The sequence below is a fragment of the Rana temporaria genome, chromosome 1 (genome assembly GCF_905171775.1).
Source record: "Rana temporaria chromosome 1, aRanTem1.1, whole genome shotgun sequence".
NCBI lineage: Eukaryota > Metazoa > Chordata > Amphibia > Anura > Ranidae > Rana > Rana temporaria.
In genome coordinates this window covers 63,412,705-63,484,793 of record NC_053489.1, presented here as the reverse complement: position 1 = coordinate 63,484,793, position 72,089 = coordinate 63,412,705, and positions in this window count along the sequence as shown.

Here is a 72,089-nt window from a genome sequence, read left to right as displayed (position 1 = left end):
CCTGGTCTGCATCCCAGTGGAGGAGGAGAAGGCGGCGGCGGTGGAGAAGGAGGCAGCGGCGGTGGAGGAGGAGGAGAGTGAAAATTCACCCCCTAAATATCGCGCCCAGGGCCATGTTCCCCCCCTGCCCCCCCCCCACGCTACGCCACTGGGGAAAAGTACCCTGTTATCTATTAAGCTGTTCAAGCCAGGGACTTGGCTTTGACATTTATCCTACTTTGAAATTTACTTATGATGAATCTGCTTAATCTGCATACAAACACGTCTTTGTCTCTATTGGTGACAGCTGTGTCGAAACAGTTTGACATAATTGTGACATCAGTTAAATAACACTGTAATTAAGCTCTGTGTTATGTTGGTTTTATCATGTTGATAATTGCCAAGACAGTGTTAAAGAGAATCTACAGTCTTTTCAAAATTTTATAAAAAACAAGTATAAAAGAGATCATCTGGATATAATCCTATCAAACCTTGCTTATTGTATGGTTTGTAACTATGTAGATACTGTATGAACATGGAGGCAGACATATTTTCTTATGCTTAGATTGGTAGATGACAGGCTTCCCCACTGCTGCACAGCCAGGCACACAACAACTTTAGCTTTCATCCAGTCACAGTGAACAGTCCTTGAGCTTTGTTTTGTGTTTTTATTGGGGGGTGTAATAACTTGGATGGGGATGGGAATTAATTATGGTATGCCCAACTTGATAGTAATCCTCCTGGTCTCCGCCCACTAGCCTCTAGAAGTTTCTCCAAACTTCCAGACCCAGGGGGAGGCACCAGAGACTTGTCTGCATATGTGACCCAGCCTGAACTCCAATAACCCTGACCCAGGTTAAGACTCACAGGGCCGGATTAAGATACCTGAGCGTATCTATCCGGCCGGCGTAACGTATCCTAGATACATTATGCCGCTGTAACTTTGGGCGCAAGTTCCGTATTCAGAAAGAACTTGCTCCCTAAGTTATGGCGGCGTAACGTATGTGGGCCGGTGTAAGCCCGCCTAATTCAAATAGGGATGTTGGGGGCGTGTTTTACCTAAATTTGCTTTGACCCCACGTATTTTACGTTTTTTTTTACGGCGCATGCGCCGTTCGTGAAAAAATCTTAGTGCGCATGCTCGAAAATCCGCCGCAAAACATCATTGCTTTCGACGTGAACGTAAATTACGTCCATCCCTATTCGCGAACGACTTACGCAAACGACGTAAAATTTAAAATTTCGGCGCGGGAACGACGGCCATACTTAACATTAGCTACGCCTCATATAGCAGGGGTAACTATACGCCGAAAAAAGCCTAACGTAAACGATGTAAAAAAATGCGCCGGCGGGACGTACGTTTCTGAATCGCCGTATGTACCTAATTAGCATATTCCTTGCATAAACATACGGAAGCGCCACCTAGCGGCCAGCCTGAAATTGCAGCCTAAGATACGATGGTGTAAGACACTTACACCTGTCGGATCTTAGGGATATCTATGTGTAACTGATTCTCTGAATCAGGCGCATAGATACGACCGACCCCACTCAGAGATACAATGGCGTATCAGGAGATACGCCGTCGTATATCTCTTTTCTGAATCCGGGCCACAGGGTTTAAACATGAGTCACAATATGCTTTACATTACATACTCTGACACTATTCTGACACACTAGAGGGTACTTCACTACTTTTCAGTACTAGGAGAAAGTTTTTCTGTTGTTCCTTATTAGGCTAGCTATACACAACCACAATTAATTCCCCCGTCCATGCTAAAAATGGCGGAATATACACTTCTGGCTATTGTATTTAGACAGCCACAACATGCTCAACCGGTCTCAATTTTCAAAACAGTCATTGCATCAAATTGGATGCAGTCACTGTTCAGCCAACAATCTTCCACTCTGCTCCTTTGATTTTGAAATTATTTATTGTCAAGTCAGTTGGTACCCCTCAAGTTTAATTTGGCTGATTCAGAAGGAATAAAAAAAAAAAAATGGAGCAGTGCATAGCCATTTTTACAGAGCAAGACTATCGGCCTAATTTAAGGAAATGCACAAGAACAGGGAGAAAACACTATGAAGATCATTGGCATGCTGGTAATGTGGGTTTATATGAGCATGCATTGTACATGCACCCACATCTCCAAGTGTATCCATTGTGATCCCAGCATCAAACATCTAAATAAAGCTGAACAGTGCCTCATTCTATCTTGCTAAGATTCTATCTTATATTATATATAAAAAAAAGGAAAAACTATAATGTACCAATCAGGTATGAAATGCATATGCGCCATACAAAGGCTCCATATGACTGTTACATAATGCTGCTGGTGCGCACAAGACTGTATGTGTATGGGTTTCTATCATATGAAGTTTCCACTCCCAACCAGCAATATATAAATAAATAAACTGTATGTATGCTTGTTGATGTCCTAGGGCCAGATTCTCAAAAGAGATACGCCTGCGTATTGCCTGATACACCGTCGTATCTCTGAGTCCGCCTGTCGTATCTATGCGCCTGATTCATAGAATCAGTTACGCATAGATAACCATTAGATCTGACAGGCGTAAGGCTCTTACGCTGTCGGATCTTAAATGCAATTTTTTTTTTCGCCGCTAGGTGTCGCCAACGCCGTTTTCACGATCGAGTATGCAAATTTGCAAAATACGCGAATTCCCGAACGTACGCCCGACCGACGCAGTGAAGTTACGACATTTACGTAAGATTTGCGACGCGTAAAGTTGCCCCTGCTCTATGAGGCGCAGCCAATGTTAAGTATGGCCGTCATTCCCGCGTCGATATTTAAAAATTTACGTTTGCGTAAGTCGTCTGTGAATAGGGCTGGACGCCATTTACGTTCACGTCGAAACCAATGACGTCCTTGCGACGTCATTTAGCGCAATGCACGTCGGGAAATTTTAGGGACGGCGCATGCGCAGTACGTTCGGCGCGGGAACGCGCCTAATTTAAATGATCCACGCCCCCTACTCGGATCATTTGTATTAGGCGGGCTTGCGCCAGGGGATTTACGCTACGCCGCCGCAACTTTACAGGCAAGTGCTTTGTGAATCAAGCACTTGCCCGTAAAACTTGCGGCAGCGTAATGTAAATCAGATACGTTACGCCCGCCGAGTTTTACGCCGTTATACAAGAATCTGGCCCCTAGATTGTAGGCTTTAACAAGCAGGGCCTTCTGATTCCTCTTGTATTGAATTGTATTGTAACTGTACTGTCTGCCCCATGTTTCAAAGCGCTGCACAACCTCTTGGTGCTATATAAACCTGGTATAATAATAATGTCAAATCCTGCAATTCAGTACACGTTGAACTCATTGTGGTTTCCTCCGCGCAACATGATTTCAATGCACTTCAAACAGTCCTGTTCATGCATGAAGTTTACAATGCAAAATATCAGATTTCGCAGATCCCAAAAATGTAGAGAATGCGTAATTTTTCATTTGGATATGCAAGCATTTAGCTGGTTTATATTTGGCTACTGAATTGTACACTCTATATACACAGCTAATAAAAGTGCCACTTGTAGAAAAAGTTTTCAGCTTCCACAGCTCTTGTTTAAGGTGTTAAAGACAGATTTTACCTCGACAGACATTGCACAATATGATTGTAGAAAATATTGGCGGCTTAACAATGATAAATTATATTTACACAGTCAGGACAAGGCTATGATTATTCTGCTAATCTCCTCCTACTGACTTCATTTAGTATGTTTTAGAACACCTGCGTCCTCCTTTCCTCGTTGGAATTCGTGAAATTGTAATTCTGTTATTGTGGAAATAGATCCTTTAGTAAGATATCAGTGAATCATGTCTTGTAGAATGTGGAGTAAAATGTTATCTTCCAAACATCATGTGATATCCTTATTGCTACATGCTTTCTTCTGTTTCCTAGTGAAATGTCTTCATATCCACATTTAGCATTGTTGGTATCAATAATAAAAAAAAAAAAAGTTTAAACCGGTTAAGCCTTTAGGCAGCTAAATGCCCAAGCCAGGTTTTGCGATTCGGCACTGCATCGCTTTAACAGACAATTCCACGGTCGTGCAACGTGGCTCCCAAACAAAATTGGCGTCCATTTTTCCCCACAAATAGAGCTTTCTTTTGGTGGTATTTGATCACCTCTGCGGTTTTTATTTTTTGCGCTATAAACAAAAATAGAGCGACAATTTTGAAAAAAATGCAATATTTTTTACTTTTTGCTGTAATAAATATCCCCCAAAAACATATATAAAAAATATTTTTTTCCTCAGTTTAGGCCGATACGTATTCTTCTACATATTTTTGGTAAAAAATGTTATTTACGCTACGCCGCCGCAATTTAGAGAGGCAAGTGCAGTATTCACAAAGCACTTGCTCCGTAAATTGCAGGGGCGTAGCGTAAATCTGCCGGCGTAAGCGCTCCAAATTCAAATTGTCAAGAGGTGGGCGTGTTTTATGCAAATAAAACATGACCCCACGTAAATTAAGTTTCTCACGAACGGCGCTTGCGCCGGCCGTGAACGTATCCCAGTGCGCATGCTCCTAATCACGTCGCAAATAGTCAATGCTTTTGACGTGAACGTAATTTACGCATAGCCCTATTCGCGAACGACTTACGCAAACAGCGTAAAATTTTCAAAATTCGAAGCGGGAACGACGTCCATACTTAACATTGGCTATGCCTAATATAGCAGGAGTAACGTTACGCGGGAAAAAGCCTTACGCAAACGACGTGAAAAAATCCGCCAGGCGCACGTACGTTTCTGAATCGGCGTATCCAGCTCATTTGCATATTCTACGCTGAAATCGATGGCAGCGCCACCTAGCGCCCAGCGTAAATATGCACCCTAAGATACGACGGCGTAGGAGACTTACGCCGCTCGTATCTTAGCCTAATTTAAGCGTATCTGGTTTCCAGAATATGCTTAAATTTACGACGGTGTAGATTCAGAGTTACGACGGCGTATCTGTTCTCTGAATCTAGCCCTATGAATAGGTACCAAGGTCATATAAACAACCCAACGATTAACCTGGTGATGTATATACATGGAAAACTGTATATCCTGAAGTATAGATTATGTATCGATGAAACCTTTTTCACAATGTCCCCTGGAATCGGGAAAGAGTTGGAATCAAGATGAGCTAGTTGTTGACTGCTATAACTACAGATTCATAAGAAAACAAAGACAAAAAGAACAAATGAATAGCAATAGGATAAACAAATTCATGGTGTCAGGGCATGCTTCAAAATGAAGACGTATAGCGTTAGACCTGGAAAGTATTATTCTAAATTTGCTGATGGGGGCATTGAGACATCTCCTGTTGAGTTGATAGTTGCATGGTAAGCCCCCCACTTGGATAAGAAAAGTGGGGGTCTTTTCCACTATATCTATCATTGTTTCTTAACCTCTTCCATACAGGGCTTTTATACACACCTCCATACCGGGCCTATTCTGGCACTTCTCTCCTACATGTACAAATCATAATTTTTTTGCTAGAAAATTACGCAGAACCCCCAAACATTATATATGTTTTTTTAGCAGACACCCTAGGAAATAAAACGACGGTCATTGAAACCTTTTATTTTGCACGGTATTTGCGCAATAATTTTTCAAACGCCTTTTTTTTGGAAAAAAATTGTTTCATGACTTAAAAAAATAACAAAACAGTAAAGTTAGCCCAATTTTTTTGTAAAATATGAAAGATTATGTTACACCGAGTAAATAGATACCTAACATGTCACGCTTTAAAATTGCGCACACTCATGGAATGGCGCCAAACTTCGGTACTTAAAAATCTCCATAGGCAACGCTTTGAAAATTTTTACAGGTTACCAGTTTAGATTTACAGAGGATATCTAGTGCTAGAATTGTTGCTGGCACTCTAGCGCACGCGGCGATACCTCACATATGTGGTTTAAACGGCGTTTACATATGTCGGCGGGACTTGCGTGTGCGTTCGCTTCTGCGCGCAAGCTACTGGGGACAGGGGCGTTAAAAAAAATATGTTATTTCTTTTTTTTTTTTTTTTCATATTTATTTCTTTTTTTTACACTTTTTTTTTTTTATTATTATCACTTTTATTCCTATTACAAGGAATGTAAACATCCCTTGTAATAGGAATGTGTGCGACAGGTACTCTTTATGGAGAGATGCGGGGTCAATAAGACCCTACATCTCTCCTCCAGGCTGGAAAGCATGAAATCGGTGAAAAAAAAATCACCGATCTCATGTTTACTGTTGCTTAGCAGCCGCAATCGCGGCTTTGTTTACTTACGGGGACCCGGGCGTGACGTCATCACATCGCGCCCGGGTCCTCCGACGGTCATAGAGATGACTGGTGACCATCTGGTACCAGTCATCTCTATGCTTCCGGACGATTCGTTCTCCGGGCCCCCGATGGCACGGGAGAGCCCGGAGAAGCACCGGATGGCGGCGGGAGGGGGGATGTCCCCTCCCGTCGCCTGTAAGAACGATCTAGCGGCGGAAGCGCCGCTATGATCGTTCTTACATTGTGCAGAATCGCCGGCACAAGAGAAGGATATCTGAATGATGCCTCTAGCTGCAGGCATCATTCAGATATCCCCCCCACAAAGCCCAGGACGTCATATGACGTCCACTCTGAACGGCAGAGGTTCTTTGTGGACGTCATTTTACTATGGGCCAGTAGGGAAGTGGTTAAGGAAAGCCACTGTGGAGCCAACTTTTACTTTGTAAATATACTACTGCCACCTTTTACAGCCCATTAGAGCTCTGGAATCTATGGCTAACTATGCTGATTGTCACTCCTAATTAATTGAATTTATATATATTTTTATACATGTGCTGTAAAGGTCTGGCTTACAGTGCCTGACCAGAGTCTGTGCTGGAAACTGCGGCTCCTGTGTGCTTGCACGGGAGTGATGTCATCGCTCCCCCGGCCACTCTTGTAGCTGGAGGCTGCTAACCCGGACGGAAGACCGGGGAAAGATGTCAGCCACCTCAGCAGTGACATTGCGGCGCTGGAGGGCTTCATTCTAACTTAATGTGCTAGTATGCAATGCAAACTAGCACATTATGACATTGCCTTGCAGGAGATATTTTTATTTTTTAAATTACCTGCAGTTTACTACCACTTTAACCTTTTCCTCCTCTATGTAAACAAAATAAAAATGTTTTTGTCTGGAGTTGGAATTTTGGTGTGCCGAACTGCATGAAAACAGTTGTTGAAATGCACAAGACAACGTGAACAAGGCCAAAAACGTAATCAAGTGGGGATGGCGACAATTTGTATTCCTTTTTCTTTAAAAGATCAGTCACCTCCATGCTGTTATTTTGTTTTTGAACAGCTACTATGAATTGAATAACCTTCCTATTTTTTTTTCTTGAGATCTCTGATATAATAACCCCTGCATCTGTGTTCCCTGCTTTTCATATTTCTATTAGACATTTCAAGGACGCGGCTTTGTGCGGTATTTTGGATATCTTGTGTTATAATTGTTATGGAGATTCCACAAGAATGAAGAACTGTACTGTAGATTGAGGACTGAAGCTTTTTAGCTGGAATTCTGAATTCAGGAAGCTAATTCTGAAAAAAGACTGGGGATTTTCCCTGCAAAAAATAAATAAAAAAAATGCAGCCATGAATATTCTTCATAAAATAGGATTTCCTTGTTTGACAATGCAAATACGATGATATAAAACGGCATGTTTTGATTCAACTCATGTTGAAATCTATTTTCCCCTCTTTCATTCACCAGTCATTTACTTGACGTACTCAACCTTATTTTTCTTTCTTTTATTTATTCTTAAGTTGTTCTAATTACCAGATGTTATTCTAGTTCACTTTCCCTTGTTTCACAACACACTCTGCTACCTGTGTATGGCTTCTGTTTACACAAGATGACTATTGTGTATTTAGGATCCATTTCCTCTTCTTATAGTTACACAATTATCGAAGAACTCAGCATGGACCAACGGCTCAGTTTGTACACTTTTAAAATGCAACTCACTGGAAAATAAATTGCAGCGTACTTCTGGTTGTTATCGAAACGCTTGTCTGAAAGTAATACACGTATACATTGGGATATTTGCATTAGTATTTGGTTCTCTTTGTTTTATTATCATATTACAAATACAGTATCACAGGTTTTCACTCTAGTGTATACCTATATGCCCAACAGTGCTAAGAGTACTAAAAGCCCAACAACAGCCACAATATTTTATTTTGCTTCGGTTGGAGTGGGGAAGAGTTATGCCGCGTACACACCATCACTTTATGTGATGAAAAAAAAACGACGTTTTTTAAAACGTCAATTTAAATGACCGTGTGTGCGGGAAAACGTTGTTTTATGTCTTGTGAAAAACGACAAAAAAAATTGAAGCATGCTTCAATTTTTTGTGTCGTTTTTCAAAACGTCGTTTTTGTTTCACAAAAATTGACCGTGTGTAGCAAAAAACGACGTTTAAAACGACGTTTTTAAACCCGCGCATGCCCAGAAGCTAGTTATGAAGCGAGCTTCAATGGAAAAAAGTGGTGAACGTAACCTCGCTTTGCTAGAGCATTGTGAAAAAACGATGGTTTGTAGGCAACGTCGTTTTTGAAAATTGAAGTTTCAAAAACGTCGTTTTTAACTTCACAGAAAATGGCGTTTTATTCCATCACATAAAGTGATGGTGTGTACGTGGCATTAGAGCTTCTGTCAGGTTTTTATTACTGTATGTGTTCCTTATGAGGATTATTACCCTAACTTCCTCCAGGGAGAGAGATATAATTTTACCCCTGTGCACATCACCAGTTTTGGGCACCAGTTCACAAAAAGGATATTGGGAAACTGGAGAAAGTGCTGAGAAGAGCAACCAAACTGAGCTCAACTATGAGAAAAGATTAGAGGAACTGAATTTATTCTCTCTTAAAAGAAGAGATTAAAGAGGGATATGAGCAACATTTATAAATTCATATAGTGAACTTCGTGTTGAGTCATTGGGTTTAAGGTCATTACAGAGGAAAAGAGATTTAATTTCCAAATACGGAAAGGTTTATACAACACAGTAATGCAGCGTACACACCATCACTTTATGTGATGAAAAAAAAAACAATGTTTTAAACTTCATTTTCAAAAACGACGTTGCCTACACACCATCATTTTTTCAAAATGCTCTAGCAAAGCGTGGTTACGTTCAGCACTCTTTTCCATTGAAGCTAGCTTCATAACTTGCTTCTGAGCATGCGCGGGTTTAAAAACGTCGCTTTAAACGTCGTTTTGCCCACACACTATCATTTTAATTGACACAAAAAACAACGTTTTGAAAAACGACACAAAAAATTGAAGCATGCTTTTTTTTTACGTTTTTCACAAGACATAAAACAACGTTTTCCCCCACACACGGTCATTTTAATTGACGTTTTTCAAAACGTTGTTTTTTTTCATCACATTAAGTGATGGTGTGTACGCGGCATTAGAGCTGTGAAAATGTGGAATAGACTACCTCAAGAGTTATTTCTGGCCAGATCAGTAGATTGCTTTAAAAATGGCCTGGATTCTTTCCTAAATGTACATAATATAACTAAATACTAACATTTATAGGTAAAGTTGATCCAGAGAATATCCGGTTGCTTCTCGGGGGATCAGGAAGGAATTTATTTCCCTGCTGGAGCAAATAGGATCATGCTCTGAGTTTTTTTTTTTTGCCTTCCTCTGGATCAACTGTGTATATGGGATTGTATAATCCCCCCCCCCCTTTTTTTACTCTTTGAACTAGATGGACTTGTGTCTTTTTTTTCAACCTGACTAACTATGTAACTATTTAACTATGTAATTTCCTGTCTGGACAGGACGTGATGGTAACGCTCTCCTGAACAGACACAAGTAAAAACCCATTTTAGAGATTAAGGGTTAGAACTTCAAAATTTTTTTTTGATGTTTGCCGTATTTTCCTGCCCAGGTGACCATGGTTTCTTTTATGGGTGTTAAAGGGACAGGAAGCAAGGGTAAATCTCTACAATGGGGCAACAGGCAAAAATGAAAACTAGACAGAAAATCTCTCTCAACTCATCTATTGAAGAAAAAAAAAAAGAAGAAATTTGGTTGAAGGTAGGCTTAATCGACTGTTGGGTAGAAAATTAATGAGAAATCATACTGGGGTAATTTAGCAAAACGGGAGGAGACAAAATCACAGGAGGTCACCCACTAGGCATGGGTGCATTCAGAGATAATTTTTTACAATGGATGCAAAAAGTTCTCCGATTAGAAAAGATCAAGAGGCAGGGCAGTGATATCATGCTCTCCACCTCGTTCAACTACAGAATCGTTTGCATTCAATCAAAATGTAAAGCATTCCAGGGGTCAAGTCCCAAAAAAAAAAATGATACGCTCATATGCATAAGTACTAAACCGCATGTTTTTTTTTTTTTAAAGCAAATTCTTTCTAAATCCCGTGATAACTCGCGGCAGACCTCCGCAATGTCTCCTGGGAACAATGACAAAAGCTCCCAGGAGACATTGCGGCATCGAGGAAGTGACGGAATACCTGCACACTACTAACCGATGAATCCATATACAGGAAGCGGCCAGTAACATAAAGGATTACTAAGGTTCGCCTGCCCCTGACAGTGACTCGAGCTGGGCATCGCCGCTTAGTGAAGGATTGGCTCGGCTGCTCTCGGCTGCACTAGTCCTGCAAAGGGAACTGCGTCCCTGCTGTGAAAAAAGTGCAGGGACTCCGTTCCCACGCGTTCCCGCAGGACTTGAGCCCTGAAGCATTCTCTGAATGGCACCTGTGCCAAGTGGTTGGCCTCCAATACAGCAGAGCAGGTTCTCAGCAAGGGACATGGAACTTAATGGAGATCACTGGAGTAGCAGTGCCTACTCCAGTGATTTCCAGCTTCCAGGGAATCCCCATGAGTATGGTATATACATTGATTCAGGCTGGACCAATGTAACTATATAAAAAATATCCATCCCTGGAATTCTTCTTTAAAGTATCTGCTTTGGTTTCTGGCTGTGTGGATCATGGATCACCTAGATGTCTATGCTTCTAATATCTCAGAATTGAGCCAGAAATCACAGTTTCAGCTGCTTTCCCTTAGTGTTTTAAGCAGAAAGGCTCAGTACTTGCTGTTCTCTTTCTTGTTATTACTTTCAGTAATTGTGCATTCTGCAATTTTGACGCACATGTCCCATTTTTCCAACAATAGGGGTCCATTATCAGGTAGTTACCGCTACTTTATAAATGCCTGATTCTCAAAGTATAATAAAGACATCTGTATGCTGTATGTTTAATGAGAATCCTCAGGACATGAACTAGGTAGTTACTGTGGCTTTTTCCATCCAGCCTCCTCCAATGCTATTACATCTGTTCCTGCTTTGAATTTTTTCCATTGTTGACCATCATTCTTTTATAATTCCTTTGGTATATCTAATGAACAGTGTCATAATCAATAACTTGAAATGGACAACAGAAGTTCGATTAACACAAAAAACTCAAAAGTTTAGATTAAAAATAGTTGAGCTCTTATGATTTATCATTGACTACAGGGTACATTAAGTTAAGGTCTTTAGGGCAGGATTTTCTATAGTAGTTAAAGCAAACTAATTCTGCAATAACATGGAATAATAATAACACAGATGTTTGATTGACGTTAATATGTTTTAAATTGCATGTAGACCACAGATGTCATTATTATGCTCCATGTAGGTTAAGGTGCATACTTTCATTCCCAATGGGTGACAATGTTACAAAAGAAGATGTTATTAGTTCTTATTGTGTAAAGCTAAGTAATAAGAAAGCAATCCTTTTAATCTGTTCTACGATGACTGAGTAGAACTGAATCTGTTAATGCTTCTATATTCTAGAAACTTTGTTGAGTTTAAAAGAAAGGTCTTATTCTTAAAGGCAACGTATAGTGAAATTGCATATATTTAATTTATTTTCCTATTATGATGGGAACTAAAATAATAAATAACAAGAGGCTGACTGAAGGTGAAATTTACACACAAAATTAATGCGTCACAATGAGATATCCATATTGATTTTTCCTGTAATACTTTTTTTTTAATAAAGGTGGGTGGTAGATCTTATAAATCATTTATAAACCTTTCTTGATGAAGTCATTGTTAAAGGCACACAAGAAATTGCATATAGAAGGTAGGTAGGCAAATGGCCATGTACTGCCCACCCACTTACATGCAGAAGGAAAGCCAACCATAGGAGGCAGTTGCAGTGAAGACAACATTTTACAAACCACATGCTGTGACAAATGTACATTATTTATGTCCGAAAAAGATTTTATTACTATTAAAATAAAACACCTTTTAAAATAATGGCTTAAAGGGGTTGTAAAGGTAAAAAAAAAAATTCTAAACAGCTTCTTTTACCTCAGTGCAGTCCTCCTTCACTTACCTCATCCTTCGATTTTGCTTTTAAATGTCCTTATTTCTTCTGAGAAATCCTCACTTCCTGTTCTTCTGTCTGTAACTCCACACAGTAATGCAAGGCTTTCTCCCTGGTGTGGAGAACGTCTCTTGAGGGGGGAGGGGACGAGCAGGAGTGTCAGGACACCCACTAACACACAGCTCCTTTCTCTATCTGCAAAGTAGAGAGTCTCCTGACTTGCCTGCTCGCCCCCTCCCTCCTCAAGAGGCTTTCTCCACACCAGGGAGAAAGCCTCACATTACTGTGTGTAGTTACAGACAGAAGAACAGGAAGAGAGGATTTCTCAGAAGAAATAAGGGCATTTAAAAGCAAAATGGAAGGATGAGGTAAGTGAAGGAAGACTGCACTAAGGTAAAGGAAGCTATTTAGGGAAAACATTTTTTACTTTTACAACCCCTTTAATTACAGCTAATGTGTAAGTCTACAGTCTTGGAAAGTTCAGATTGTAAATGCATAGAAAACTGGCTAAAGGACCGAATTCAGAGAGTAGTGGTTAATGATTCTTACTCTGAATGGTCAAAGGTTATCAGTGGTGTACCCCAAGGTTTAGTGTTGGGACCCTTACTTTTTAATATATTTATAACTGATATTGGGTCTGGGATTAAAGTACCACTACAGAATGTCTCCACCTTCAAGCCAACCTCAATGCACTGTTTAATTTGGCAACTACAGTATCTCACAAAAGTGAGTACACCCCTCACATTTTATGTAAATATTTTATTATATTTTTTTATGTAAAAACACTGAAGAAATTACACTTTACTACAATATAAAGTAGTGTGTGTACAGCTTGTATAACAGTGTAACTTTGCTGACCCTTCAAAATAACTCAACACGCAGCCATTAATGTCCAAACTGCTGGCAAAAAAAGTGAGTACACCCCTAAGTGAAAATGTCCAAATTGGGCCCAAAGTGTCAATATTTTGTGTGGCCACCATTATTTTCCAGCACTGCCATATCCCTCTTGGGCATGGAGTTCACCAGAGCTTCACAGGTTGCCACTGGAGTTCTCTTCCACTCCTCCATGGTGACATCACAGAGCTGGTGGATGTTAGAGACCTTGCGCTCCTCCACCTTCCGTCTAAGGATGCCCCACAGATGCTCAATAGCACTGATTGGCTGAAAGGCCAGGCGTTCCTATTGGATGCCTAGGAGGAGGAGGAGGGTGTACGGCGGAAGCCGCCGTGATCCACATCACAGGAGGAGGAAGAAAGCTGTCGCTCGCTGGGACACGCTGCCGCTTCCTAGATGGAGTAAGTGCGGGGCTTTGTTGTCCTGACTGTCCTCCCAGGGGGGTTGCCGCTGCCAGCCAACCGAGGGGGGGGGGTGGCTTTTTGTCAGCTGCCACTGCTCAATAAGGTTTAGGTCTAAAAACATGCTTGGCCAGTCCATCACCTTTACCCTAAGCTTCTTTAGCAAGGCAGTGGTCATCTTGGAGGTGTGTTTGGGGTCATTATCATATTAAAATACTGGCCTGCGGCCCAGTCTCCAAAGGGATGGGATCATGCTCTGCTTCAGTATGTCACAGAACATGTTGGCATTCATGGTTCCCTCAATAAACTGAAGCTCCCCAGTGCCAGCAGCATTTATGCAGCTCCAAACCATGACACTCCCACCTCCATGTTTGACTGTAGGCAAGACACACTTGTCTTTGTACTCCTCACCTGGTTGTCGCCACACAGGCCTGACACTACCTGAACCAAATACGTTTATCTTGGTCTCATCCGACCACAGAACATGGTTCCAGTAATCCATGTCCTTAGTCTGCTGGTCTTCAGCAAACTATTTGCAGACTTTCTTTGGCATCATCTTTAGAAGAGGCTTCCTTCTGACATGACAGCCATGCAGACCAATTTGATGCAGTGTGCGGCATATGGTCTGAGCACTGACAGGCTGACCCCCCACCTCTTCAACCTCTGCAGCAATGCTGGCAGCACTTATACATCTATTTCCAGACAACATCTGGATATGACGGTGAGCATATGCACTCAACTTTTTTGGATCGGCCATGGAGAGGCTTGTTCTGAGTGGAACCTGTCCTGTTAAACTGCTGTATGGTCTTGGCCACCATGCTGTAGCTTAGTTTCAGGGTCTTCGCAATCTTCTTATAGCCTAGGCCATCTTTATGTAGAGCAACAATTCTTTTTTTCAGATCCTTAGAGAGTTCTTTGCAATAAGGTGCCATGTTGAACTTCCAGTGACCAGTATAAGAGAGTGAGAGCAATAACACCAAATTTAACACACCTGCTCCCCATTCACACCCCAGAACTTGTAACACTAAAGAGTCACATGACACCAGGGAGGAAAATTGGCTATTTGGGCCCAATTAGGACATTTTCACTTAGGGGTGTACTCAATTTTGTTGCTTAAAGGCTCTTTACTGTAAGGCTGGAAGTTCGGGACTTAAATCCTGAGGCAGAGGATTCCTGGCTATGCATGATCATTCTCAGACGGTCTGTGGCAGAGACTGTTCTCATACTGGTTTGTTCATCATCCCAGCAGCTAGGCCATGTGAGAGGGGTCTATCCGGGTGAGCAATACCCACTCAAGAGAGAGTGGTGACTGACTGATTGGAACTTTAGATATTTTTGTGCATTCTGTACCACGTACCTGAACCTTCTCCCCTTCTCTCTATACTCTCCACTTTCTTCACAAATTTTATGCAGCAAAAATAAAACCTAACAGTTGAAGGTTTTACATCTTGTGTGGACATTGCAATTTCTATAGACTTTCTTCCCCTGACAACGAACTTAGAGGTAACGTGCAAACCCCAAATCTAAACCAGCAGCTCCTACGGGGGTAGTGCTACACTTGTATGAATAGAGGCATGGACCTCACAGAGAGACAGACATCATACCTAAACTTCAGTTTTAATGATAGATACTGTAGATAGATAGATAGATGGATCGATAGAAATGAATTTGACCCACTTGAAGAATCAGATATTTGCAGTGGTAGGGGAGCAGCAAAGCATTGGCTTTTCAACATCCAGGCCACCAGAATGGTAATTGAACTCACTCTCTTTTACCCGGCTTAGTGTCTTCTGTTTAGCACCTTGTGGTGGCAAAAGATAAATAGACAAATTGCAGGCAAATTTCTATATTAAGAAAATAAAATGAAAAGCAATTGAGAACTATATACTGTATATGCTAGCAGCTTTGCTTGCAGGGTATTTGAGCAAAACAATAAGATCAATACATTATAAATGCAGTACTTCTTTGTGACAAAAGTTGTCAAACTTAATTTTTAAATTGCTTAACTTTTTTTTTATACCTTTGTGCACAGGGTTTGTGACAGATTAGCCTGAAGAGGGAAATATTGAATTGTAAACAAAATGGCTGAAGCAACACCTTCTAAATTATGCAGACCTAATTAAATATTTATCCTGCAGATGTTCAGGGTGAATGATGGTATTATTTTTATCTCTCCTAAATCGCCAACATTAAGTCATCTATTTAATACCCTTTAATATCTTGACATATCAAGTAAAATTAATACGTTAAGACAGTATAAGGCTGTTAGGCCGCGTACACACGATGAGTTTATCCGATGAGAACGGTCCTTTGGACCGTTCTCATCGGTTAACCGATGAAGCTGACTGATGGTCTGATGTGCCTACACACCAAGATTAAATAACCGATCGGCTCAGAACGCGGTGACGTAAAACACAACAGATTTTTAACCGATGCTTTTGCATACTAACTGTCGGTTTTGACCTATCGGTTAGGCGTCCATCGGTTCAATTTTAAAGCAAGTTCTACATTTTTTAAACAAAGGATAACTGACCGATGGGGCCCACACACGGTCGGTTTTGTCCGATGAAAAGGTCCTTCAGTCCGTTTTCATCGGTTTTGACCGACCGTGTGTACGCGGCCTTAGAAGAAATTTTTAAAAAATAAATGTGCTTCATTTTTATGATAAAAGGCAAACTAGCAAAAAGCAAAATACAAACTTCTCAACAAAGATGACAATGCATTGCTGATGCATTTTTATGAAAACAGTGATACATCTCTAGGGATGCAAAAAAAAAATTGGACTTTAATTGAGGCATACATATGGTAATATATGCCTCCATCCATAGAAAGGAGGTTGGGACTTTGTCCTCCCCTATCATGTCTTGCGTGATGCTGGAGGCTACCTGCAGGTAGAGCTGCACGATTCTGGTCAAAATGAGAATCACGATTCTTTTGCTTAGACTAAAGATCACGATTCTCTCACGATTCTCAAAAACTGAATGCCAGAACCCCCCCAAATAAATAAATAAATAAACCTGTGATTTATCTGAAAATATGAATATATAAAAAAGAGACCAGTGATATGTCTATAATGTTAAAGACCATATAACTCCTATGAAAAAAGCAGAATCAAACTTTGATTCTGCTTTTTTCATAGGAGTTATATGGTCTTTAACATTATAGACATATCACTGGTCTCTTTTTTATACATCAGAAGCAGTACCACCAGCAACCATTGGGTGGCGCATGGATACACACAGTTGTACAGAACTGTGAGAAAGATTAATACATCCGAAGCAGTACCGCCGGCAACCACTGGGTGGCGCATGGATACACACTACAGTTGTACAGATCTGCAAGAGAAGCCCAGGCATCCATGCAGCGGCGCAGGCTGCTGACGTCGGTTCCGATATCGGCGCCATTTGCAGTTCCACGCTGGTTACGTGGAACCGGCTGTGAAACAGAAGAATTGCGGGTCATCCCGTGGGGAGATCGCGATTCTCTCTGCGATTAATCGTGCAGCTCTACCTGCGGGTGGGCTGGACGCCTTAAACACGCTCTACTGCTATTGCGTTATCTGCACCATGGGCCACGCTATATTATCTGCGCAACCTCTCACTTGATATATTTACAGATGAGACCTTGGGCCTAGGCTCAGGTGTGGACCTTCCTACAACCAACGGAGGCAGGGCCGATCCGAGACGGGGTGCACAGGGTGCGCTGCACCCAGGCGCCAGAGGGGAGGGGGCGCCAAAGTTTTAGGAGCGCTGTTGGTCGGCATTGTGCTAGCAGCATCAGTAATCGGAACAGGGGAGAGAGTCGGGTCAAGGAGCAGCCCGGAAAGTGCTGTTTTTACATGGAGTCGGCTGGGGCGGGTGAGATGGAACTGGGAGCCCTGGCTGCATGTAACCCTGCCTGGGCTTGCCACGATTTCCCCTCCCTCCTCCTCCTCCTGGATCGTGAGAGGTCTGTTGTGGGATAACAGGCAGCAGAGTCGCTCTCCTTGAGGTGAGTCCACCACCGCTGCTGGCTCACACACAGGGGAACAGATGGGGGGAGTTGGAGGTCATAGAGAAAGGAACTGATTTGTGTGGGGGGGATACTGTGTGGAACAGAGGTGGGGGCAGGGCCGTCTTACTGAGCGGGCAGTGCCCAGGGGCCACAAGTGCTGATGGGGCTCCATCAGGACTGGTTCCGATCTAGGAATGTTGCAGTACATACTACTCATGTGCAGCTTCCAGCCGGAGCTGACAGAGACCGAGAGTCTTATGATCTGACAGAGTGCAGTCCCTTTCTCTCAGCGCGCCTTATTTAAGTTCCTCACAGGAGATGCTGAGAGGGGGAGGAGTGGAGCCATGCAGCCTGCAGTGGAGGACGAGTTCAGCCTAGCCTAAGGTAAGCTAGCCAAACATGCAGACAGTCCTGTTGGTGGCTTATCTTAGTGGGGAGGAGGGGGAGAGGAGGATGGGCTCTGTGTAGCAGGCTCCTGCTGTTACACAAGATCGTTTTTATGTGTGTCTGTGTACTGCTCTGCTTCTAAAGGGAGCATGTTTTCTGAGATCTCCCCCAATCTCTATTACACCTCCCTGTCCTACTCCCTACCCATTATCTGCTCACCAGGCACAGCCTCCTCTCCTGTATGACCTCGCCTCATGTGTCAGGCTGTGGCACTACAAATCCCAGCATGCCAGGAGAGGGGAGGCAGGAGCAATATCACAGATCAGGCTGGTTTTGTAGATGGAAAGTGCTGGTGTTGTATAGTGTGTTTTATGAAATGTATGATAATTATATATTTGATTATTACGCTTGATGGTCTTAAGGTGTTTATTCATATATTTTTTTGTAAGTAGTGAGCAGATTTGGTGTGGAAGTGCATTGTAGTCTTTTTATTTGTTTATAATGGAAAGAGTAGTGGAGTGTTGCGGGAGGTGGATGGACAGAGAGATGGAAAGAATGAGGAGTGAGTTAGGATCCTTTCACGCGTTCAGGTCTGTCAGCTTTTCAGGCGGACCTGACAGGACGCTCCATTCACCTCTATGGAGTGACGGATGTCAGCGGTGACATGTCCGCTGACATCCAAATCCGCTAATCCAGGTGGATGGAAACCCTATTTTCCATCCCTCTGGCAGGAGGATCTGTTTTCATCCAATCCCTCATAGAGGAGAGCGGAGCTCTAAAAGGTCCATCTCTCCACTGTGTGCAGAGACGGACCTGTCATCTGTCGGCTCAACGAAGCCATCCCTGCTGAGCAAGCGAAGTCCATGAAAACTGACGTGTGTGTGTGTGTGTGTCTTTGTTACAGTGGCTGCCCGGGCAAATCAAATCCAAGCTCTGTGACAGCAGGATATTGCTCTTCTGTGTGATCCAGGGGCACTGGTAGGCTGAAATTGGCGAGCAATTATAAGGCTGCATTTGGTGAGCACTGGTAGGCTGCATTTGGTGGCACTAATAAGGCTACATTTGGTGGGCACTGGTAGGCTGCAATTGGTGGGCACTGGTAGGCTACAATTGTGAGCAATGGTAGACTGCATTTTTATGGACACTGATAAGGCTGCATTTGATGGGCACTGGTGAGGCTTCATTAATCTCCTGCACCATGTCTGCAGTCTGGGGGGGGGGGGTGTCTTTCTAAACAGACTCTCTAACAGAGGCCCTCTCTGTGTCCATTAGAGAGACCCCCCCCCCCTCTAGGTCCAATAAAGTACTCTGCTTCTCTTTCTGTATTTTTTTTTTTAAGAGATCATGTAAGGATCCCAGTGTAACGATAACTCCTTAGGGGAGCATCTCTGTGTTTGAATCGTTGCCATAGAAACATTTGTAAAGGGGGAGGAGTTAGTAAGGTGACCACGCCCTTGTAGGGGCGCCAGAAATATTTCTGCACCCAGGCGCATGTGACCCTAGGATCGGCCCTGAACGGAGGTGGCATGGACAGGAGGCACAAGAGCAAGGAGAGGGCAGCAGGAGAACACTGCAAGGCAAGTCTCTAGGAGGAACAACAAGGTGCAGCCAAGAGGGCTGGTAAATGACACACAGCCAGGAGGACAGGGAGGCACATCTGAGAGGACTGGGTGCAAAGCCCGTGGAGAGGACTGTGGTGGCATGGGCAGTGGAAAGAGGCAGCTGCAGCCAGGAAGGCCAGTAGCCATGTGGGACAGTTAGCACTAGGACTACCAATTTTTCTACACCACAGGGGCCTCCGGTCCCTGACTGCAAAAGGCATTTTCTTTGGGCCTGGCTGAGACAGTGTCAGACCTGCAATTTAGTACTATCTGTTCCTGGGAGTTGTAGTTCTACAAGCAATGTTGTGCTGGAGATAGAAGAGAGGAAGTTGTATATACCATAGGTCTATATAGTTCTCAGTCCCTATTGCTTTTTTACAATCAAAGGGGCATCCCATATCTACCTTATTCCCAGCCAAGTTACAATCCCCTCAATAAACCATATTAAAAAAAAGTACATGGACTGCTTCTTGACTGCTGAGTGTCTGAAGATTGTGTGCCTGGCTGTGCAGAGTGAGAGGAGGACCAACGGAGGTACCGCTACATGTGGGTTACATATTCTTGTGTCATTCCCCCCCCCCCCCCCCACACACACTCTCTGTTCACAGTTCAGAGAGGTTAAAAACAGTGACCACAAAAAAATTGGTTGGGGAGGTACATTTTATGTATTTATATGGTTTTGATGGGTCCTTTTAAATTTTTGAGGTCAGCTGTGTACATTTTTTTCAGAGACAAGCAAAGCTGCTCTTTGTTTGCAATATGTCACCGAATATTTGTGCTCTAAATTATTGTGTACTAATGCATGACATCTTTATTTGTATTCCCCCTATTGCCAAAGTTACATTGAAGTTAGGCAACCCCATTTATTCAAAATGTTGATCTTAAAATCTTAAAGGAGAAGCAGAGGTTCAGCACATACAGGTAGTAGGGCACAAGCAGATTCTTCTGGACACAGAAGTCAGACTTTATCAGGCAGGGCCATTTCTCTTTTGCTACCTCAAAGTGGCAATGCTATACAGCCAGGGCCGAATTTCCCACAAGGCCAACAAGGCCAGGCCTCGGGGCGGCACTGTGTGCAGGGGCGGCGGAGGAGACAAGTAACTTTTCAGCAGTGCGGGCCGTGCGGCGGCGGAGAGAGATTTTCTCATTGCCCGCAGTGCTGTTACAACTTCCGCCATTACATACAGGCTGTGTGACACAGAAGAGAGAGAATGACGTCATCTCTCACCGCCCGCCCGCCCTCACTCTCCTCTCTTACTCTCATCTCATGTGCCTCGGTTTTACGATTCACCTGCAGCTAATTTCCCCGTGGGGGAGAGGAGAGGCTTGATTTTACATGCAATTGGTGACAAACTGGTACTTTTTGGGTGGCAGCCAGGTAACTATGGCAATCCCCATCTGGTGGCAGGCAGTGTGGCAAGTGACATTACCATCTGGTGACAGGCAGCGTGGCAAGTGACATCCCCATCTGGTAACAGGCAGTGTGGCAAGTGACATTCCCATCTGGTGGCAGGCAGTGTGGCAAGTGACATTCCCATCTGGTGGCAGGCAGCGTGGCAAGTGACATTCTCATCTGGTGGCAGGCAGCGTGGCAAGTGGCATCCCCATCTGGTGGCAGGCAGTGTGGCAAGTGACATTCCCATCTGGTGACAAGCAACGGTGGCAAGTGGCACGCTCAGGGCTCCCACTCATTCTGCTTTATGGTGAGTTGAGCTATTTCATTTTATATTACAATGTAATGATGGAAATAATGCATTTCAATCATCCTGACACCATAACAACCATTGTGCCGGAATGATTGAAGCACTAACACCAGTCATCGTCTGTGAAAAATTGCTTACCCCCCTTGCGTCGCCCCCCTATGTGATGATGGGGGGGCGGCATTGAAGGACCCGGCCTTGGGGCAGCAAAGGTAGTAAATCCGGGCCTGTATACAGCCACAGCATACACAGGAGTTTGTTGAGTGAATGACAAAGTCTTCTTCCTCCTCCCAGGTACCGGACAGCCAGGTGTTTGTCCTCTTCTTCCTTCTATTCATCTTCTGATATTTCTACCATAGCCCTTCAAACATGTACAAAAAAACACGACTCTGCACCACAAAGCTCACTGGGAGCATCGCCTTAAACAAACCAGTCGACAGCAAAAGGCTCACACTCCTCCTATTTCTCGTTCTTCAGTGCTTTCTACATTTAACCCCCCCCCCCCTTGCAATATCTACAGTCTCTAGAGACAGTACGGGAAGTCTCATAAGGGGTTTAGGATTCTTGGGTTAGAAAGAGGGTCATCATGGGCCATGTTGATTCTCCACCCAGCCAGTTCTATTAGCATCCTTCACCAGGCTGATCTTTCCTGAAGAAGAGAAAAAATGTACCCAAGTAACTCTATGCCCAGTGCCTCAATGCAACATGTGAAATGTAATGTGTATTTTGTGTAATGTGTGTTTCTGGACTATGCTGTTAGAATTAGGGTCCACATGATCATGGACATGTTGTCTAGTAAGCATGGGCAGGAATGCTACATACCCTTAATTGAACTCTAGGTGAAGTTGTTAATGGCTAGAAAGGATGCATGATGGGGCACACTGCTGAAACTAGTAGTGTCACCGCATGTCTTGTACATTAATGACAGCAAAGCTATCTGACCGTATGCTCCTCACTAAGGATGAGTCGAACACCCCCTGGTTCGGTTCGCTCCAGAGCTTGCGAACAGGCCAAAAATGTGTTCAAACACGCGAACACCATTAAAGTCTATGGGACACGAACATGAAAAATCAAAAGTGCTCATTTTAAAGGCTAATATGCATGGTATTGTCATAAAAAGTGTTTGGGGACCCGGGTCTTGCCCCCAGAGGACATGTATCAATGCAAAAAAGTTTTAAAAACATCATTTTTTCGAGAGCAGTGATTTTAATAATGCTTAGAGTGAAGCAATAAAAGTGAAATATTTATTTAAATTTCATACCTGGGGGGTGTCTATAGTATGCCTGTAAAGTGGTAAATTGTTCCTGTGTTTTGAACAGTCCCTGCAGCAAAATGAAATTTCGAAATGAAAAAAGGTAATTTAAAACTACTCGTGGCTGTAATGAATTGCCGGGTCTCGGCAATACAGATAAAAGTAATTAAAAAAACGGCATGGGTCCCCCCCCCCCCCAGTCCATTACCAGGCCCTTTAGGTCTGGTATGAATTTTAAGGGGAACCCTGCGGCAAAACAAAAAAAATGGCGTAGGGGCCCCCCAAAAATCCATACCAGACCCTTATCCGAGCACACCAATAGTATCCCCCAAGTGCCCCAGAGCATATACAACATCCTAGGCAAAGTGCTCCTATGCTGTTTTGCAGCTGATATGCCTGTGGGATAGGAACCACTCTGGGCCAAATATTCTGGCATCTCTCCAAGCCCAGACAAAGGCCAGGCCAAGAGATGACTGACCCAATGCCATTTAAACTAGGAAAAGTTATTTGTGACAATAGGACTAATCAGCTGGTTGGCCGGCATGGAAAGATCACACATGTACCTTGTCTGGCACATGTTCTGAACTTGGTGGTGCAGCAGTTCTTGGTTAAGTACTCTGTATTCCGGGAGGTCCTGTGGCAGGCCAGAACAGTTTTTTAAAGTTATACCCTCCTGGGGTTTGCCTGGGAGAAATGCAGTGGCAATACAAGTGGCCTCTCAACTAGCTGATTTGTGACATCCCCAAATGTGGTTATATCCTCACTGTATCTGTTTTCTTTTTGGCATACACTTTAAAGGGTAAGTTTGCCATTTTATGAAAAATCAAATATCCTGTCCACTTGCTGCACTGTACACCGTAATCGTAATACACAGCCCTAGAGTATCCATCATCATGTTCACAATGGCAGTTGGTCATTGGTCTGCTCAGCCACGTGACTATGCTAACCAATGAGAAGCGCATTTGAGGCTTCTTCTTCTGTTACACATAAAGTTTAAAGTAAACCCTTCAAGATCATAATCAAGATACACCTTGATTATGCTATTGATAAGTATTAGATCTCAAGCTGCACACATATTCATATTTCATCGCAAATGTAATACAATCTTTTTTACCCACTGATACATGCATTTTAAATGTCATCCTAATTTCATTTTCATACATTTAATCTCCAAAAGACCTGAGCAGTATCACAGGGAATCTATCTTTAGCTTCCATGGTAAATAATGCATAAATGATTTTACAGAAAACAGTCACATCAACAATAACACTGAGATCCATACTGCTCCAGAGCATGTCCTGTCCTCCTGGCTACAATGAAAACACAAAAAAAACGTTATAATTTATATTTTACTTTGCTGTGAGCTTCTCTGAACAGGAAACCTTGTCAGTATGTATGAGCAAATAGAAAGATCCCTAAAGTATATGAAGAAATCAAGAGATTTTAGTAAGTCAATAGGGAAGGCAAACGTAAAGTGCAACAAAAATACAAAAAGTACTTACATATATTCCAATGGTCAGACATCTGTGAGGACCCAAACCAGTGCCCGCATCTTCTCCCTGGTTTCTTCTGGGTACTGGTTAACCGTCTAGTTTGTGCAGGATGATGTCACTTCTGTACATGTGCAGGTACATGTTACATTGCATATCCCTTCTGCGAAAAAGAGTCTGCCTGCTTGTAAATTTTCTATTTTTTTGCATTCAGATCTGCTTTAGTGCGCATTCATACAGGCAGAAAAGAGCCTGCATTTAGACATGTATTTTCTGTATGAAAAAAAAGGTTCATGCTGGCAAGGTTATGAGATGCTGCATTTAATACACGCCTTAAGTACTTGCATTTAGGCATTAGGGTCTTAATCATAGCTATCCAGGATTGAAATGCATTAGCAGGCATATGTTTGAGCCGTATGCTTTTGAATTAATAAACTTTGTTATCTCGGACTGTGTGGGATCACCTTCATATATTTTACAATTTTATAACACAGGTATTTGGCATGCCTTTTTTTTAACTTTATTATGTATGTAGTCCTCATCCCCCTCTATGAGGAGCTGTTGAATATAACCCAGGACTCCTTTGCTAGCACAGAGGCCACCAGTCTCATGCAAACCAACAATAATGGCTCAGTCTAGGGGATATCTTTGAAAAGGAAAGAAGTTTAGGGTCACAAGATACTCCAAAACAATAACAGGAATCAATAGGAGGACAAAGAAAATCCTTACACAGGCAGGCACAAACTACAGTCCCAAATCAGGTCTTAACAATGTCCCAGGAGCTGCCACCCAGATCCTCAGTGAGGGAGCCTTAAAGATCATTCTCCAGACCAGGACTTCAGGACAGTGTCCCCCAGCAAAAAATCCTTTAGGAATCTTCTCCAGGCCCCCAACCCAGCTCCAACTGAGGCCCAGACTTCAATTCTTGTCTCAGTAGCTTTCTCCTAGGGGTACCAGCCCCAGGAGAACTGAAACCCTCCCTGGAGAAGAAAAAAAACTTTGTAAAGGCCTCCAAAACATTTCTTACCTCCACAGCCACTTTCTGGATGCCACCTTTCAGGGGTTGGCTGGGGCATGATAACAATTCATACTGGTCATTTAACTTTCCATGCCCTATATTCTGGAAGCTTCTCCAAGAAGCAAGTGAAAGAAGTCAAACCCTTAGGTAGAAAACCCTGACAAGACAAAAACAATAAATCACCGTTCCACTGACAGTGAAGCCAAAAAAGAAATTTAGCCTAACAAACTAACTAGAGGAGGGTACTACATTGAGTATTATGTATAATAAGAAAAGTTTGCGAAGGGGAATACTATAAGGTGTTACTTGAGTGAAAGAGTATGCTGGCATCACATCCAAGGTGGCGGACCCCAGCAACAGTGTCAAGGCTTTTGGATGTCTTCACAATGGAGGCATTTAGAGGTAAATAACATGCATAAAATATGTTAAATGCACATGAAACCTTATGGGAAGAGTGTTGTTGAAATAAATGGTCTGACGACAAGGTCTCTCTAAAGTATATATAGAAATGTAATGTATGTCAGACAGCCATGTAAACAGGTAGAGTAAGCTATCACCATTTAGCTAATAACAAGGCATTAAATATGTATATTCATTTTTTTCAAACAATTTGAAGGTACTACAAGTACAGTGCAATTAATGGTCACATTCAAGTCAAGAACAACATGTTTTATTAGTACAGATATATTTCTCAAGGTTCATGTTTGCAGATAAATATTTGAACAATTGTGTTCATGTAGATCAATAAAGCCATGTCCTGAACAAACAGTCCTGTATGGTCTGAAATTAAATAGAGTCTGATTAGGTTTATTATGCCCATGTGTGAAAGGAATATGAAGGCTTCTTTTGTTAGATTGCCTGTGTGTCAACATTGGCAGTAGTTTTGAAATTTAGAAAGGTGTAGCCAAAAATGCCAAAGAGGACAAGTATGAGGCTTAAATAGAACATACTCTTCTAAATGTCATCTTCATCTTGAGTTGACCATGTATGTACATGGCTTCATTATTGCACAGTCATCTGAATTTTTATCTACCAATAATCAATATGATTCAAAACATATTACCCATGGAGTACCCATGAGCCAACAGGATCCAGGAGGTTTCCAACCAATAAAAAAACTCATAGCTTAGCTGTATGTTTATTGAAGAACAAAGTCTAGTAATGGATGTATCAAACAAAATATCTGTTGACATGATAATGTTATAGAATGGAATGCAGTGGGTATTATTTCTCAAATATCTTCAGTGCAAATAAGAAAATGTTTTTAAATAGAATAATTTAATAAAAGAGTAGAGTGTTTCTACTTCCAATCTTTCACTTTGCCCAAAAATGCCCAATCATGTGCAATGGTAATAAAAAAAAACACAGGATTTTTGCTTGCACATGATTGGATCTGTGATACCTGTATTAAATCCTAAAACAAAAATGCATTATACTGCTTACCAATTCTTATATGTGGTGGCTACATTTTTTTTCTTTTTTAGGCTCTTCCCTTTACTTCTACCTAGTTATTCTAGGTCAGGGGTAGTTTCAAAATAGCTGGAGGGGTGAGATTGCCTACCCCTGATCTAGGTAGTACATCTGCTATTTTTCAAGTTTCTCTATCAGATCAAGCTGTTCAGCAAAAGTGTTAGGTCAGCCATACACAAAGATAATTTCTTTCCTGTAACCACGGGTAGTTGGAAATAAATATTTATTTTCCCCCATCAACACAGATAGTGTTGATGCGGGAATCCCTCCTGCCAAGCCATTGTCTGCTCCCTGGGGGCAGGGGGGTTGTTGGGGCAGCCCCCTAGGGAGAAGACAGTGAGTGTTGGCAGTGGCTATAGCAGCCGCTAGCAATAGTTGCAGGTGATACCTGACATTCAGCATGCCCAAACTGTACAAAATCTAGGCTGGTTCAACAGGAACCAGCCAAGATTTGAACCGTTAATAGGCAGTCTGAATGTACCGAGTTGTTTAATCACACAACTTGGGTACAACAATCGATAATCAATGTCTTCTCCTGGCGGGGATGGACACCCGCATCCCCCCCCCCCATCTTGCCAGGAGAAAACAATAGCCTGGCATGAGTGATTCCTCGTCAGCACTGTCTGTGTTGATGGGGGAATCAAAAAATTTCTTTCCTGAAGCCATGGGCCGGCCGGGCTGCGTGCTCGGATAAGGGTATTGTATGGATTTTGGGGGGGGACCCCACGCTGTTTTTTCGGTGTTTGGGGGTTCCCCTTAAAATCCATAGCAGACCCAAGGGCCTGGTATGCTGTTGGAGGGGGAACCCATGCCATTTTTTTATTTGAAATTTGGAGTGGAGTTCCCCCTCAAGATTTATACCATACAGAGTGCTTGGTATTGGCAGGGATCCAAGTCAGATCCCCGTTCAATATCGTGCCGTGGCTAAACGCAACCGCAGCTAATCGCACTGTACAAATGCAGCTGACCGCTGTGCCTGGAGTCTTGAATTTCAGCAGTAAATAAACATGCTTTTAACTGCGGCAGAACAACAGTCCGTGTGAAAGGGGCCTAAGAAATGATCTCTGCATTCCCACGAAGAAGTAATTGGGCAAAGACTACTTTAAAGGGGCTCTCTACCAGCAGTGACAGGGCCGCTCTAATCTCCATGCGCCGACCCCTAATCTTAATGCCTGGCACCGAATGCATAGATTTCTATGAGCTTTTTTTATTTTATTATTTGAAACGCATGATTAGAGCCTGAGGCTTTAATTGGCTTAAATAAAAGTTGGGCTCAGGGCCCAGAGCTCTGAGCTCAAGCCCGTCCACTTGTGACATTAGCGAATCAACATTCGGTAGTGTCTTTCAGCTTCTCCTTCCGGACAATCTGGACAGGATGTTGGTCTTAGGACTGGATTGGGAGGGAGGAGAAGCCGGGGAAGCCGCCCACGACCTGGATAGGGTAAGTACGGACCTGGCGGGGGGGTTTGTTTGCTCCAACCCCAAAAAATGGAGCACCAGCATATGCATATACAATAACTGATACAAGACAGAGAGGCAGATCCACAAAGATCTGCCCGGCGCATCATATCCGAGATACGCTACGCCACCATACCTTACCTGGCTTTAAATCGAATCCTGGAAGAATTTGCGCCATAAGCTACGGCGGCGTAGCGTATCTTTGGCGGCGGAATTCAAATCGGCGATTAGGGGGCGTGTTTCATTTAAATGAAGCGCGTCCCCGCGCCGAATGAACTGCGCATGCGCCGTCCCGATATTTCCTGCCGTGCATTGCGCTAAATGAAGTCGCTAGGACGTAATTTTTTTTAACAAAGACGTGAATTACGTCCATCCCGATTCACGGACGACTTACGCAAAAAAAAAAAAATTCTAATTAAACGCGGGAACGACGGCCATACTTAACATGGCAAATCTAACTATACGCCGCAAAACACCAGCTTTACCTATACGCCGGAAAAAGCCGACTAGAGACGACGTAAAAGAATGCGACGGCCGCGCGTACTGGATCGTCGGAAATAGCTAATTTTCATACCCGACGCGGAAAACGACGCGAACTCCACCCAGCGGACGCCGAAGTATTTTATTTACGATCCGAAGGCATACGAAGCCGTACGCCTGTCGGATCTAACCCAGATGCCGTCGTATCTTGGTTTGAGGATTCAAACTAAAGATACGACGCAGGTAAATTTAAAGTACGCCGGCGTATCAGTAGATACGCTGGCGTACTCGCTCTGTGGATCTGCCCCAGAGTCTTTAAAGAATAACTCTACACAAGGCCCACTTGCACAATTGTAGTATCTATGAAAGGCATTTTTTGAGCACAGCCAAGAACTGCACAAGTATCTCTGTTCGGGAAATTGGTGATGCCAGAACAAACATGGTGCCATTTTTTAGAGAGAAAACCAGATGAAAACTGTGTAGGGGGGTGGTCAGGATAGTGACCACTGTAATCGCTGTGGAAAGTATTAAATACCTGAAGTGGAATTACTTAGATTGTGTGTTCTTAACATGGAAAAAATTTAGCCAATGCTAAATTAAGCAGAATGTCCAAACAAGAAAGGCGTGGATAAAGTAAAAAAATCGGCACTACAGTTTAATGTTGTTTGCATGTGATAAATTAACAATATTTCTGTTCTGCACAGGAGCTGTATCTGTTTGTTTCAATTCTTAGGCTTCATGTACACGGGACATTTTAAAAACTCTCCTGAACGATTTAACGATTTTAATGTGTTTCACTCAACTGCCCCTAAAACAAGTAACATCAAAAATAACATTTGTTTTTCGTACATCAAGAGACACAGAGCAGCCATATACATTACTACCCGGGTTATACGCCACCTATTGGTGAAGGGACACTGGCAGAATAAAAAAGACAGGAATTCCCCCTCTATATAACCCCTCCCATACAGGAAGTACTTCAGCTTTTCCGCCAGTATCTTAAAAGGTGTATGGTCATTTTTTACTCTCTGGGGGTTATCTAAAGCTAAAGGTCCTGAGACGGTTCTTGAGAATCTAGGGCAGCTTTTTCAATCCGATCCATTTAAAAAAAAAGCTGCTATGCTAAGATAAATGTTGCCCGAGCCTCGTAAAGAAGATCAGAAGCAACTACAAGATGTTGCTTGTAATGTGGCGCTGGAGTAAAGGATTTTAATGCAGCACCTATCACCAATATTGGTTATATACGTTTTCCACCGTTTTAAGGGTGCATGCAGTTTTAAGGCTTGACCTGGTGGGTATCTATTTACTAAAATGACCTAGATTGTGAGCTTTAAATAGAAGGGCCCTCTCATTCCTCTTGTATTGATCTGTATTGTAACTGTACTGTTAAACTGTTGACACTAAAAAGATCCTGTATAATAATAATAATAATAATAATAATAATAATATTTTACTGTACATATGGGTTTGATAAACATGTTCGCTTATATCATGTGGCCTAAAAATTGCAAATACCACCTTTTTTTGCAGGGTTTCTGCTTTCAGAAAATATATAATGTTTGGGGGTTTTAACTACCGTATTTATCGGGGTATAGCGCGCACCCCTAAAGTTGCCCCAATTCCTGTGGGAAAAAAAGATTTTTTGTACTTACAGTTTTGGTGTCTTGCGCGGCATCCATCGGCGGCCTCGTCGGGTCCGTCTGCGGCTTCGGGTGTCCTCTTCGTCGGGTCCGGCGTCCTTCTGTGGCGTCCTCGCGTCCTCCCAGCGCCGAGTTTGAATACTGCGCCGACATATACCGAGCGCAGTACACTCGTGTATCGTCGGGCAGGCTCGGCAAATCTCGCGCTGACGTCCTGTACGTCCAGAATGTCAGAGCGTGAGGAGCCGAGACTGGCCGACAATACACGAGTATACTGCGCAAGGTATATGCCGGCGCAGTATTCAAACTCGGCGCGGGAAAGCGGGTATCAGCGTATACCGCGCACCCACGATTTTGCCCTGACTTTCAGGGCAAAAAAGTGTGCGGTATATGCCGATAAATACGGTAATTTTCAGGCCCAAAATCCTCATTTGAACCTGTTTTGCAAAAAATAGAAAAACGGCTCTAGAGAGGAGAGTGTTAAACTTTTTTTCCAAAAGAAATGTAAAAGGAATTAGTACGTATCGATGGGAATTAGGCTTTAACGCGGGAGTTCACCCGAAAAACTATTTTTAACATTAGATTGATGCTCATTTCGTCAAGGGGAATCGGGTGTTTTTTTTTTAATCGAAGCAGTACTTACCGTTTTAGAGATAGATCTTCTCTGCCGCTTCCGGGTATGGTCTTCGGGAATGGGCGTTCCTATTTGATTGACAGGCTTCTGACAGACTTCCGACGGTCGCATACATCGCGTCACGAGTAGCCGAAAGAAGCCGAACGTCGGTGCGGCTCTATACGGCGCCTGCGCACCGACGTACTTTCGGAAAATCATGACGCGATGTATGCGACCGTCGAAAGCCTGTCGGAAGCCTGTCAATCAAATAGGAATGCCCAGTCCCGAAGACCATACCCGGAAGCGACGGAGAAGATCTATCTCTAAAACGGTAAGTACTGCTTCGATTTTAAAAAAAACACCCGATTCCCCTTCACAAAATGAGCCTCAATCTAATGTTAAAAATTACGTTTTTGGGTGAACCTCCACTTTAACTTGTGTTTCTTTTCCATTAAAAAATAAATGTCCCTCTAGCACCTACGGTACATGTCCACAGGGTGACAACGGTGCTGTGTGATTTCACTTCAGAAGAAATAGAGTTGTCACCCTATCATGCAAAGTGGAAAAAAAATGGATCTACTGAAAGAACTAACAAACAAAAAAAATGTACGTGACAGTCGGGATTCAGAATATCAAAAACTCTAGCAACAGGTTGCAGCAATTATTTTTTTTATCTTGCAGACAGTTACATTTTATTCATAGGATAGTTGGATGATAACATTCAGACAATAAGATAATCCTGTGTTTAGAAATGCTATTCAGCCTTAATATGCAAGCAGGAAAGCGATTATGACCTGAGCCAATCAATTTTTATTGATCAGTACTAAAAGTGTTGGAAATTGGATTCACTTAATAAACTGTCCAACCAGCAAATGAACTTGAGGAAACATAAGCATTTATGTACGGAAGTAAGAGAGGGGTAGTTGCGATTTGCTGATAAGCGTGGAAGCAAAGTAATAATGTTATAGATGTAGATGGAGAAATCTAAAAAGCATAAAGTTGTCAAGAATATGAATTGTGTCGGTTTATGGCAGATTAATGGAAAAAGAGGGAGCAAACGTGTCTGTCTTAATAGGATAACTGAGCACATTTTAATTGCAAAAGCATTTAAGAGTACTTAAAGGATTAAGAAGTCATTCAGCATTTGGTTTGCAGTTATTGCTAATATTTCCTTGTTCAGCTTTCAGCAAAACATTCAAATGTTGTCTTGTTCAACTAAAATATGAAGAAAGGAAAAGAACGAACAGTTATGTCTTAAGGTGAAACTAAACTCTGGTTTAAAAAAAATTCAATTCAAATATGTATTCTTAAAACGGAGCTCCACCCAAGAGAGTGGGTAGCATTTTTAGAAATAGATTAGCATTGGCAGCCACCACATGTTGCCATGCCAGTTCTACTGTAAAAATGGACCAAATTGTATTTAGATTAATTCCAAGTTGGGTGCATGCTTGCTACGTAAAGTGTAATGCTGCATACAGACGATCGGACATTCCGACAACAAAACCGTGTTTTTTTTTCAGAAGGATGTTGGCTCAAACTTGTCTTGCATACATACGGTCGCATAAATGTTGTCGGAAATTCCAGTTGCCAAGAACGCGGTCACGTACAACATGTACGGCGGCACTATAAACGGGAAGTTCAATACCAAGTGCGCCACCCTTTGGGCTCCTTCTGAGAGACGATTTGCGCTTTTCAGCCTCGTGCTTTTCAATCCGTTACAGCGTGACGAATGTGCTATCTCCATTATGAATGCTAGTTTTACCAGAACAAGCACTTCCATCTTGTACTTGATTCAGAGCATGCGTGGAATTTTGTGTGTTGGAATTGTCTACACACCATCGGAATTTACAAGAATGGATTTTGTTGTTGGGAAAATTTGAGAACCAGCTTTTAAATTTTTGTTGCCGGAAATTCCGACAAGAAATGTCCGATGGAGCCTACACATTGAACATTTGTTGTCGAAAATTCTGAGCGTGTGTACGCGGCATAAATGTAGCACATTAGGGGGACATGTTTACAAAGTGGACATCTAGAGGCTAACATTCCACCATGTTGGTACATGGATGGGTGAGTCCAGTGGAGCGGAAGTATTTGACGCGTTTCAAAGTATAGATACAATTAACTTTTTCCTTAGGGATATTACCACATCTGCAATGCAAAACAATAATGCTTACAGCATTGCAGAGATGGCTCTCGAATTAGGTGGTTGCCTAAGGCCTCGCTCTCCCAGGGGCCTTGCGGCCACCTAAATTGCCCATACCTCAACCTTGATGATTCGCCGGTACCGTCCTGCAATATGATCCATTCCCGACACACCGCAATTAGAGTCCCACAATGCCCGTGGTTTGTGCCGGTGTCTCCATTCCTGCACACCGGGAGCTCCTCTGTGTATAGCAGCATCTCTCCCCAGATGCTTGACACACACACAATGCACTGTGGAGCGGAGAAAACTGAACCCGCCCCTCCTCCTCTTGCTGTGATGTTTTCTGTGCACGGAGGAGGAGGGGGAGGAGGAGGAGGGAGGAGGCACACCACTGTACAGAGAGCGTGCTGGTCTGAGATCTGTGATCTGTGTTATCTACAGTGAATTTAGCAGAGGAGGGGGGCAACCAAACAGTTCACTTGGAGTGATTTGGGGTAGAGGATATGTGCTAGGGGGCACTTTAGGACTTGTGCTACAAGGGGGCATGGATATTAAATCAATCCCCCCCAACACACGTCTTCTCTCCCAAGGCAACCACTAGCACATATCACCCCCACTCAAACAGATGCTGTCTGCCACAAAGAGGATGGCTCCAAGCCCCTCACAAGAGATGTGGACAAATGCTTCCATTACCCAAACTAGTGTCCTCCTTCCAGTCAAGTTAGTGGAGCAAACTGTGGGTTCCAATACACAGGGCAGGTTTACACCATTAATCGCGCAGGAACGCACTGCACATTCTGTGAGATTCTCTGACCATCTCTTGTATCATGTCTGCAGTCTTTGACCATCTCCTGTATCATGTCGGCAGTCTCTAACCATCTCTTGCATCACATCTGCAGACTCTGACCATCTCTTGTATCATGTCTGCAGTCTCTGATTATCTCTTGTATCATGCCTGCAGTCTGTGACCATCTCTTGTATAATGTCTGCAGTCTCTGACCATCCCATGTATCATGTCTGCAGTCTCTGACCATCTCTTGTAAATTGTCTTCAGTCTCTGACCATCTCTTGTATCATGTCTGCAGTGTCTGACCATCTCTTGTATCATGTCTGCACAGTCCCTGACCACCTCTTGTATCATGTCTGCACAGTCTCTGACCATCTCTTGTATCATATTTGCAACCTCTGACCATCTCTTGTATTATGTCTGCAGTCTCTGACCATCCCTTGTATCATGTCTGCAGTCTCTGACTATCTCTTGTATCATATCACACAGTCACTTGTCATCTCCTCTATCATGTCTGCAGTCTCTAGGGGGGCCCTACAGAAGAGTCAAGAGTGGGAGCGCTGCTAGGACGGGGTCATGGGAGGAGTCAGGCGTGTGTGGACTGTGGACTGGATAATATAGGATTAAACCAGAGCCACCAAGCTGGAGCCCAGAGAGGACCATCTGACTGAGTCCAGCACGGTGCACATGAGAGGAGGTCAGTGACAGTGCTGCAAGTCCAGTCTGGGGGGGGGGTCAGGGATGTAAGAGGGAGTGAATGCAGTCAGGTAAGAGGGCACTGATACAAAAGGTTTCGCTTTATATCAGTAAACCGCCCCCCCCCTTTTACCTTAGTGCATTCACTATGCGGAAGGGGCTCCAGAGCCCATTTTAAATGCAAGATTCAGAATGGACAATGTGGAAGGCCCCAGTGGACAATAAAATGCCACAAATAGAGCTTTCTTTTGGTGGTATTTGATAACCTCTGCAGGGGTTTTATTTGCGCTATAAACAAAAAATAGCATCCATTTTGAAAAACAAAAAATATTTTTTACTTTTTGCTAGAATAAATATCACAATAATAATAAAAAAAAAAGGCCAATATATATTCTTCTACATATTTTTGGTTTAAAAAAATGCAATATAAATATTAATTGGTTTGCACAAAAGTTATAGCGTCTACAAAATAGGGGATAGATTTATGGCATTTTTATAAAAAAAAATTTTTTTACTAGTAATGGTGGCGATCAGCAATTTTTTAGCAGGACTGCGACATTGCGGTGGGCAGATAGGACACTTTTTACACTTTTTTGGGACCATGGACATTTAAACAGCGATCACAGCTAAAAATAGCCACTGATTACTGTATAAAAGTCACTGGGAGGGAAGGGGTTAACACTAGGGGGCGACCAAAGGGTTAAATGTGTTCCCTCATGTGTGTTCTAACTGTGGAGGGGGTGAAACTGCCTGGAGGAGGAGACCGATCGCTGTTCCCAAGCTTTAGGAGCAGCAGATCTGTCTCTCCTCCATTGACAGGACGGAGATCTGTCTGTTTTCATTGACAGATGTTCTGTCTCTGTCAGGAGCGATCACAAGTGGCCGGTGGGCATCGCGCCTGCCAGCTACACGCTTTGGCTCCATCATCATGTGCCCCCTACAGCTCTTAAAGCGTCCGATGTACAGGAATGGCGATTCGCCCAGGAGAGCCAACCTGCCGCAGTATAACTGCGTTGGCTGGTCCTTAAGAGTTTAACCACTAGGCTACCGCCCGCTGTCAAATGACGGCAGGACGATAAGACTCTCTTTCTGGGAGGACGTCATATGACGTCCTTGCCTTCCCGAGCCTCTAGGGGCCGATGCGCATGCCCGGTGGCCGCAATGTCCACTGATGTCCACCGGGCACCCGCGATTGCCCAGTAACTGAGCAAGACTGTGGATCTGTGTGTGTAGACACACAGATCCACGTCCTGTCAGCGAGAGGAGACTGATGGTGTGTTTCTTGTACATAGGGACACCGATCGGTCACCTCCCCCAGTCAGTCCCCTCCCCCTCCAATTAGAATCGCTCACTAGGTTACACATTTAACCCCATGATCGCCCCCTAGTGTTAACCCCTTCCCTGCCAGTCACATTTACACAGTAATCAGTGCATATTTATAGCACTGTTCGCCGCTGTATAAATGTGAATGGTCCCAAAATAGTGTCAAAACTGTTCGATGTGTCCGCCACAATATCGCAGTCACAATAAAAATCGCAGACCGCCACCATTGTTAGTAAAAAAAAAAATGCTATAAATCTATCCCCTATTTTGTAGCTGCTACAACTTTTGCGCAAACCAATCAATATATGCTTATTACGATTTTTTTTACCAAAACTATGTTGAAGAATACATATATGCCAAAACTGAGGACATTTTTTTTTTTTATATTTATTTTTGGGGGATATTTATTATAGCAAAAAGTAAAAAGTATTGCTTTTTTTTTTCAAAATTGTCCCTCTTCTTTTGTTTATAGCGCAAAAAATTGTAACTGCAGAGGTGATCAAATACCACCAAAAGAAAAAAAATGATTACAATTTCATTTGGGTACAGTGTTGCATGACCGCGCCATTGTCATTCAAAGTGTGACAGCACTGAAAGCTGAAAAATGGCTTGGGCAGGAAGGGGGTGAAGTGCCCAGTATTGAGGTGTTTAAAGAAATATTGGAGAGACAAAAATGCTTTTGATGATGGGAGGGCATATACATTGAATAAAAATACAAAGTTCCCTAAAAGAAATCAAACAAATAGGAGATATGAAACTAATATGAACAGTGACTATTTATCTGACTCACTTTCCAGTTCCTCCTCAGCCTCCTCTCATACAGATCGCCCTTTCTGTAAAAGAAAGGGTGCCTTTTCAAGACGACATGAGGCAGATGGGAAATTTCAACAAGCTCCTAAAAAACACACAATGGATACATCTTAAAGCGAAGTTCCACCTAAAAATGGAACTTCCTCCTAATCCACTCCTTCCCCCCTTACATGCCACATTTGGCATGTAATTTTTTTGGGGGGGTAGTGGGGGGGTCAGGAGGAGTGGGACTTCCTGTCCCACTTCCTCCTTCCGCCGAGGGGCTGGTTAGGCGATTAGTTTAATCGCCTTATTGCAGCCCCTCCCTGTCGGCGAGCGCCTGTCCAATCGGACGGCGCCGCGCCACTCGCGCATGCGCAGTGCCGCTCGCGCATGCGCAGTGGGTGCCCGGCCATGAAGCCGAAAGCTGTTACTGCCGGGTGCCCACACTAGGAATGAAGACGCCGGCCAGCAAGGGGGCGAGGAGCGGAGCCCCGGCAGGCGCGTCGCTGGAACCGTGGAGCAGGTAAGTGTCAGTTTATTAAAAGCCAGCAGCTACACTTTTTGTAGCTGCTGACTTTTAATGAACTTAAAAAAAGGCTGGAACACCCCTTTAAACATAATCTTCACATGGGGGTGCACACAAAAATATAAAAGTCATTAAAACTGCCACACCAGCTGTAAGTTTATTTAAGAAATCTACAATTTCTTCCAATACAACACAGAAAAAGAATAGAGATTTAGAAACAATCCCTAAAAAACGCAATTACTGTAGATGATTTTTTAGACAAAGCAAAATTAACTCAATCACCGATAGCACAGAAGGAGATAGACTTACCCATAACCAAAGTCGTAATAAAGGAAAATTAAATATTATCAATCTTTCCTCATACAAGTGTTGCTTTTGGGTTTTATTATATTGCCCAAACCGTAGATTTGACAAATTTGAAGTGGTGAAGGATATTAATCTGTTTGCCCAAAGATTATTATTAAAAAGCTTGTATATAAAACACACTACAAGAAAAGAAGAAGAGTTTGATTCCAACTTGACAGCAGCTGATTTTAAAGCCCTTCGGGACTTGAATCTATTGCTTCAGGAGAGTGAATCTGTATTTGATACTTGGGAGGATGAAACAGAAGGAGGATGAAGAGGAGGAGGAAGATAAATAAAATAGTCCCCCCCAAAAGGCTCTATAAAAATTCACACGGATTTCCACAGCTTAACTTAAATCCAGCATTGGCTCTATTTGTTAAGCAAACCATTTAGGAAATAGAAGCCATTAAAATTGACAGTAAAGGGAGTAATTTAAATCCTAAATAAGAGGCAGCATTAAAATCCCTTAAAGAAAATATAAAAATAACTATAAAATCATCAGATAAGGGAGGTAATATAGTTTTAATGGACATTGAAATGTATGAAAATATGTGCCTAAAAATTCTAAATATTAAAAAATGTTATCGGAACATTTCGTCCCATATGGTAGAAAAATGTAATCAAGAATTTTATGTTAGTTGATGAAGATGTAAATGAAGGTATAATAACCAAAAAATGTGGGAGTACATTTGTGTGAAGTATCCTCAAACTCATAAGTTATATGCACTTCCAAAAGTGCATAAGAACATGTATGATCCCCCAGGAAGACTGATTATTTCGGGAAATGGGAGTATTTTTCGAAGGGTGTAAGTCAAGTTATTGACGCATTGACTCACCTAAGGCCTCATGTAATTAGTCTTGTATCCTATCCAAAGGACACAATTCATATGTTGCAGATACTGGAGAACCTTGAGATTCCCAAATCAGTGATGCTACATAGATGTGGAATCACGGGAGCATTCCACACAATAAGGGAATTGCAGCAGTTGGACATGTCATGAAACAAAGGGTTACACAGGAATGGAAGTTTAGTTGTTTTGTTTTACAGATGCTGTATTTCATCCTCCATCATAACATTTTTTTTGGAGGCTCCCACTACCTCCAGGTGCAAGGTGTAGCTACGGGGACGTGTTTTGCCCCTTCATATGCAAACTTGTACCTGGGGGAGTGGGAGAAACACTTCCTAACAGATGAACAACTATCTATGTATACTTGTCACATTGTGGTGTGGAAGAGATACATAGAGATACATTTTTAATTTGGGATGGTCCAGAAGATAAGTTGAAATACTGTTTGAAGCAGATGAATCATAATAATTCAAATTTATTTTTCACTATGGCCTATGATGCCCATCAGGTGGACTTTTTGGACATCAGTATTGTGAAAGATCAAGAGTGGGGTTTAACCAGTAGGCTTTTCTGGAAGGAGACTGCCGGTAATAGCTTGCTACATACCGGCAGTTTCCATCCTGAACCCCTCCAAAAATCTATACCATATAGCTGATTTCTATGCATTAGACGTAACTGTAGTACGGGGGAGAATTTTCAAAAGGAAGCAGATGATCTAACGGAGACACTGCTTATCAGGGGCTATACCAAATCATGTCTAAATAGGCCTTTAATAGGGTCAAAAATTGTAATAGACGCAATTTATTCTTTAAATCAAAGACAAAAAAGAATAAAGACAATGCCACTCAAATAATTATACATTTTCTAATGAACATGAAAAAATGTATAACAAATTTACTAAATCAATTACTAAGTCAGGTAAATTTACACAAATTTACCCAGAAGGGCGGAGGTCAGGCCAGAGGCTAGGCAGTTAGGCCTCCCACGGGAGTTAGGTAGCGACTGCTTGATAGGTGTTCGGGGCATTTTGTGGAGTCGGGTGGTCCCAGAAGTGAACAGTTTTGCCAGACTGGACAGGGCTCCGGATATCCTTATCATACATGCAGGGGGCAATGATTTAGGCATTCGATCCTCTAGGGAGCTTATCAGATATATTAGATTTGATTTTCTCAGGCTTCTTAGTGCTTTCCCAGGCACTATCATACTCTGGTCAGACATAGTGGCCCGAACAGTATGGCAGGAGGCCAGATCAGTGGAGAAGCTTAAAGCGGAGGTTCACCCTAAAAATCAACTTTCTACCATGCCATCCAGCATACTAGCGTCAGCTAAAGTATGCCTTTATTTATTTTTTTGTGCTGTACTCAGTTTAATCCATTAGTTTCGTTTCTGACTCCCGCGGGGAATAGGCTTTCCTATGCAGAGGGGAACATGATTGACGGCTGGCTATGGCGCGTCACGCTTCCCGAAAAAAGCCGTAGGACTCGGCTCTTCACGGCGCTATACGGCACCTGCACACAGACTAGGAGCTGACTGCGTAGGCGCCGTGAAGAGCCAAGTCCTATTTCGGCTATTTTCGGGAAGCGTGACGCGCCATAGCCGGCCGTCAATCATGTTCCCCTCTGCATAGGAACGCCTACTCCCCGCAGGAGTCTGAATGGATTAAACTGTCAGTACAGCGAAAAAATAAATAAATAAAGGCATACTGTTGCTAACGCTAGTATGCTGGATGCATTGGTAGACAAAAAACAATTTTTTTTAGGGTGAACCCCTGCTTTAATAAGGCTTGTATCAAGGTTAACAAGGAGGTAGGGAAGTTTTTTGTCTGGAACGGGGTCCTGGTCATAAGGTATTTCGAGTTAGAGTCTGATACTTAGCAATTCCTGGGAGGTGACGGTGTCCATCTTGCCATAGGTACTGGACCTGTGGTTTTGGGGCTTGAGGAGGGCTTGCATTGGGATTTCCATGTGTGGCCAAGTGTTTAGGAAGAATATGAGCATGCTCAGTAGGAAGGGGGAGGGAGTAGGAGGTAGTTTTTTTTTTTTTGACTTGGTATGGAGGTTATGTAATCTAAGGCAGAGGTCTCCAACTCCCCAGCCACAGACTGGTGCAGGTCAATGGTCTGTTGGAGGCCTGGCTGCGCAACAGGTGCTGGACAGCGTCAGAGCAAGCTAGAAAAACATGCACCATCCCACCACCTGCACCCGCTCCCCTTTTCCAAGCACGAATACTTCCTTCCCTCTCTGTGGTCATCTTACTTACAGAGAGGAATGGGGAGATGAATGAGAAGGGGATGGAGGAGAGCCAGGTCAGGGTCATAGAGCACTGGCTGACATGCTGCACACACCCAAACCCCCCGTCGGAGGTGAAAGGTAATGCACTTTTCCATAGTGATTTCTGGCAGATGTAACAACAACCTGGATCATTAACCTTTCATGCACAATTGACCATTTATAATCTGATGGTCACATCATTCTCTAAAGAGCTTCTTGCATGCATGAAGTAGAAGTTGGACATGTGACTGGACATTTTTTTCACTAGAAGATTTTTGTGTTCTTGGGGCATATGGACACTTTAATAGACACTTTCTATTTTTATTTATTTATATTGATTTTTACTCATTTGTTATCTTGTTTTCACTATTTGACAATTGATGCTGATGTTAATTATGCATTGCACATATTACATTTTGTTAAATATAGCACTAAGCATTCAATCTATGTCCCCCCCCCCATGCAACTTCCATCCCAACCCCAAACCCCCCCCCCCCCCCGACCTCCAGTCCATGGTGGGTTTGTTTTCGGTCCTTCGTGCCGGGAAAGGTAGGGCCTGCTAATCAAAGCTGCCAGCAGAAACATTAGTGGAAAGGACGGATTTCAGTGACATGGGGGAAATGAATTACATTACTTCTGCCTGGTCATTTTTGGAGCTTTGGGAGCTCCAGTTCACAATTATGGTTATTGTGTAGTTCAGCAATGATTTAGGATTTCTAGGTGCTTTATACCTCCCAAATGCTTAGGTGCTATTAAGGTAGGAAAACCAATTATTTCTTTCCTATTTTGAAATCATAAGCTCTTTCAAACCATAAGAAATGAGGTTAATCCCATGTTTGGAGTTCTCATTTAAGTGTAATGCCCTGTACACACGATCGGTCAATCCGATGAGAATGGTCTGATGGATTTTTCCATCAGTTAACCGATGAAGCTGACTGATGGTCAGTCGTGCCTACACACATCAGTTAAAAAAACGTTTTCTATCGGTTAGGTATTCATCGGTTAATTTTAAAACAAGTTTCAAATTTTTTAACCGATGGATAAATAACCGATGGGGTCCACACACGATCGTTTTGGTCTGATGAAAACGGTCCATCAGACCGTTCTCATCGGATTGACCGATCGTGTGTACGCGGCATTAGTAGTACAGAATGATAATTCACTGAACAAAATATTACAGCGCACACAAAAAATTACATTTAAATCCTTCAAGGCTATTTAAAACACCTGAACATTTCCAAAAACAATTAAAAATATGGGGATTTGGTCACACCATATGGCTATATGGTGCTTAAGCCCACTTACTGCGACAGTACCCTATTATCAATGGGTCCTATGCCATCCATCGAATGAAAGATCCTGCTTCTCTGAACCATGGAATAAATACACTCCTCTATATGGGAGAACTAAAGGACTCCTTTAGGAGTTAAATGTCATTTGCATGTGTGTGCTGTTCTGTTTCTAATATTTTGTTCTGTTTGTATGGACTTATGGTTGCACCATCTTTAATGCATCTTTTAGGGTGTGCCCCCAAATCTTTGTTTGTCTATTGTATGGATTCTGACCAAATCCCTTTGGGCAGGAGCACTCTACTCCCTCATCATTGCCTTTTATTAGTGTCAACCTGTATTATAGAAGGAGATCTTTAGTTCTCCCATATAGAGGAGTGAATTACTCTAATGGATCAGAGAAGCAGGATCTTCCATTCTATGGATAGTGTAGGACCCACTGATAATGGGGTACTTTGTCACAGTAAGTGGGCTTAAGCACCATATTGCCATATGGTGTGACCAAATCTCTTGGTCTCTTACCAATTTTATGATTCTGGGGAAAACTCTTGTATTGGGGTAGTGGCATTGAAGGGATGATGATTGGGGATTTCTTGGTTGGTATCCTAGGTTTTATGTAGTAATGCAGCATCCTGAGTTCTCTGGGCATTTGTAATGTTTTCTCAAGGAATATTATGTCCCAGTACATTCAGTGGGAGGAGTTTCCACTTTTTAGGTTGTGGAAGTGGGTCTGTGATGGTGGCATTGGCAAGAGGCCATTAAAAAGAAAGGAAAGAATGGGCAAAGGTTATGGCTTGGGAAGCAAGAAGTTGATTAAGTAACAACAAAAAAAGGAGGGGGTTTTGGGACTTTAAATGAGGTGTATAACTTACAATAGGTATAAGGTGTAGCATATGAACATAATCTTTTTGTTTACAAAAGGTTTATTGAAAAAATAAGTCTCAATACAGTTTAAACTCAAATTGGCAAGAAGTACAAAAATACATACATGAGCAGTGAACGTCTGTGAGGAATATGCATAGTGGTTATTCGAGATGCAGAGAAATAGGTTATGGTTAGTATAAAAGGCAATTCGGTGGCTTAATACAATACAGCAATGCAAGAACTTGATGAATTAGTTAAATGGCAAAAAGAGAGAAAAAAATAAAAATAAAAATAAATGGCTTAATTCAGTGAATCAACAGAGAAAGGTCCCAAGGCTTCCATTTCTGATCATATATGTTCATAGTATCATATAAGGTGTGATGAATGCGTTCTGCTAGTTTGATGGACATCATACGATCCATAATTTGGGACCATGGCACAATGGAGGAGCGCCAGTTGAGTGCGATCGCCCAGTGTACTGATGTGAGCAAGGTGTGTATTAGCCTGGTGTGGGCTATAGGGATGTCGGGGATAGGGTAAAACAGGAGACACATTTTAGGTGTCAGTTCTATTCTTCTACCTGTTATCTGTTCTATTTTAGTACTAACTTGTTGCCATGTGTCTTTGAGGTGTGTACATTCCCAGAAGGTGTGAATAAGGGAACCCTGTACTGGGCAGCCTCTAAAACAAAGGGGAGATGTTGTAGGATAGAATGAATTAATTCTGTCAGGGGTGAGGTACCACCTATAATGGAGTTTAATAGCAGATTCCCTAATGGAGGCTGTCTTGGTACATTTCCGTAGGTTATTTGTCATGCTGTCCCATTGTTCAGTGGAGAAGGATTCATCTAGGTCTGATTCCCATTGCAGCATTTGGTGTGTTTTGTCTGGTAGATTGTGTTCGTTTAGGTTTCTATACATTTTAGATATCAAGCCCCTTTCTCGAGGCGAAGTAAGACAAATTCGTTCAAAAATCGTAAAGGGGGTTTGGAGGGAGAGAGAAAAGTTTTTTTGATAGAATAGTTTGATATTATTGTAGTCTGATAGTTCAGTATCACTAAGTTTATATTCTGTTTGTAAATCTAAGAATGTGCGAAAAGTATTATTTTTAGTGAAAGCTTTTAAGTTAGATAGATTGAGGAGTTGCCAGACAGAATATTGGTTGGAGTGAAGGTCGGGGGGGTAAATAGAGGGTCCCCTAAGAAAGAAGCTAGGGGAGGGATCTCTGAGGCGATGTTAAATTTATGTTTATGTCTGTGCCATAATAGTAGGTCTTGATGTACTACTTTATTAAGTTGGCCCATTCTTTGAGTTTTAATAGATTTGGACCATAGGAGGCCTTGGAGGTGGAACGGTAGGACAGATTGTTCTTCAAATTCTAGCCAAGGGATATGACTGGAAGGTGCATGCCATTGTGCGAGTTGTGTATATCTGGCTGAAAGGTAACATATGAACATAATCTTAAAGGAGAAGTCCAGACTGAGTCCAGCCTGAGCTTTTTAGGCTGGGCTTCTCCTATGAGTCATAGGAGTGCAATTACTGACTCGTTTTCAGTGGAGCGAAGTCTGAAGTCCACTCTCTGCTAACGTCACTGCCATCAGTCGAGGCAGTGCGTCACATTTTATTTAATAGCCTCGTCGACAAATTGCAAAAATGTACATCATGGTTGCAACAATTTATATAGTATAATACATACATAAAAAGTACAATTTGAGCCATAACACATTAACATGAAAATATAAGGTTGAGAGCTGATAACATGTATGATCACAGTAGGGTAGTTGTATAAAATGGGCAATAGTAGACATAAAAACCTAATATTTAAACACACAATTGTAAAAAACCATTGCGTCCTATAATGCTTGACACTCTTCATTAAAAACATCACTTCCTCAGGAGCAGGCACAATCTGTGTATCAACCTTTTTTTAGATTCACAGATTGCGCCTGCTCCCAAAGAAATTGCGGTTTTCACGAAACGCATCAAGCATTATAGGACGCAATTGTTTTTACAATCATGTGCTTAGAATCATATGTTTAGAATCAATATTAGAATACCATTAACATGGAAAAAGAGAGCATAAAAAAGTCACACATTGATGAGGAACAAAATATTCTATAAGTGGAGATTGGCATGAGTGATATTTTCTGCATAGAACTGTGTGGTTAAGGTAGCTGAATATATGTCACCAATCAAATGTTACAGTATTTTACTATGCTTATGGAAAGTTGAGGGGTTAAGAGATGGTACATCCTTTGCCTTCTAAGAGTACCCAACAGTGGCGGCCTGTCCATACGGGGTGCAGGGGCACCACCCCCCTAATTCATGCGGCCGGCCCCTAGTCTACATGCAAGGCGCCGGATGCATGGATTCCAATGTTTTTTTTAAGCACATGATTAGAGTCTAATTGGCTTTAAAAAAGAGGTTGGCTTGGGGCGCAGAGCACTGCGCTCTAAACCCACCCAGTTGTGTGACAATAGTGAATTAATATTCGCTATAGTCTTCCTGATTCTTCTCCCAGACAATTGGGAAGAAGGTCCTGTGACCCGACTGGCCGGGAGTCTCAGGGCCTAATCAAGTCTCAGGAACCACTTCCTGTTCGGCCGGGAGTAGAAGCAACAGCCCCAGAGCGAGGGGCAGCTGCCCTACCCCGGATCCTCCCCATCTGCCTCTGGTAAGGAGGCCTCTGATTGTGCGAGGGGGGGAATAGCCGCCTACCCGTCCGTCTCCTGAGGAGAAAGGGGGTGATGTTGGTTTGCCCCCCCCCCCCTGAAGATTTTGAGCACCAGATGCCACTGGTACCCAGTCTCTTGGGATATTCAGGAGAGTCATTACGTTGGAGTAGGAAACACATACCAAGGTGGGAATTGAGATTTCACAGTGATGATGTTAGGGTGGTTAAGCAATGGTATCTCTACCATCAGAACATAATAACATATCTGGAGTTAGATGATAGTTGCAGAGTTCTGATCACATGCAAAATTAAAGATGTAAAAATGTTTCGATTGTGGGTAGCAAGCCTTGCTGGAGGGATACAGGGACTGGTATGAGACCGTTAGTATTTCATATTAGAGCTTTGGAGCTTCTCTAAAAAGCAGCCATATTTAGCGGCAAACTATGCCAGCCCTAATTAGTAATTTTGGTGTATTCTATTTATTTTTCATAGTGCCAACATCAACAGCACATTATAGAATACCATACACAAAGCCATTTCTCCCTGATAAAGTAATAATTATTGTCCCTACCAAAGTCATATTGTACTACACACACTTCATAGCACCGATAATGGATAGCGAAAATGCATTTGTGGGATCTACCTTCATCCTTACAAAACCATTGTACTGTAAGTTCTGGAAATATCTCAACCCTAATTCTTTTCAAATCAATTTTTAACTTTTATGAGCATATGCAATGCAACAATCTAGTTAAATTGTTACAGCGCCCCAGCAAGCAGCGATCTTACTTTATTTCTGGCTTATTAAGTGGTGATTTCAGTCTGCTCCATTGTGCATTAACAGTTGACAGATGTAGCCAGAATATAAATTTCATAGAGCTTTAGCTGAGCATAATTATCACCAGCCACACAAAGAACATATGCATTTACATGTGGGTGGCTGATTGAGAAAATAAAACTGCACTGGCATTCATAGCATTTATTGAAAGGACACATGGGAGTTATTAAAGCTAGATTTCAAACAAATAAAAATGAGACCATTTTCAATGTGGGTGTATGTCTGTTAAAAACATTAACTATTATTTTACTGCCTGTACATGTACCTGATTCTAACTTTATTTTAGCTTCCTGTAACCCCCCATAAATCAGGACTCAAACTTAGAGAAGGAGGACCAGTGGTGTTAGCCAGTAAGGCTCTACTGTCATTGAACTGCGCATCTTGCACTTAAATAGTTAACCACATTGAAAAAAAGACAGTTCAACCAAAAAGACAAAACTAAATATATTACTTAAAAACACTTTGCATTCTCATGACCCTCAACCTACTGCTGATGCATAGGAAAGCACAAAACCCTAAAAAGCATGTTCTAATTTGCTCTAATAGGAAAAGGTTCAAAGAGAAGTGTAGCGGACTGCTCCTGTTGGGCAGGCGCTGCTTTAAATTTAGAGGGGGTCTGAGTGTTAGTTGACTCAGACATGTGTAATTTTGACTAAATTTTGCCTCTGTTTCAGCCATGGCTGTGCTCGGAGTAACCACTAATGTTCGCCTGGGGGTGTTATTACCACTCCAGGGCAAGAGTGGCAGCAGCAGAGTCAGGGTGTATTGGGTGTCCCCCTTGGCAGCCAATCAGTTGGGGTGATCGACCCGCCGTGCATGCTGGGGAGGGGTACTTAAGGAACAGACGCCATTGGACCGTCGTCGTCGGTCTGTCGTCCCACCACCTCGTGGCCCACCTGGCCAGGGGTGCTTGTCCCTGAAATCCTGGCTCCAGGACCACGTTGGTCCGGGGTTGTAATCTGTCTAATTAGGCCCAGTAGCCAGACTGGGGTCTACGCTTTCAAGGTGATCCTGTGATGTCTGTCCTGGAGGGAGAAAGCCACTTGATGAAGGAAGCCAGGGGAGGACCTATCCTGGAGAGGACCATGCAAGAGGCTGGTATCTCGGGAGGAGGCCTGGAAACTTCATCTAAGGATGCACCACACACTGAGAGGCTTGATAGTGATCGCCTGTCAGATTTGAGTTCTACAGAAGTGAATCTGGAGAGATCCGGGTGTTGAATCCTGTGTTAAGGGGATTCAGGACCGAAAGTGTCTCATCGTAAAGGAAGGTCTGTGGCAGAGACTGTACTTCATTCCATGTGCCATTCCGGTGGCTAGGTCCCTCTCCGGCTGAGAGGGACCTATCCGGGTGAGCAATACACACTCTGGCTAGGGTGGCGACGAGAACTTGAATGAAGATTGAGATTATGCACCTGAACCTATCTACTTATTTACCCTTCCACCCCATCAACCACTTACTTACTTCCTTACCAAGTTCAGCAAATAAATCTTAGAAAAATAAGTGTAAAGTGTGGACATTGATCTTTTTCAACTCTATTCTATTACCCTGGACGGCAAAGATATAGAGGTAACATGCTGCCCGAAATACTCAGCAGCTCCTTCGGGGGTTAGTGCTACAGAAGTATAGCAATTTCTTATTTTTTCTTACCTAGGTGGATGCTGCATCTGTCTCCAGACGGCTCTAAGACTGAGAACCGAGCGATCAAACACTGCTGGTCACTCGGTTATCAGAGCTCCTTGAGCAGAGAGCTGGTGACTGTCAGTCACCAGCTCCCTGCTCCCCCCCCCCCCCGCGCTCACCTGTGGATTTGTGGAGGGGGTGGGAGCGGCCAGCTCAGGCTCTCAGTGGCTAGCTGAGAGGTTGAGCCAGGTGCCGGACATGTGGGTGGATCCCAACCATATAGCTGCAATCTTTCCCGAGCCTGGACCGGCTCTGTGATGTCAGCCGATAGCGGGCTTCAGCCCGTTCTCTGCTGAAAATGGGTCACAAGTGTAGAGAATCAACTGTACTCTGTGACCCACAGGAGAAGTACAGCCAAATGAGCTTTGTCTTTACTTCTCCTTTAATTGTTTCACTTGCAAGAAAAAAAAACAACAAGAATGCATTATAACAGTATTTTTACAGTATATGAAAAAAAGTCTACAGCCACTGTTTGCAAGCTTCATTCAAAGTCTTGATCATAGATTTTAGAGCAATATCTAACCCCAAAAAAATAATATATTGCAGGTTACTCATCCTTGGATGTGGTGGCTGCATTCATTTTCTTCCTTTAGGCTTTTTCCCTGTGTTTTCATCTGGTGACATAGCCAGTAACACACTTCCGAATCCTGAATTGTAATGCCTACACTCTGGAAGAAGACACATAAAGACACCTTTGGGCAGCAGCACTGTCAGTCTTGGGGCAGGGGAGAGTTAGATGTACTAGCAGATTTACATCCACTAACAAATTAAAAGCCAAACCCTAGCTAACACTTTATAAGCAGTTGCAGCAACAGTTTTGTTTCTTTTGGGATAATGGTTTTACATAAATAAAATCTGATCAATTTACGCAGTCCTGTCAGTGGTAAATGACTTGTCGCAACCCTCCAACCAATACATCTGCAGGACAGCTTGTTCTGTTGAAAAACAAGAGACTTACTGGCCAGGTCACCAGATGAAATAAAGGGAAAGAAAGCCTAAAAAAGATTAAATGTTTTCTTTTGGGAATCATACCCCTTTAATGCAGGACCTGATTGTCAAATTAACAGCCCAGATGACAGAAGCTGAGATACTCTCTCACTGTCGGGCTTGGTTGTCAGTTTGACAGCAGGTCCAACCCTGTGCAGATACTGTCAGCTGTCCTGTCTTGGTGTGCTCCACTGGAAACCAGTTGCCCTGCTCCACTCCCATGCCTAAGATGAGTGCATCTTTTGTCTTTGTGTTGGCTCCTTAAGAACAAGATCATGTAATTACATCCAGAAGCTTAAGAAAAGGTTGAGTTTACATCTAGATGTAATAGGTTACATTAAGATAACTTCCAGCTCTCAGTCCTACCTAACACAGTTGCAGAATATTCAGCTTTGTGCCCTAACTATCTGCTGGTTGCTGCTCAGCACTGCGCCTCAGGTCTCTTGAGTGCACACCTTCTTTGAACCGGAAGTGCTTAAATCGACTACTGGACTTTCATCTGGTTTCTGATCAGCAGGTTTTCTGTTTGCTCATGCCATGGATAGAGGTTCGTCTGACTCTGACACCTCTCTGACTTTTAATGCCTTGGAAAATGCACGCGTACTGCTTGGACAGCTTTTGTACTTGTCTGTTTCTTTACTGATCATCAGCTGTTTATTTTGCTTACTTGTCTGGAATCTGAACTGTATTTAAACTCTGTTTGAAGACTTTCACCACTCTAGGATCTGTCCTGCCTATTAGCCGTCTGTTGCCCATGGTGATATAGTGGGGATGATCTACTAAAGGCAAAAACTCTTTTAAAGGAGTTGTAAAAAATGTTTTCACCTTAATGCAATCTATGCATTAAGGTGAAAAAACATCGGATGCTGACGCCCCCCCCCCGAGCCCCCGTTATACTTACCTGACCCCTCAAAAGTCCTGCACGGTCCTGAGATCTTCTTCGCCGCTCAGCCTGGCCGCTGATTGGCTAGAGCGAATGAATTGAGAGCAGCGCAGCCATTGGCTGGCACTGCTGTCAATCACATCCAGTGACCCGGTGCGCCGAGGAGCGAGGCACAGTGATACAGTAAGCGGCTATGGCCGCTCGCTGTATCACGGGAGCGTGCCCGCAATTACTCACCACCATGCGAGCTCTTGCATGACCGTGGTCAGTAATTGCGGAGAGAACAGAGACAGCCGCAGAGGGACCCCAGAAGACGTGGATAGGGGCCACTCTGTGTAAAACGAACTGCACAGTGGAGGTAAGTATCACATGTTTGTTATTTTAAAGCAAAAAAAAAAAATCCTTTACTAACCCTTTAATTTTGCAAGGAAAAATTTGACTTTGCACACTTTGCAAGGGAGTTTTCCCTTAACTTAGTGAATGAGGAGAAGCTCTGCTGAGTTCCATTATCCAAACGTATTCAAGACATTTTCCCCACATTAACTAAACGAGGGGAACATTCCCTGGAAAAGGGAGCAGCATATTTACCTTTAGTAAATCAAACCCTGTGAATCTGCCAAATCTTGTAATCTTATAATCTATAGTCTAACTGTTTGATTTTCCTTATTGGCTGGAATTATCCTTGAACTTCTTTGAAAACAAACAAAAAAAAATGTTAAAAAAAGTGTATTTGCAAAAGGGGAATTTGACAATTTGTGAAAACTGTAGAAAGATTCTGAAAAAAAGGTGCATACTATAGCACAATTAATGGTACTGCTCTTCCCTATTCATTTTGCAATCAGGAAGTTTCCTATTGAACTTTCTTCAATCATGTGTCGTTGTTGACCTTAACGTTCTGCCAACTTATAAACAATATTATTATAACACAATCACACATCCTGTTCTCAGTCGGAAAAAAAAGGCAGTAAATATGAATGCTACTAGGTGTAGCAACAAAACATAACCAATCACATTCATATGCATTCTCTAGAAAAAGGTTTTGTATCCTAAATACTCATTAAACAATTCAAGCACATAAAAATAGAGTTTCCATTACAATAAAATGTTGCAACTGCAAACCAGTTTTACTGACATCACTCTGTTCACCCCAGAGATACAGTATGAGTACCTTAAGCCATGACTGGCTTATGGTTGCCATTCAAATCAGTTAAAATAAATTCCTTCAAAAATGCAACAAAAATATCGTTAATAATACAGCATGTGCGCTCCTATAGTAGAGGCTGCAAGGTAAATTTCGTTTTTGGCTCTATTGTAGTGAGTGAAGCAGTGATTGATTATATTGGTCTGTTCAGGGTTTCCTGATCTGAGAGTTTGATTACTCTTACCTGCCTCTGAAAGAAGCTTCCAGAGCATAGGGCAGAAAAGAGATTTACAACTGTCTGCATTTCTTCTTTAAATATAAATAACCCCTAAAATTAACACTTACAGTAACTTCTCCCAACACTTAAAATGAACCTTCAACCTAACTCTGAAACTAACCCTTGAATTTTTTTTTTTACCTTAGTCTTTAACCCAATTCTTTCCATAACGTTAATGCAACACTAGGGTAACCTAATCATCATACTGACATTAAAGCGGTTGTATAGTAATTTTTGTAACTTTTACCTACAGGTAAGCCTATAATAAGGCTTACCTGTAGGTAAACAAAAACTTTACGGTTTAGAAGATATTCCCCTTGCAATGAGCCACTGACTCCAGCTGCGCATGCGCACAGGGGATTCTCGGCTGAAGGCCCGTCAGACGCCGGACCTTGCCGGAAAGAAGTCTACCGTGCGCATGCGTGGGAGTGATGACATCGCGGCTCCAGCCACTCACAGCCGCGGCAACATGTCAGCTACCTCGGCGTGGACCAGGTGAGTTACCGATGTCTCGTTCTAAGGTAAGTATTTCATAATAAGCTAGTAGTTTTTTTTGGGGCTATACAACCGCTTTAATATAAACTCATAACATTTTCTCCCCCAGAAAATGTTTAAGTCAGCAGCTACAAATACTGTAGGTGCTGACTTTTAATATAAGGACACTTAACTGTCTGGGGATCCAGTGTTGTCCTCACCCGAGCCGATTCTTTAACCACTTCAGCCCAAGGAAGATTTGGCTGCTCAATGACCAGGCCATTTTTTTCGATACGGCACTGCTTTGCTTTAACTGACAATTGTGCGGTCATGCAATGTTGTATCCAAACAAAATTTACGTCCTCTTTTTCCCACAAATAGGGCTTTCTTTTGGTGGTATTTGATCATCTCTGCATTTTTTTATTTTTTTTGCGCTATAAACAAAAAAAGACTGACAATTTTGAAAAAAACTCAATGGCCCGGAATCACATACAGCGGGGCATAGTTATGCCAGCGTAGCGTAACGAATATACGCTACGCCAACGTATCGCAGAGCGGCGAGCACAGTATTCACAAAGCACTTGCTCCCAAATCTACGCTGGGTTCCCTCGGCGTAACTCGTCGTAAGTGGCAGTGGGTGTGAGTCATGCTAATGAGGCGTGACCCCATGTAAATGAAGGGCCGAGCGGCATCAAGATACGAATGAAGAACGGCGCATGCGCCGGTTCATGGACGTATCCCAGTGCGCATGCTCAGAATCACGTCGGAACGAACGCCTAAGATACGTTGAATCACTGCCTACGACGTGAATGTAACCTACGCCCAGCCCTATTCACGTACTACGTAAACGACGTAAAAAACTACGGCTGTGTTCCCTGGTGCAGCCATTTGCATTGATGCTGCTGACTTACACCTGCTTTATGAGTCTTAACTTTACGCCGGACGTACGACTTACGTAAACCGTCTATATTAATGCGCCGGGCGCAAGTACGTTCGTGAATTGGTGTATCTCACTAATTTGCATATTCGAATTGTAAATCAATGGGAGCACCCCTTGTGGCCAGAGTAAATATGCGCCCACCATACGACGGCGTAGGAAACTTACGTTGGTCGGATGAAGCCTAGTTTCAGGCGTATCTTGCTTTCAGAGTCAGGCGCATAGATACGACGGCGCATAGATAGACTTACGCGGCGTATCTCGAGATACGTCGGCGTAAGTGCTACGTAAATCCGGGCCAATATTTTGTACTTTTTGCTATAATAAATATGCCAATTTTCTTTTCTCAGTTTAGGCCGTAATGTATTCTTCTACATATTTTTGGTAATAAAAATTGCAATAAGCCTATATTGATTGGTTTGCGCAAAAGTTATAGCGTCTACAAAATAGGGGAAAGATTTATGCCATTTTTATTATTATTTTTTTTTTTCTGTTCAAATTTTTTATTTAGCAAAAACAAATTCACAGAGTTCGATAGCAAACATCTTTCAAAATGACATAGTAGAGGGTACATTGTGGTACAGTCACAGTAGGAACAATTAAACCGTAGAAATAACATCACAGTGAGCAAATCTGAACAACAAATTACAAATGAAAAAATGTTCAGGTTCATTATAGTTTAACAAGTGGGCTGGTAATACAACACCAGTAAAAATAGAACTGAACGATCGGGGAAGGGGGGAGACCCAACCCAAGAACAATGTACCAATTAGGAAAGCACTCTGTAAAACAAAAGGAGACCAACAACAGGCCACCCCCAGGCAAAAGCCCGTGGGATCACCTGAGAGAGGTCATATAGGGCATTTCAAAGGAAACACAAAGCAGAGAAGGTATATAAAAGAGAATAGAGAAAAAGGAAAGAGAGAAAGAAGAGGAGGATAAGAGCAAGAGAGCTGGAGGACAGAGACGTGAATAGAGAAAATGTCGGCCGGGCCGCACGGACCCCAGAAAGGCACAATACCCAGAAGGGATAAAACGACAGTTACGAAATCAGCAAGGACCTGTCAAATCCTGGCGGAAGGAAATGCTCTACCCAGGGTGACCAAGTTTTGTCATGATGGGCCATTCGGTCTAAAACTGTGGCCTCTATTTTGCTATGGACCATCGCCTGTGTCACCCTATTTTTAACTTCAGCTACATGTAAGATAGGGGTTTTCCAGGCCCTAGCTATGGACTGTTTAGCCGCCGTAGTTAGTTGTAATAGGAGTTTAATCTGGGCCCTCGTATAATCTCTTTGCACATGATTTAAAAGGGCCAGGGATGGGTCTGGGAGAAGATTGTCATTAAGTAGGGTGGAAGCCATTTGAAATATAATTATCCAGAACTGTTTTACAATCGGACAAGACCACCAAATATGTTCATGAGTACCAGTCATACCACAACCTCGGAAACAGAGAGGTGAATAGGAGGGCAGGAATTTAGAAATCCTGGCTGGGACTAGTGTTGAGCAGAATATGCCATATTCGATTTCGCGATATATCTCGAATATATATTCGAATATTCGAGATATATTCGCTAAATTCGAATATTCGTGATATTTTATCGAAAGTAAATGATTGCGATTTTTCGCTATTGCGAATGCGAAAATAATTGCGATTTTTTGATAACTGCGGTAGGAGCACTCTGATTGGCTCAGAATATTCGTGATATTTTATCGAAATATCGCAACATGCGAATGCGATATTTATTGCGCAATTTCGAGAAATGCTGGAGGAGCGCTCTGATTGGCTCAGAATATTCGTGATATTTTATCGAAATATCGCAACATGCGAATGCGATATTTATTGCGCAATTTCGAGAAATGCTGTAGGAGCACTCTGATTGGCTCAGAATATTCGTGATATTTTACAATACAAAATAATTGCGAATATTCGGCAAATGCGGAAGGAGCACTCTGATTGGCTCAGAATATTCTTGATATTTTACAATACAAAATAATTGCGAATATTCGGCAAATGCAGAAGGAGCACTCTGATTGGCTCAGAATATTCTTGATATTTTACAATACAAAATAATTGCGAATATTCGGCAAATGCAGAAGGAGCACTCTGATTGGCTCAGAATATTCTTGATATTTTACAATACAAAATAATTGCGAATATTCGGCAAATGCGGAAGGAGCACTCTGATTGGCTCAGAATATTCTTGATATTTTACAATAGAAAATAAAAAGTGTTTTGCATTGGTGGTGATTCTTTACTCTATCCATCTGTCACAGCCGTTTGTCAATCAAACACCTTAAAGATTGAACACGTTCATGCTGCATGCTTTGGACTTTTTTTCACTTCACATATCAAAGACATTTTTATGAAAGATTATTTTTCTATTATTGGGACTATATTTCTTTATATATTTGTTTCACTGTGTATTTCACAAGTTATTTGCGCTTGCTTATTTTATAATTTGCCCACATGTCTTGTCACTAGACATATTTTTTATTCTTGTAGAGCGACTCCATTTTCTGTCTTGTATTAATTTATGTTGTATAACATTTTTGAGTTGCTGCTGTATTCTCCCCTTTTTTAAGGTATGCGCAATTTTTTCCTTCTTACAAAAAATAATAATATCAAACATACAAATATTCATAACATACACATACACATACACAAAGCCCCCCCCTTTTGCATCAGAGACAATCAGAGTTCTCCTACCACAGTTATCGAAAATTCGCAATCATTTTCGCATTCGCAATAGCGAAAAATCGCAATTTTTTTTTTTCAATTTGGCAACATAATAGGATCGCCTCAGCTTAGCTACTCGGCCCAGGGTCTCTAATCATACCAGCAATGCTTTTAGACGTCGATAGGATGTGATCTGTTTTAAAAATCAAATTGAAAAAATGCGAATATTCGGAATTGCGAATATTCACCGCGAAATTCGAAATATAGCGCGATTTCTCGAATATGCTATATTCGAGTCGAATATTCGCAATGCGAATATTCGTGAGCAACACTAGCTGGGACCAGGTACCACCTCATGAGGACCTTATAATTGGCTTCCAGAGTCACAACATTCTGGGAGGAGGATTTTGTACGGGACCAGATATCATCCCAGTCTGAATTATCAAGCGTTATCTGGAGATCCTTAGACCACTGTGCAGCATAGAGGGGAAGGTCAGTTGAAGAAGTTGTGAAGTGGCCATAAATTCGCGATATAATACCAGGGGCATGAGGATCCGAATTGCAAATATTTTCATAAAAGGACATGCCACCCAGAGAAGAGCAGTCGCCTATTATAGAACGAACAAAATGGGCTACCTGCAGGTATCGAAAGCATTCCCTAGATGGAAAGTCGGCCTGAGCCTGTAGGTCCGGGAAAGACTTAAGAGACGTAGCAGTAACCAAATCATCTATTCGGTTTAATCCGGCCTGGAGCCAGAGTCGAAAAGAGTCAGGTTCCGTGAAAGCGGGGTAGAAGAGGGGATGGCCCATAAAGGAAAGCAGAGGGGCGTGAGGGGAAACCAACCGGTAACGTCCACGTAGGCTATCCCAGAGTTTGAGAGAGTGGTGGGTAACTGGGTTCAGTATAGGGCCACGAACTGAGGGGGGCAACCAGAGAAGGTTGGATACCCGCAATGGAAAAACATCTACAGCCCCCAAGCTAACCCACAACGGAATTTCTGATGAGGAATGAAGTAATGTCAGTTGGGCCAGCTGAGCGGCCTGGTAGTAACGGACAAAATTGGGAATACCCAGACCCCCACTAAGTCTGCTACGAAGGAGAATGGTCCTGGAAACTCTAGGTTTAATGGGACCCCAAATATACTTAAAGACCCGAGATTGGACAGCGCGATGAAAGTAGGAGGGGACAGAGATTGGGAGAACTCTATATAAGTACAAAAGTTTTGGAAGTAGGGACATCTTAACAGCTGCCACCCGACCAAGCCAGGAGACACAGAGTGGTTTCCAAGCTTCTAGGAGAGACGATAGGTGCGATAACATTGGAAGATAATTAGAACTGTAGAGGGAGGTAGGATCAGTCGTCAGTTTTATACCTAAATATGGCAGAGACGTGGAAGACCAAGGTAAGGGGAAGTATTCCTGTAAGTGTGCAACTTCCAAAGGAGGCAGAGACACATTAAGAGCCTTAGATTTTGAATTGTTCACCTCAAGGCCAGAAACCTTCGCAAATGATTCCAAAATACGGAGAAGATTAGGGAGTCGTACGAGGAGAAGTGATAAACAAAAGAGCATCATCCGCAAAGAGGCAGATTTTATGGGTGACGGAAGCAACCTCAAGACCCCTTACATCAGGACTAGCCCTGATCAGGGCTGCAAGAGGTTCAATCGCCAGAGCAAATATTAAGGGGGATAGGGGACACCCCTGTCTCGTACCCCTTTCTATTGGAAAAGATTCTGAGCGAAACCCAGAATACTTAACATAGGCTTGAGGATGGTTATAGAGGGAATTCACACACTGTAAAAAATGAGGGCCAAAACCCCAACGGGTGAGAATATAATTTAGATAAGGCCAGGAGACCGTATCAAAGGCCTTCCTAATGTCCAGGGATAATAGGTGCATAGGGATTTTACGGGTTCTGGCTAAATGTTGGAGGAGGACCACTCTTCTGATGTTGTCACTAGCCTGACGGCGGGGTATAAAGCCTACCTGATCTTTATGTATCAGGCCCCCAATGATAGGGTTCAGGCGTAGGGCCATAATTTTGGCTAAGAGTTTAACATCAAGATTAAGTAATGAAATAGGCCTAAAATTAGACCATAGAGAATTATCAACATTAGGCTTAGGAATCATGGCAATTATAGCTGTCAATGTGTCTCGACCAAAGGAATGTTGCTGAAGTAAGGCGTTAAAGGAGTTAGTAAGAAGTGGGGCCAGGGTGCCAGCAAATTTCTTAAAATATGTTCCCGATAGCCCATCAGGACCCGGTCGTTTATGAGGTTTAAGGGTTTTTATTGCTGCCAGAACCTCCTCCGTAGTGATAGGTCTATCGAGAAAATCACGATTAGAATTGGATATAGTGGGTAGAGAAACATTCTGTAACAGCTTATCGGCGGTGGTAGGAGAAAAAGGTGACTGGACCTTATAGAGTGTTTGTAGCCTATTTCGAAATTCAGAGAGGACCTTTACAGGATTACTAGAATAGGTATTTTTATCTAAACGTAGCCTGATAGGGACGTGATTCCTCTCTGGCCGGCGAAGACGCAGGGCCAGAAAGGTATCTGGTTTGTTGGCTTTTGTGTAAATGGTGTGGTTGGACCTACGGATGGATTTATCGGCTAGTTCAGCCAGAGCCAGATCTAGTTCCGTCCTCACCTTTTCCAACTGTATCCTATGTTGCTCAGTGGGGGAGGATTGGAATTGTAAGAAAGAGTGATGAAAATCATTCTTCAGTTCCGCTAACCTGGCCTTCTTGTCACGATTTAGGTGGGTGGATACCGAAATAAGTTTACCTCTGATAACTGGTTTATGGGCCTCCCAGAGGAGAACTGGAGAGATGTCAGGGGTAGAATTATGTTTCAGGTAGTCAGCTAGGGCTATCTGAATATCAAAACAGTAAGATTGGTTAGTAAGATGGGCCTCATTTATGCACAATGTACGGTCTTTAGATCTAGGGACCAAGGAAGAGACCGTGGTGATGACTGCACAGTGGTCGGACCAAGAGATAGGCTGGACAATAGAGTTGAGTAATATGGGGGAGGAAGCAACTGAAATAAAGATATGATCAATCCTGGAGAAGGATTTATGTGGGTACGAATAAAATGTGTAATTGTTTTTAGTCGGGTTGCATTCTCGCCATGAATCAAGCAAAGAGGTTTGTTGCAGGAGTTTTCGAAAACGGACGGAGGGGGAAAACTGGTCAGGAGCATAAGGGGATTTGTCTATGTGCGGCTGTAGCACCATGTTGGAGTCCCCACATAAAAACAGTGTGCCCTTGCTGTGAGAGCGCAAGACTTGAAGCAAATGTGAGAAAAAGGGGATTGGATTAGTGTTTGGAGCGTAATAAGAGACCAGAGTAGTCTCCACATCTTGGAGCAGGCCTACTACTATGATGTAGCGACCCTCCGGGTCCCTAAGCTCAGAGGTAACCGTGAAGGGGAGAGTGTGGTGAAGAGCAATTAAGACACCACGGTGTTTTGTTGGCGCCGAAGCAGTGAACACTTGGGGATAACGGGAGCTAAAAAATTTTGGGGTGGAGCGAGCAGAGAAGTGGGTCTCTTGAAGGGCTACTATACTTGCCTTTAAGGTTGCGAACGTTTGGAAAGCTTTAACTCTTTTATTGGGCGAGTTGAGGCCTTTGACGTTTAGAGAGAGTATGTTCAAGGGGGCCATCTGGGTGCGGGAATGGAGAGATTAAGCGATACCTCTGGGGCCATGCGACCCAGCCGATCTGGAAAGAGAAGAGAAAAGAAGAAAACAAGGGGGAGAAGAAAAGAGGAAGAAGAGAAAAGAGTAATCATGTAGGGCAATCAAACGAGCACAGAGAGAGAAATGAGTCAGACTCTATTGCCCGAAAAAATAGTGCACCAACACACGCGCCAGCCAGCTAGCTCGTGGGTGGGTGAACCGCAGTACGGGGGAGCAGTGACAGCTCCCCGCCACTAATGGGATATATAGATCTAATTTTTAGAAACAATATACAACAGTTGTCAGCTCCCTTGGAAGCCGGCGTTGGAAAAATAAATTAAATTACAATAACAAAAAGGAATAATAAAAATAATAGAAAAATAAAAAAAATAAAAAAAAACCCCAAAAAAAAGAAAACAATAAGACAAAAAGTAACAATACGCTTGTTAACTCTGCCACTAACCATCGGGCATCATTATTTTTTTATTTTTTTTTACTAGTAATGGTGGAGATCAGCAATTTTTAACGGGACTGCAGCATTATGGCGGACAGATCGGACACTTTTGACACATTTTTGGGACCATTGACATTTATACAGCGATTAGTGCTATAAAAATGCTCTGATTACTGTGTAAATGTCAATGGCAGGGAAGGTTTAAACAGTAGAGGGTCAATGGGGTTAACTGTGTTACCTAGGGAGTGATTCAAACTGTGGGGGGCTGGGACTGCCTGGGTGAGGAGAGCGATCATTGCTCGTACTTAGTACGAACAACAGATCGCTCTCCTCACTCCTGACAGCATGGAGATCTGTCTGTTTACATTGACAGATCTCTGTTCTGTCTCTGTGTGGAGCGATCATGGGTGCCCGGCGGTCATCGTGACCGACGGGCATGCGCATCGGCTCTGGCATTGCGGCGCCGACGCCCCCCTAGTGGTCAAAAGGCAAACCGACTTACAGCTAGGACAGTTCGCCCAGGGGAGCCAAACCTACCTCAGTATAACTTTGACGCCTGGTCAGGAAGGGGTTAATCGGCTTCGGGCCCAGGCACCGGGATCTTAAGTAAGGGAAACCAGCAGCGAAGTCTTGCGGCTTAACAGCTGGTTCCCACTGTGCATGCACAAACCACGCTGCGCGTTGTGTATGGTCCTGCAGTCTTCTGGGACCTTTCATATGTCTCAGAATGCTGGTACCCAGGTACCCGCTCCCTCCCACCCCCAAAAAACTTACTATAATTAAAGAGGTTCCTAAATCCCTAAAACCAGGTGCTCATTACTTGTTCTCATTCTCATTACTTATTCTTTCAGCACTGAAAGTATTCTTTTGTGAACCCTGAGCTGAGATCTCAGCAATGAGACAACCTAATTTGCTGCCTGTTGGTCTGGATAAAATACAATCAGTGCATAAGCAGGTTGGAAATGCTAGATGTTATTTAGGAATATGTTAGAATTTGTTTTATGTTAGCCAAAGCTACCAATCAGATATTCCTCTTCCCTTTCAATAGGCACTGTATTAAATAAATAAAAAGGGATAACCCTGATTTATTATAATGGAATATTTCTTTATTTAGACATTCTGATAAATGTGGCCCACAGCGTTAATAAATCATGTATATTTTGGAAATATTTTAGATTGCTACAAAGTTAAAATGTTTCTTCTCCCAGCTAAAAGTCTATATTGGTTTTATCGACTTGTATCTTTAAATACAAGCCAAGTCCTCGCTTTAAAATTAGCTTAACTGGTGCAGTTATTAAATTAGTTATTCTCTAATTCCTGAATTGTAGATGGAACAACCTATGACAACTAGACATGTGCATTCGTTTATGTCCGAATTCATTTTAGTCCGAATTTCAGAGATTTTCGATAACGAATGTGCAGAGTCCGAAATTCAAAAGATCCAACATAAAAAATGCTTTATTTTAATTCCGTTGCAACAAAAGTTTGATATAGATAGAAGATTCGACATGACGGTAAAAATAGCAATCTATGTCGATCGAACCTGTGGTTGAACGTGCCTAACCTTAACTCTATTAGTCTGAGATTATTCGACATAGAGAGAAAAGATTTGACATTATAAAGACATGAAGATTCGACAAAGCAGCTAAAAGCATAAGAGTGGACATTTATGGTCAAATGCTCCGCACATAGGCTATAGAAGAATTCTAATGTTGGTTGACTAGTAATAATAATTAATAATATAGCTTATGGGCGGAGCTTTCGACCGGAAATGTACGATTGCGGCATTGTACAGTTTAGCTGCTTCATCGAATATTTTTAGAACATTCGACAGACACCATAAACCTTCAATGACAGATTCGACCTTAATACATTTGGATTTTCGGACAAATGCATAAATAAATAAAAACGAATTTCTGGAAAAATTTATAAATAATTACATTTTTCGAACGAAAAACAAAATTCAGAAACAAAATATTTCAGTGTGCACATGTTTAATGACAACTATAGTAGACACCTGATGAGGGATGACTTAAAGCAAACAAACTTTGCAGGGGGCAGAACGGAAAGAGTCCCCGCCGGCTTGCGCTACACTGTTAGTGTAACACAAGCTGCTTCTAATTTTGACTGTCCTATCGTCCTGGACCACAAACCTTCCTCACTGTGCTATATGTTTTCTGCTGCACCATTGGCATGGCTATATCTTCTTAGTCCTCTCCATAAAATTATGGTATGTTCTGGCTCTGCTTGGACTTGTAGTGCTGTGGTCATCTATGTTCTGGCTCTGCTGGGACTTGTAGTGCTGTGGTATGTTCTGGCACTGCTTGGACTTGTAGTGCTGTGGATATCTATGCTCTGGCTCTGCTGGGACTTGTAGTGCTGTGGTCATCTATGCCCTGGCTCTGCTGGGACTTGTAGTGCTGTGGACATCTATGCTCTGGCTCTGCTGGGACTTGTAGTGCTGTGGTCATCTATGTTCTGGCTCTGCTGGGACTTGTAGTGCTGTGGTATGTTCTGGCTCTGCATGGACTTGTAGTGCTGAGGTATGTTCTGGCTCTGCTGGGACTTGTAGTGCTGTGGACATCTATGCTCTGGCTCTGCTGGGACTTGTAGTGCTGTGGTCATCTATGTTCTGGCTCTGCTGGGACTTGTAGTGCTGTGGTATGTTCTGGCTCTGCTTGGACTTGTAGTGCTGTGAATATCTATGCTCTGGCTCTGCTGGGACTTGTAGTGCTGTGGTCATATATGTTCTGGCTCTGCTGGGACTTGTAGTGCTGTGGACATCTATGCCCTGACTCTGCTGGGACTTGTAGTGCTGTGGACATCTATGTTCTGGCTCTGCTGGGACTTGTAGTGCTGTGGACATCTATGTTCTGGCTCTGCTGGGACTTGTAGTGCTGTGGACATCTATGCTCTGGCTCTGCTGGGACTTGTAGTGCTGTGGACATCTATGCCCTGACTCTGCTGGGACTTGTAGTGCTGTGGACATCTATGTTCTGGCTCTGCTGGGACTTGTAGTGCTGTGGACATCTATGCCCTGACTCTGCTGGGACTTGTAGTGCTGTGGTCATCTATGTTCTGGCTCTGCTGGGACTTGTAGTGCTGTGGTATGTTCTGGCTCTGCTGGGACTTGTAGTGCTGTGGTCATCTATGTTCTGGCTCTGCTGGGATTTGTAGTGATGTGGTACTGTATGTTCTGGCTCTGCTTGGACTTGTAGTGCTGTGGTCATCTATGTTCTGGCTCTGCTGGGACTTGTAGTGCTGTGGTATGTTCTGGCTCTGCTGGGACTTGTAGTGCTGTGGTATGTTCTGGCTCTGCTTGGACTTGTAGTGTTGTGGATATCTATGCTCTGGCTCTGCTGGGACTTGTAGTGCTGTGGACATCTATGCTCTGGCTCTGCTGGGACTTGTAGTGCTGTGGACATCTATGTTCTGGCTCTGCTGGGACTTGTAGTGCTGTGGTCATCTATGTTCTGGCTCTGCTGGGGCTTGTAGTGCTGTGGACATCTATGCTCTGCCTCTGGCTCTGCTGGGACTTGTAGCTCTGTGGACATCTATGTTCTGGGCCTTGCGGTGCTGCCAATGCACAGTGACTGCAATTGATGGCATGGCACAGTGGTGCGAATTGATGGCACAGTGGCTGCATTTGATGGGCACAGTGAGGCTGCAATTGTTTTTTTTTTTTGAGCACCAGCCGCCACTAATACTATGAATGCAGGGCATTGTTGCCACCACAGTGCCCCTAATATGTCGTTTATTGATGCAGAGAGCTCTCTGCATCTTCTAGGACCACACACCGCTTGGTAAGATCTGGAGAGGAAGAGGAACAGGCCAAAAGACACTGAAAAAAAGGTAACTCTCCCAAAAGAAAAGTGTACACACAGGGGGAGTCTCTAGGGGAGATGGGGTGGGCTATGGAGCACAGAGCTGAGCTTTAAAGTGGTCAGAATACATACCTACTGTAGACTCTTGTAGTCAAGGTATGAGTAAATCAACAAATTCCCCTCATTAAATACACTTACCGGACTTTAAAGTACTTTGTGTCAAATGTCCAAATATCTACATATCTAAATATCAGTCTTAAAATATATGTAAATTAAGTCAATATAACCTCCTCAGTGTTGTAACCTATAATGACCCATAGCTCATGTAACCCAGCGCTGGCTATATTGCTTCTGCTACTCAGGGACACTCTTTGCTGAAGACTGGATTTAACTTCCTTCCCCTAGTGCTCAACATTGGGATAATCACATCACTTTCTGACTGCAGAGGAAGAAAGACAACTATTGGTAGCAGGGGATTGTGGGACATATAGTCTGGAAGATTGGGGTTTCCAGTGGACCCAATTCTGCTGAAAACTACAAGTTCCAGCTGGCTGAGGAGAAGAAATCTGGGAGGGCTCACACTCTTGGAAGAGAGATCTGCAGCTGCAGGAACGAGAAGCTATCCCCCTGCCTGTGTGTGTGGGCGCTGCAGCCTGGATAGCACGAGATCCTCCCCTCTAGTGAGCCTTATCCCTGAAGGCAGATTCTCAGCCTCAAGTCTCTCATCGGCTGTGTGGCTACTCGGAGCCACCTGCATATACACCTACGCAGATGCCGCTGAACTCATAGGACAGACATCAGGCTGCCAGTCGTACATCATTCATCTGGCTGCAGACATTCAATAGCCTGTTCTAGGACATCCACGTGCCTTGGTATTTAACTTTGCTGGTCGCCATTGCACAGCAATATCTTTGGGCCCCTTCATAGCTAGCTGAAGATCACAGAAACCCTTGCTTCAAGGATCAGGCTTACAGTTACTGTCATTTTTATTGCATAACTGTGTAATTTAGTTGCTATAAAACATACCCAATAAAAATGTAAAAAAATATATATATTTCTTCATCAGTTTAGGCTAATATGTATTCTGCTACACATTTATTTTTTTTTATATATAAAAAAAACATTAAGCGTATATTTATTATTTTGCGCAAAAGTTATAGCATATACAAAATAGGGGATAGATTTATGGCATTTTTATTATTATTATATTTTTTTTTTACTAGTAATGGCGGTGATCAGTGATTTTTAGCCAAACTGTGACATTGCGGCATATAGATCGAACACCATTGACACTTTTTTGGGACCAGTGACATAATTACAGTGATCAGTGCTAAAAATATGCACTTATCCCTGTATAAATGACACTGGCAGGTAAGTGGTTAATTTCAGATCTGATCATGGGGTTAATTGTGTCCCCTGGGTGTGTTTACTAACTGTATGGGGGTGGTTGCCTGGGATAACACAGAGCACATCAGGGCACATAGCACATCAGGGCACATCAGGGCACATCAGGGCACATAGCACATCAGGACACAGGGCACATCAGGGCATGGGGCACAGGGCACAGGGCACATCAGGGCACATTGTTTACAAGCCAGCATGCAGAGCAGCAGGAAGCGCGTGTAATAAGTTCTCTCTCATGTCACGCTGCGGAAGCACCCCGCCCCTGGTGGCCCCTCCTCTCTTCTCTTCCATCCCAGATGATGTCACAAGCAAATGGGGATGGACGAGAAGAGAGTAGGGGCCGCCGGGGGGCGGGAGCAGCCGCAATGTGACATAAGAGAGAACTTATTACACACGCTTCCTGCTACTCTGCTGGCTAGATCTCAATCTACCCGTCAAGCACCAGCTGTCGGCGATTGACGGTTAGATCGCCGCGGACCCCCGACCGGCCCACTGAGCCATCGGCCCACCGGGAATCTCTCGGTAGTCCCGATGGGCAGTCCATCCCTGATTGCCGCAGGGTTGGACTGGCCATCGGGACTACCGAGAGATGCCCGGTAAAAAACTGGAAGCTGCACCAGATTTTGCGCTCTCCGATTTTAGAAAATCTCCCCCTTTTTATTATAAAATGACATGTCCACTTTAGCAAATACCTATGATAAATTTCTACAAGCACACAATGATCTGTCATTTTGTAATATATTTGTTAAGATAAACTGTTGCTTCATTATTTCTGAAAGCTGACACAGTGAAATCATGACGCTGCAAAAAACAGAGATGCCAGGACAGTGATGAATGAGAACGAATGACAGTGGCAACTTGCAGAAGATGTCATTTCTGATCCCCAGAGAAAAAGATTATTATCCTGTGGCTTTTTTTCTTTAAGGGTCAGACAGGGTTGTTTTATCCCACAGTAATTTAAAGCTGGTGGCTTGCTATACTGTATATCACAGTATTACATGTGTTCAATATTATTTTTCTCCTGCAAGAGACTGGAGGATATTAGTTATGAAGAAAGGTTGCGAGCACTGAACGTATTCTCTCTGGAGAAGAGACACTTGAAAGGGGATATGAATTTAATTTACAAATACCGTACTGGTGACCCCACAATAGGGATAAAACGTTTTCGCGGAAGGGAGTTTAATAAGACATGTGGCCACTAACTGAAATTTTGAAGAAAAGAGGTTTAACCTTAAACTGCGTAGAGGGTTCTTTACTGTAAAGCCTCATACAAATGGGCCAGAATCTCGTCAGGAAAAAAACGTTTTTTCCTGACGAGATTCTTGGCAAGAATCTCTTGCCGCCCGAGTGTACAGACTCTCCTTTCAAAAGAACCACGGTTCTCTTGAAAGGCAAGAACGCAGTGACGTCATCGCGCACAACGAGCATGCACTCGTCACATTCAATGCCGTGGCCGCCATCTTGCTGCACCCTAGGAAGCTACTGTGAATGCATCAAAGTCATTTCGAGCATGCACAGGTTTCCATGGCAACAGGTAAGTATACAGATGCTCGGGTTTCTCGTCTGGAAACAGGCCGACAAGAATCTCGCTGAGAAAATAGAGAGCAGGATCTCTATTTTTCTCATCGAGATTCTGGGCAGATTTCCAGACGAGAAACCTCAAAACCTCGTACACACGCTCGGTTTACTCTGCCAGCAGTTTTCTTGCTGGTTCTTGCCGAGAAAACCGAGCGTGTGTACGAGGCTTAACAGCGGCAAGGATGTGGTATTCCCTTTCACAGGCAGTGGTTTCAACGGGGGGCATCGATAGTTTCAAAAAACTATTAGATAAGCTCCTGAACGACTACAACCTACAGGCAGGGCTTTTTTTCAGCTGGAACGCGGGGGAACGCAGTTCCGGCACCTCCTGGACTGACTGTATGTAATGGCAAGGGGTGCTGGGTTGTGCTGCAGGGTATTGCGGGGGGGGGTCTATTGTTGATGGGGGGGTCTTATGTTGCTGGGGGGTCAGTTGTTTCTGAAAGAGATCTACTATTGGGGGGAGGAGTCTATTGTTGATGGCAGCCAGAGAGTCTATTAATGCTGGCTGTGCAGAGATCTGTTGATGCTGCTGGGAGTCTATTGTTGCTGGGGGGAAACTTTGTTGTGGGTGGTCCATTGTTGTTAGGGGGATCTATTGTTGCTGGCCTCAGGAGATCTTGATATCATTACCAAATTCCATACAAATTACTTAGCACCACAAAATGAAACTTGGTTCTATATTTTCTAAAAGGGGTGGTACTGGATGGTGGGTAGGGGCAAAAAAAAGGGGGAGTTCCTGCACCTATTGTCTGAGAAAAAAAGCCCTGCCTACAGGGATATACAATGTAATACTGACATATAATCACACACATAAGATGGACTTGTGTCTTTTTTCAACCTCACCAATGTAACTATGTAACTTGCACAGGCAGTTTTTTAGTAAATGTGAACTAACCCTTTAAACTTTCCTTACTAGCCAAACTGTTTCAACTCATTGTTCCCTATAACGTCCCCCCCCCCCCCCCGACTTTCTGCTCTTTTTGTCCTGGTTTCGGTATGTCAGTGAGTTGCACATTTTCTGTGATGTAATGACCTGGAAAATGGCTGTACTGACCTGTGGGGTTGACTCTTTAAAGTGGAGTTCCACCCATAAATATAACATTACATCAGTAGTTTTAAAAAAATGTCATTAGTCCTTTACAAATTTTTTTTTTTTTTTAGATGCCTTCAAAGTGTTGTTGCTAGGCAGAATAGTTCATCTTCCCACTTCCTGCACCTAGGTGCTTAATGCTTCCTAACCTACACCGCACAGACTCCTCGGAATGTATTGGTTGTTTTTCCCAGGAGTCTGTGCACTCCCCAGTCTCAAAGAATCATGTGACTTGGACAGCACAGGTGCTGAAACCTGATCTGACACTGCTTGTGCAGCACTGAGCATGTGCTAGATCTGCAAGGCTGAAATCCAGGAAGTCATAGGTCCCGTACACACGACCGAGGAACTCGGCGGGTCGACTTTTGCCATTGAACAACGAGGAAATAGAGAACATGTTCTCTATTTCCTCGCCGAGGTCCTCGTTGGCTTCCTCGGCCGAAAGTGTACACACGGCCGGGTTTCTCGGCAGAATTCAGCTCTGAACCGAGTTTCTGGCTGAATTCTGTTTTATAAAGTGTCTAAATGCTGTAACAACCTAACAAAACGGACCTTAGTTTACAGACTAACTTTACTAGAATACATTAAGCTTGTGTATTACAGGGGTATTTATATTTAAAAAGTGAAATTGTGGCCGGAACTCCGCTTTAAGAAGGAAATGCAGTGTAGCAGAGCACAGCTCCATGAACTTGGCACATTGCATTATAAAAGAGGTTCAGAGATAAAATGAGAAAAGTTACATTCTCTGAGTCTCCCAAAGGAAAACCTAATAGAGCTGCTTGTATAATAACTACAAAAGTATTAAAAGTTATTTTTTTTTTCTCTTCACTTCTTCCAGACCTTTGATTTTAATCTAGCTGTGTAGAGATGTATGCGTAGAAGTTTGTGTAGTCGAGATATTAAATTGAGTTTGGAGCAGAAAAGAGAAGGCGAATTTTCTCAGCTAAGAAAACCAGGTAATAAGAAAAGGCTTTTTGGGAAGTCTATAATTCCGCAACTCCAAAAGAATATGAATTCTGCACTGATGACCACAGAGGACATTCCAAAGAGGAAGTCAGTTTTAAGGAGTTGTAGAGGCAGAAGATTTTTTATCTTTATTCATTCTATGCATTAACATAAAAAGCCTTCTGTGGAGAGCAGCACCCCCTAATAATTACCTGAGCCCCCTCTCTGTCCAGCAATGTCCACGAGTCCCTCAGCTGTCCAAGACTCGCCCTCCTGATTGGCTGAGACACAGCAACAGCACCCCTGGCTGTCAATCAAAGTTAGTTAGGCAATTAGGAGATAGAGGGGGTGGGGCAGCTCTGTGTCTGAATGGACACCTGGAGCTGCATCTCGGCTTGGGTGCCCCATAGCAAGCTGCTTTCTAAGGGGGCACTCAACAAGAGGGAGGGACCATGAAAAAGTAAAAAATATATATATTTTTTCAAAATTGTTACTCTATTTTTGTTTATAGCGCAAAAAATAAAAACCCAGAGGTTTTCAAATACCACCAAAAGAAAGCTCTATATGTGGGGAAAAAAGGACCCCAATTTTGGTTGGGAGCCACGTTGCACGATGTCAGTTACAATTGTCAGTTAAAGCGACGCAATGCTGAATCACAATAAGGGGCAAGGTCCTTAACCTGCATAATGGTCCGGGTCTTAAGTGGTTAAACTGTCCAATGACAATGGACACACAGGTCAGGTGTGTAAAAACTTCTCCTCAGTAAACAGTCTTATCAGCAGGAGGGCTGCTGGAGGAATCCCCCCTCCCTCTTTCCTCACAGCAAGACACTTACACATCCCATAATAGTTGAGGCAGACAGCCACAATAGACAATAGAATACAGCCACACCCCGAAACATTAAACAGCAAATAGTACACAACAGCATGAGACAACAAACAATGTATACTAATATACAACATTGAGTCTGACTAGCAGAGATTATAGTGGGGTTCTCATTCACCCTGTGCCCCTATTATAGACACAGGGTGATTTACACATACAAGGGTATGGGAAAGCTGGACAAGAAGCCTCCAGAACTCTCCAGGGTAAGCTGAAATGCACAAACTCCCCACCCAAAGTTACTTCTGTCACAACCCTATTTTGGAAAGCAAATACCCCAAAGTATATTTTTATTTATGTTTTCCTTTACCATAGTATTTTATTGAAGAAATTCAGAAACATGAACAAATATAACAACGGGTACATGGGCCCACCAGCCAAACGGTATACATATAGAGCTAGATTCACCATTGCTTTACGTCGGCGTATCTATAGATACGCCGCGTAAGTTGAAAGATGCGCCCGTCGTATCTATGCGTGCCATTCTGGGCGCTAGATACGCCTGAATTATAGCTTCCTCCAACCGACGTAAGTGTTAATACGCCGTCGTATCTAGGGTGCATATTTACGCTGGCCGCTAGGGGCGCTGCCGTAGATTTACGCGTAGAATATGTAAATGACCTAGATATGCCGATTCACGAACGTACTTGCGCCCGCTACGCCGTTTACGTAAGGCTTACGTCCGGCGTAACGTTACCCCTGCTATATGAGGCGCAGCCAATGTTAAGGTATGGACGTCGGAACAGCCGTCGAAATTTACGTCGTTTACGTAAGTGGTACGTGAATGGGGCTGTGCGTAGGTTACGTTCACGTCGAAAGCCGACGTTTCTTAGGGAGTATTTGTGATGTGATTCTGAGCATAAGCGCGCATGCGCCGTACGAACAGCTATTCATTTACATGGGGTCACGGCTAATTTACATAGAGCACGCCCCCTACCTGCCTATTTTGAATTAGGCGGGCTTACGCCGGCCTATTTACACTACGCCGGCGCAACGTACGGCGCCAGATCTTTCTGAATACTGGTCTGGGCTCCCTATTTTACGTTGGCGTAGAGCATATGAGATGTGCTACGCCGGCCAAAATATACGCCGAGCTACGTGAATCTAGCTCATAGTCTTTAATTATAACCAAGATGAAATGTGTGTTCCAGACCTTAAAGGGGTTGTAAAGGTAAAAACAATAATTCCCTAAATAGCTTCCTTTACCTTAGTGCAGTCCTCCTTCACCTGGTGTGGAGAAAGCCTCTTGAGGGGGGAGGGGGCGAGCAGGAGTGTCAGGACACTCTCTACCTTGCAGATAGAGAAAGGAGCTGTGTGTTAGTGGGCGTTCTGACACTCCTGCTTGCCCCCTCCCCCCTCAAGAGGCTTTCTCCACACCAGGGAGAAAGCCTCGCATTACGGTGTGGAGTTACAGACAGAAGAACAGGAAGTGAGGATTTCTCAGAAGAAATAAGGACATTTAAAAGAAAAATGGAAGGATAAGGTAAGTGAAGGAGGACTGCACTAAGGTAAAGGAAGCTATTTAGGGAAAAAATGTCTTACCTTTGCAACCCCTTTAACCACTTCCCGACGGCCGTACAACTTTGTACGGCCGCAGGGTGGCTCTACATCTCTGGGAGGCCGTGTTTTTACGGCCTGCGCGCGCAGCCAGCGGCGCGGGCGCGCGCGCGTCCGGCGGAGGCGCGCGCGCGCTCGCCGCATCGCTGAGATGCCGATGCGAGTGCCTGGCGGCTGCGATGTCCGCCAGGGACTCGCGATCGGCGGCTACAGGGACAAGACGTGGAGCTCTGTGTGTAAACACAGAGCTCCACGTCCTGTCAGGGGAGAGAGGAGACGGATCTGTGTCCCTTGTACATAGGGACACAGCATCGGTCACCTCCCCCAGTCACCCCCCTTCCCCCACAGTTAGTAACACAATTCAGGGTACACATTAACCCCTTCCTCACCCCCTAGTGTTAACCCCTTCAATGCCAGTCACATTTATACAGTAATTAGTGCATATTTATTGCACTGATCGCTGTATAAATGTGAATGGCGCCAAAAATGTGTCAAAAGTGTCCGATGTCTCCGCCATAATGTCGCAGTCACGAAAAAAAATGCTGATCGCCGCCATTAGTAGTAAAAAAAAATAATAAAAAATAATAATTCTGTCCCCTATTTTGTAAGCGCAATAACTTTTGCGCAAACCAGACGCTTCTTGCGATTTTTTTTTTTTTTTTTTAACAAAAATATGTATAATAATACGTATCGCCTAGACTGAGAAAAAATTATTTTTTTAAAAAAATATTGGGCAATTTATTATAGTAACAAGTAAAAAATATTTTTTTTTTTTTAAAATTGTCGCTCTATTTTTGTTTATAGCGCAAAAAATAAAAACCGCAGAGGTGATCAAATACCACCAAAATAAAGCTCTATTTGTGGGGAAAAAAGGACGTCAATTTTGTTTGGGAGCCACGTCGCATGACCGCGCAATTGTCAGTTAAAGCGACGCAGTGCCGGAAGCTGAAATTTCACCTGGTCAGGAGGGGGGTATATGTGCCCAGTAAGGAAGTGGTTAAGAGAATAAAGTACAAAACAGTAAAAGGTTGACTATATCGCTTCAATTTGCTGGATAAATAGACGAGAAGGAGAGGTGGCCATGGTTTAATTTGCTGCTCCTCAAAGTGCTGCCTGGGGCCAATGGACCCCCTGGGACCCATGATAGGCACGGCCCTGCTTGTAGGTAACCATGGTTAACAGAGGAAGAACAATAATTTCAAGCACCAGTCTCCTTTTAAAACTTCCAGTCTATTATTCTAAATCAATCAGCATTACAGAGTGATTTCCAGCCTTGTCCTCATCAGCACTTATCATTGTGGGAACACAATTTGTATTTGCAGCAACTTAGAGGTCAATTTAAATTAGGCCACCGTATTTTATTTATCACTTTAGCAGCGCGCAGCACCTTTTCTCTTTATTTGCCTCATCAACACTGACACCTGTGTTAACGAGAGATTCACTGACACAATTTCAGCTGGTCCT